Source organism: Osmerus eperlanus, chromosome 1 (assembly GCF_963692335.1).
Source record: "Osmerus eperlanus chromosome 1, fOsmEpe2.1, whole genome shotgun sequence".
In the NCBI taxonomy this organism is placed as follows: Eukaryota; Metazoa; Chordata; class Actinopteri; order Osmeriformes; family Osmeridae; genus Osmerus; species Osmerus eperlanus.
Window position 1 is genome coordinate 3,152,660 of NC_085018.1, and position 72,089 is coordinate 3,224,748.

General features: G+C 41.9%; 3 protein-coding genes and 1 pseudogene across 3 annotated transcripts in view; 1 reads left to right on the forward strand and 3 right to left on the reverse strand.

Annotated features, from left to right (window-relative positions):
* LOC134023933 (NACHT, LRR and PYD domains-containing protein 12-like) overlaps window positions 1-3,076 on the forward strand; it is a 14,041-nt gene extending 10,965 nt beyond the window's left edge. Inside the window, 4 exon segments of the mRNA XM_062469761.1 lie at window positions 907-953; window positions 1,919-2,069; window positions 2,071-2,316; window positions 2,318-3,076. Coding sequence (XP_062325745.1) covers window positions 907-953; window positions 1,919-2,069; window positions 2,071-2,316; window positions 2,318-2,435 — 562 coding nt within the window. The 3' untranslated portion in view covers window positions 2,436-3,076.
* Window positions 3,077-8,287: 5,211 nt separating this feature from the next.
* On the reverse strand, window positions 8,288-10,154 carry LOC134011017 (uncharacterized). The gene is made up of 3 exons (XM_062450454.1): window positions 9,954-10,154; window positions 9,645-9,804; window positions 8,288-8,438 (listed from the first exon to the last, which is right to left on the reverse strand). Exons 1-3 carry the CDS (start codon window positions 10,122-10,124, stop codon window positions 8,344-8,346), a joined length of 426 nt encoding a protein of 141 aa, XP_062306438.1. The 5' UTR covers window positions 10,125-10,154; the 3' UTR covers window positions 8,288-8,343.
* Window positions 10,155-10,387: 233 nt separating this feature from the next.
* LOC134040796 (zinc finger protein 853-like) lies at window positions 10,388-38,461 on the reverse strand. Its single transcript, XM_062486935.1, has 6 exons — window positions 38,200-38,461; window positions 26,426-26,737; window positions 23,954-24,498; window positions 10,883-11,087; window positions 10,688-10,778; window positions 10,388-10,615 (listed from the first exon to the last, which is right to left on the reverse strand). Exons 1-6 carry the CDS (start codon window positions 38,360-38,362, stop codon window positions 10,477-10,479), a joined length of 1,455 nt encoding a protein of 484 aa, XP_062342919.1. The 5' UTR covers window positions 38,363-38,461; the 3' UTR covers window positions 10,388-10,476.
* A 31,923-nt stretch (window positions 38,462-70,384) lies between these two features.
* On the reverse strand, window positions 70,385-71,803 carry LOC134009696 (zinc finger protein 271-like; annotated as a pseudogene).
* Between the last annotated feature and the right edge of the window lie 286 nt (window positions 71,804-72,089).

A 72,089-nucleotide genomic window follows, 5' to 3' on the forward strand; every position in this document is an offset into this window, starting at 1 on the left:
GTTTGTTTTATATATACCTCCTAATGTAATGTTGCTTAACACTGAATATACATCTAATTATGTTAATAGGCCTTGCATTTCATGAGGATACAATTAAAAACTGCATGTTTATTTAGAACACTGGGTTAGTAACAGGTAAACACTTTATAATCTACAATATAGTGCAGTTATGATTGTATAGCTGTAATCAAATCAATCTGTGCTGTTGAGGTTGATGGACCCTCCTCCTCGTAATGCCCAGTCATGCTCTGTTATAAAGGAGAAGAATGTGCCAGTTGCTTTACTATTCATTATTCTCATCAGTTCAATGTACATGTCATACTCATTATTCTACACAAGAATATCAAAACAATGTACATGGGGACAGAACAGTGTAGTCTGTGGCTGTAAACAACATATCTTTATCATTCTGTGATGAAGAGCATTATGTTATACTGTACTTTAAACTATGTTCTGCAAATTATCTGGAGTATTGAGAACTTTCAACCCCCCCCTGTCCTTTTGTATGTCATATGAATATGAAACAAAACAAAAGGTATGAGGGAAATGTTTTCCCTCATAACTTGAGTGTTACGATAATCAAAACTGTCCTGACTCCTATGCTAGATTGCTTTAATCTACGCAAGCCGAACTAGCACTGTACTGCAAAAAAATATTTTGTACATACACTGTACTCAGTGTTTGAATTAACTCACATCAGCTGTCCTGGAACCGATAACTCTGAGCTTCCCATCTCAGGGTTCAGCAAGTCAGAGTTCAGGGTTAGGCTCAGAGTTTGTAAAACCTGCTTTCTGGAATACACCTCTGATGATGAGAGAAACAACATGTTTCCTTAGAAAGTCAGTTGCTAAGTCACTTATCAACAGGTGAAGTGTATTTTCATCATTCCTCTGCTTATCCCTACAGTGTCGATCATGGTGGAGAGTGCTGGATCAAACCTGGCCTTAGGAAATGTGAGTGTTGACTGCTACTTGGTTCTACTAGACAGGGACATACAAGAGAAAATACCATTAGTGACTTAACCCTTGTGTTATCTTCGGGTCATTCTGACCCATCAGTCATTGTGACCCACCGTCGTATTGCGACAGATTTACCGCATACAAAGACAAAGTGAAGCATTTTCTTTTAACCGTTGGGCTGTCTCAGACCCCCCACATTGCAAAGGTTAAAAGAAAATTATTTTAATTTGTTTTTGTATTGGGTAAAATTGGGTAAACACAACGATGGTTCGTTATGAACCTTTGGGTCATGTGACCCGAAGGCAGCACGAGGGTTAATGTCAAAAAGGGACACACACACACTGTAAACACTACATTTAGAAGCAGTAATTTAACACTATTATCTGAATACTGTGTGTACGTCTGTGTGTATGTCCCATCCCTTCTTCTCCTCCTCTTTCCCCTCCCTTCCCCTCTCCCCTCCCCTCTCTCCTCCACCCCTCAATCCCCTCTCCTCTTCTCTCCTCCTCTCCTCTCATCCCCTACTCTCCTCCCCGCTGCCCCCTCCCTCCCCCCCCCTCCACCCCTCCATTCTCTCCTCCCTTCATCCCCTCTCCTCCTCCCCTCTGTTCTCCACCCCTCTCCTCCCCTCTGGATGAGGAGAGGAGTGGGATAGCGAGAGAAAGAAAAGGGGGAATGAAAGAAAATGTGGAAATAACAGAAGGAGAATAGAAAGATTGAGTGATGATGGAGAGAGGGATGTGGAGGGAGAGAGGTAGCAGGTGAGGGAGTGAGAACAGAATGAGAGAGAGAGATAGAGGAAGGGTGGAGAGAGTGTGGTAGTCAGATACCAGTAGTAGGAAGGGTGGAGAGATAGTGGTAGTCAGATACCATGAAGAGGATGAAAGGGGGAAGGCAGGAAGAGGGAAATATGAATATTGATGATCAGTAATATATTGTGTCTTGGTCTCCCCCATCAGATGCCTGTGAGCTCACACTGGACCCAAACACAGCACACAGATACCTCTCTCTGTCTGAGGAGAACAGAAAGGTGACATGCAGGATAGAGAAGCAGTTGTATCCTGATCACCCAGAGAGATTTGACTACCGTCTACAGGTGCTGTGTAGAGAGGCGCTGTTACTGGGAGGCAAAATGGAGTGGAGGAACGGTTCATATAGCAGTGACCTATAAAGGAATCAGCAGGAGAGGAAGGGGTGATGGCTGTTGGCTTGGATTCAATAACAAGTCCTGGAGACTATACTGTGATGACTACAGTTACTCTGCCAGGCACAATAAGAAGTTCACTGTCATACCTGTCCCCAACTCCCACAGAGTAGGAGTGTATCTGGACTGGCCAGCCGGTACTCTGTCCTTCTACAGTCTCCTCTGACACACTGACCCACCTGTACACATTCCACACCACATTCACTGAGCCCCTCTATCCAGGGTTTACTGTGTACAGTGGGTCTTCAGTGTCCCTCTGTAAGGTTGAATAGCCCACACACACTCACACACCATGGCCACATATGTGACACGCTCTTGTGAAAAGGAGCCGTTGTCAGCCAAGGTCATTTTTACGTTTTTTGCAGATTGTAAGCTTTCGAATAATGTGTCATACATTGAAATCAGAAAATATTTGAAGATACACATATCTGAATGTTGGTACACCTGGGATGCTCTAGCAGAGAAATCCCCCTTCAAAGATTCTAGACGTTTTCACGCCTTTTCTTAATAGTGCCGAGCACCAGTCATTTGTGTTTTATCACCCAGTATTTTTTTGTTTTTGTTTTCAAAATCACACCAGGAAAAGTTAGTTTAAAGCTATTTTCCTCTTTCAATTGCTGCCGGCTGCACATTCGGCCATTTTTTTCTCTGTCTTTCAGGGCAGCGAACGTATGACAAAATCGTATGAAAAAAAGGACAAAATCTGCCTATTCATTACGGAGGGGGATATCACACTTTGTACAGACAGACAACAGCCTACATACGAAACATTGCAGCTATTATAGGCTGATCGACTTCTATGGGAACTGTGCTAGAAAGATAGCCTACTGAATGGAGTTGGGAAATAGGGGTAGAGTTTGCTTCTGTTATGACATAATGTTAACTGTCGATTATCTGTCCTTCTAGTTGTTGTACTTAGGCTTGATTTATCAAATGTGGCCTGGAATCAAACCGACAAAGCTTCTGATTACTAGCCCGATTCCCTAACCGCTCAGCCACCTGACTCCACTCTTTATCGTAAATTATATTTCGCTGAATTATTGAAGGGCTAGACAACAATCGTTCTAATGAAATAGTCACAGACTATCAACATGGAAATTAATGACAGATTGACCAAAGGCAACTTCAGTTTCCAACCTTGCCTTGGCTGAGTGCAAGAAGCGCCATCTAGCGATCATTAGGGGACCATTGGCCCCCTATCCGCGCTAAAAGTAGCCTAGCGAAAACCGTCAAATCACATCACGCATGACGCGCCCACAACTTAACTGGAAGCTTAGGTAAACAAGAACAAAATATGAGTATTTAGTGATCCTAAACATGTTGTTTATTATATTGAGTGACTTCTTCAACAATTTAACTTTTGTAATATGCAAGAAAATAAAAATTATGTTAAAAAAAATATATATATAAGGAATTCCAACAACAGCCCCTTTTCACCAGAGCATGTCACATATATGTTTTTGAAGATTTAACTATATACAGTTTACATTTACATTTATTCATTTAGCAGACGCTTTTATCCAAAGCGACTTCCAAGAGAGAGCTTTCTAAAAGTTCATAGGTCAATGATCATAAACAACGAGATAGCCCCAAAAACATTGCGGGTAACCAAAACATGAAGCATACATTGTGAAAAGCAAATAAGTGCCAATAGGAAGAAACATAAGATCATGTAGTTATACAAATTACAAATTAAACAACATGTACCTCAAAAGTGCGAGAGTGTACCTGTAGGAAAGCAAGCAACAATAATATAATTTACAGCGAGTACAAGTACTTAAATCAGTTAAAAACTAACCAACAAGTGCAACAAATCACTCAATAAGCGTCATTGTGTTCCTGGAGGAAATAACTTAACATCGGATCCAACAAATCTTTAAGTAACGTTGTACTCCCGGAACAAGTGCGTCTTTAGCCTTTTCTTGAAGGTGGGGAGACAGTCAGTGTCTCTGATGGAGGTGGGGAGATGATTCCACCATTGGGGGGCCAGACAGGAGAAAAGCTTGGGTTGGGAGCGGGCGCTCTTGAGAGGTGGGACCACCAGACGGTTGTCAGAAGAAGACCGAAGGTGGCGGATTGGGGTGTAAGGCTGGAGGAGAGACTTGATGTAAGCAGGTGCAGTCCCGTTCACCGCTCGGAAGGTCAGTACCAGGGTCATGAATCTGATACGGGCCATGATGGGAAGCCAGTGGAGGGAGATGAGGAGCGGGGTAACATGGGAGCGTCTGGGTAGATTGAAGACCAGGCGGGCCGCTGCGTTCTGAATCCTCTGGAGAGGGCGGGTTGCGCATGCTGGGAGACCGGCGAGCAGCGAGTTGCAGTAGTCCAACTTGGAGAGGACAAGTGCTTGGACTTGCAGCTGGGTGGAATGCTCAGACAGGTATCTCCTGATCTTCCGGATGTTGTAGAGGGTGAATCTATATGACCGGGAGACTGCAGCAATGTGGGCCGTGAGGGATAGCTTGTCATCCATGGTAACCCCGAGGTTCCTGGCAGAGGATGAAGGGGTCACCGTCGCAGATCCCAGGGTGATTGAGAGATCGTGGGAGATGGAGGGTTTGGCCGGGATGATGAGAAGTTCTGTTTTGGTGAGGTTCAGCTGGAGGTGGTGCTTGGTCATCCAGGCGGAGATGTCTGTGAGGCAGGCCTCGATCCTAGCTGAGATCCCCGGATCAGTCGGGGGGAACGACAGGTACAGCTGTGTGTCGTCAGCGTAGCAGTGGTAGGAGAAACCATGGGAGGTGATGATTGGTCCAAGTGAGGTGGTGTACAGGGAGAAGAGGAGGGGTCCAAGGACAGAGCCCTGTGGGACACCAGTGGAGAGCTGGTGGGGGGGCTGACACTTTGCCTCCCCAGGAGACCTGGTAGGATCTTCCCGACAGGTAGGATGAGATCCACTGAAGTGCAGTGCCAGTGATGCCCATCTCAGAAAGTCTAGCGAGCAGGATCTGATGGTTAACCGTATCAAATGCTGCAGAAAGGTCCAGCAGAATGATGACGGATGATCTTGAAGCCGCTCTGGCAGACTGGAGGGTAGTGGTGACTGACAGGAGGACAGTTTCTGTGGACTGACCAGTCTTGAAGCCTGGTCAACAGTTGTAATTGATATCCCAGAATGTAAATTTTGGTGTGTTGAATGTTTATTTTGTTTTAATTGTTGATAAACAACAATCCTGTCTTTGATCTTAGTTCCATTGAATGATTTACAGCTAAACAGTGTCCTTACTGACTAAAAAAGGAGAAATAAAGATGTGTTATACAGGATGATAGAAGAAATAATTTGTGTTTTTGGTGACCCACTGGCTCTAGACATACACATATGCACACACACACACTGTAAACACTACATTCAGTAGTTTGACACTAATACCCTCTTGAATATACTGTGTATTTGCTATGTCTGCTCCCTTCACCCTTCACTTGTCCTTCTCTCCGCCCCTCTCCCTTCCCCTCCTTTTACTCCATCCCTTCTCCCTCTCTTTCTTTCTTTTTATGTGCTACTAGTGCACAGTGCCCGTGATACAGTTTGTGATTAAGATGTCAGTGAAACACACAGAGATTCCTTGAACTATAGAGATACATGCACAATGGTTGAGTCAGTTGTCATAATTGTAGGCCTAATTCACCACACAGCATTTGTACGTTTTGTCACAACGTGAGGTGGGGTTGGACCCAAACGCAGGGGAGTCGGCAGGCGTGGCAGAAACAAGGGTTTTATTTTCTCAAAAACGGGGAACAGATAGGGCACTCACAGGGACAGGTATGGTAAGGACAAGACAAAGACTGGACACAAAACAGGAACCTAAAACAATGACGCTAACGAGACAGGTGAAGACAATGACAGGGAAACACTAGGGCAGGGCAAAAAACTGAAACCGGGGGGGGGGGGGGGGGCACGGCTGTGGCCGTGACACGTTTGCAATGTGCTGGCAGTTTTGACATCAGTAAAGACATTAATTCATGTAACAACATTCACTAATCTATACTGAAAGTATATCCACTTCATATTTGACACGCTCTGGTGAAAAGGAGCGGTTGTGGGCCAATGTCATTTCTAGTTTTTTACAGATTGTAAAAGTGCAGATTGTAAGCTTTCAAATGATACCATACATTGAAATCTGAAAATAGTTGAACAAGATACGCGTATCTGAATGTTGATAAACCTGGATAGCTCTATCCCAGGTATTCGGCTTCACAGATTTTAGACCTTTTCACACCTGAAGAGAGGTGAGATTGTTTTATGTCAATCATTAGAACGTGGGAGTCAGATGGCTGAGTGGTGAGGGAGTCGGGCTAGTAATCTGAAGGTTGCTAGTTCGATTCCCAGCCGTGCCAAATGACGTTGTGTCCTTGGGCAAGGCACTTCACCCTACTTGCTTCGGGGGAAATGTCCCTGTACTTACTGTAAGTCGCTCTGGATAAGAGCGTCTGCTAAATGATTAAATGTAAATGTAAACGTTGAGCGCCGGTTATCAGAATCAGAATTCGGTTTATTCGCCATGTATGTTATACAAACACAGAATTTACTGTGGCAGGGAGGCGCAAACACTAAACATATACAAATCTTAAATTAAGTAAATGTACAGAAGTTTAACTATTCCTAAGAACTAAACAATCTAAGAATAAAACAATTTAAATATAAAATAAAATATATATAAAAATAAGAATGAGCAGCAGTGAAGAAAGGAAAAAGAAAATAATATTCACACTCGATCAAATTCCTATGACTTATCCCAGATATGTGTTTTAACACCGAGTTTTTTTGTACTGACTACAAATCGCATCTTTTGAAAACTGCCTGAAATATTTAGCCTTATCACGGTTTACCAGGTCAAACAGAGAAAAATGAATCCTGTGCACAATGAAATGCCTGAGATTAGCCTATTCATTAAATTTTTTCAGAGGATGTAGGCTAAAATGAACATTTGACGAAAATGTACACCGAATACACAAAACGCATACTTGAAAGTTGACACAACATGTGAAACATTATATTTAAAGGGGTGATATAATGATTTTATAGGGTATTTCACACTGTTCCTTAAGGTCTACGAATAGGGTATGTAACATTGGTTGGGCTGAAAATGGCCTGGGTGCTGTTCTATACGCCCTAATGCAATCCTGTGAAATAGCCCTAGAATGAACAAGAGGTTTTCTACCTTTTAAGGTATGCTCATGAATATTTAGATGAGCTGCGCGCTGATTGGTTGGTTTACAACATGCGAAGCTGCAGAGCAAAGACGCAACATGGCCAACAGCACTGACTGAAACATCCAAGGTGTAGATACCATGGAGACGTTAGGTGTTGAACCGTATATGTTTGAACCTGAATCAGAGGAAGAATCTGATGTGTCACGAGGGAGTCAGGTGGCTGAGCGGTGAGGGAGTCGGGCTAGTAATCTGAAGGTTGCCCGTTCGATTCCCCGCCGTGCAAAAATGACATTGTGTCCTTGGGCAAGGCACTTCACCCTACTTGCTTCGGGGGGAATGTCCCTGTACTTACTGTAAGTTGCTCTGGATAAGAGCGTCTGCTAAATGACTAAATGTAAATGATGTAGAGGAGAAACCAGTCGCCCATAGATTGGAAATGACTACTTCAGAGTGATAAGTTTTGTCATTTAGCATTTACTTGAATTTGCGACACGTAGCCTAACATCACCCGTTAGCTGTAATACTAGTGTAATACTCGCACTTCAGTGTCGTAGCCTAAGCATAACTTTGCATTAGGTTTGTTTTTAGCATTGTAAGCAACATAACAGTTATTAATTTGGTGTATGTACATTTTTGGCAGCTAGCGTGCTTTCGTTTTTGCAACGCATTTATGTATTTGCAGTGCGTTTATGTATTTGGTTGTGTTATGTGTATTTGCAGCACGTTTGCTGAATGCTGCGCATGTGTTGTCAAATTAATGAAGATGTTTTCTTAATTTGCTTGTGTTTTGTCTATTTGCACGTGTTTTCTTAATTTGCAGCGCGTTTGCACGTCTGCCACCGTAGGTAGACATTATTTTAACGACGTTTAGACGCCGTGTATAAGACATACAGTATAAAAGACTTATATCAGCCTATACAGGATATAATTAGCCTGTAGTGAGCGGTAAATAAGATACAGCATGTACAATAAATTACATATCAAATGTTTATTAAATATAGGCTCATCGTTGGAAATTGGAGGATTAGGCTATTTCCGTCCGGATGCCAATCTTAAAAAATCTTTGAGACACTTCTCAGCCTCGGCCTCAGTGGCATGCACCATGGGGTTTCTCATGGCAGCCCCTGCGAATGATAGAGGAGAGAAACAGGATTATTTGGTAGTTATAACAAAGCACATACTTCTAGGCTACTCTGGTTATAATTCAGAGGGCGCCAAAAAGTGAGAACAGCTGGTGGACAGTCAGCAGCAGGAGACGCGCAAACCGTTCAAGAGCTTTCCAGGTAGGCTAATGGTAAATCCTCTGACGGTTATGTAGTGAGGTCAGACAAACCACAAGGAGCCAGCATCTTGTCACACCTGAAGAGTCTGATGCGACCACATCAGACAAACCTAATCAGCCCTCTTGACACCCTCAGTATGCTGATTACCCACCAAACGCCGATGCAAAGGAAACATATAGTTGGGGGGGGACCTTCCCAATCTGCATGTGAGGCCCTCCTGCTAGCTTTCAAGCTTCAAAGGACCTGCTTGAGACAACACGTCTCCAGCAACCATTTGCTCTCCGTTTTGGCGGCAATTTGAACAAAGAATATACCATGATCAGAACTTTTGAGGAAAGTTCTTCAGACTTCACCTTTACCACAAGAGTAGAAGGTGGATAATTATGAGAGGGATATTTGTGTAATGTTTGTTACTTTGTTTTAGTGTTGTGTTGTGAAATATTACATATTATCCATGTTTACCTTACTTGAATAAATTCATTGTAAAGACATTTTGACGTGTGCGTGTTCACTAATGTTACGATTGGCTCTACACTTAGAACAAATTCATTCCTAAAGATGAGACTGATTATTATTATATATTAAACATAGGATCCCTTAATGTCCTAAACCAATATTAAGGTGGTGCCCCAAGACTTTATTATAACTTAAGTATTTTTATCTTAAACGAGCTACGCTACATTTAAAGTATTCTTATTTAGCCCATGTATCCTTAAATTGTTTCCCTATAATATAGTTTGTATATTAGCTGAACTATACGCTACGGTTAGCTATATGCGCATAGTTCAGCCAATTATAGCTAGATGCTAGACTTATCCCAATGACTTAGCCACATACTGCTTAATTTAGCTAGCCAGCAAAAGATAAGTCATAGAGCTAGCTGCTGTGTAGCTGGGTTTGCTAGTCTGTTTGCTCTGAGGCTCGATAACAGGTCAGGTGTTTAGGAAGATAAATGTAGGTTCTGGGAAAGTGAGTAATGGCGGCAAAGGAAATCACGCAGAAACATAATAAGATACATAGACGTAGCCTACATTCTTATGTACTTACCAATAACTACTGACGCACACCTTGAGGCTTTCAGGCCCCTCTTTTCTCCTCGGCCACACCAGTTCAGCTGTTTAGCCAAGCCATTGGCAAACATTTTTTGGGCGATTCTCCAGACAGTCTTTTTGATGGTCTGCCCTCCACTCTGGGACAGTACATTGATCTGAGAAAAATAATGTTCCAAACAAAGCAAAAGCTTTAAAGACAGTTTAGAGTAGTGATGCCCTTAGACACAAAGCTATAATATTAGTTACTGTAATAATTTGTAAAAATGTATTATTTATTGAAGCATATTCAAGTCTACAATCTTACCATCTTTTTCCTATTTTCAGAGCTTTGGAGATGCTCCTCAAAGCTGTCAAGGGCCTCTGTGTCCATGAGGGGAATTTGGAGGCAGTCATCCTCTTGCTGTGGCTGACCTCTGTGTCCACCCTGCACCAGGCTTTCCACCATGGACGTTAGATGGCCTATTCGAATGTCCATCTCCCGGATAGCCTCTAGTAGGACTCTTTCGAAGGCTGCATAAACAAGTCAGTTTATATTTGTTACTCAACAAGCTTCAATGGGTGGGTTGCATATCCTCTTGAGTATTGGGATGAGTGTGATGTACTGCTTGGAAAAATAAGTGATGGTATTATCACGCTCAGAATATGAAGATAAAGTTTAAGTATATACTCACGGGTGTTTGATGGGTTGGCTGCCCAGTCTTGCAGTGTAGCTAAGTCTATTGGTTTTTGAAATGACAGAGAAGCTGTTAAGAAAATACTTAAATAGTAAGACAGTTTGTGTCCTAATTGCTTAAATATAGGTGCTGTCACATAAGGACACCATGATTTCAAACAATACTGATTTTGTTCCCACCATTTCGCTCTAGTTGTGGTGGTGAGGGGGGTGTTGGAGCATTGGGCAGCTTTTTTGGGGGGGCTGGACAGGAGTCTGGGGCCTCCTCTTCTGAAGAGGAATAGCTTTTTCTTCTACAAGATTAGAAGACATAAAGATTAAATTTCTTTAGAATATACAAATATTTACATTCAAATCATACTCACTTTCTCTCTTTCTTTGCATTCTCATAATCTGACTGGATGTCAGACGTATAACAGGACTGCTTCCATCTGCATACAATGTTTTCAAAGGAATCTAAACAATAAAAAAAACATTTTTGATGTGGATATTAGTGTTGCTTCAATAGCTCTGGGCACAAATACAGTTGTGTATCACCCGTCAGTGTGTCTAATGTATACCTGTTTCATATAGGACCCTTGCTTGATGCCTTGTCCATCCTTTTTCTGGCTGTGGAACCTCAGCTTTTCTTATACTTTTCAGGATCCTGGTCTGGTCCTGATATGGAGGCCACCATGCCAAGCCATTTGTGTACCAGGACTTGGCAACTGGTCCAGTGTTCTTCTCCTCCACAAACTCCACAATGAGGAACATTTTGCCCCCTGCCTGCACCACCCGTGGGCCAGACCAAAATTTTGATTACTGGATTTTAAAGAGGTAAAATGCATTGGGTTGTCTAAATAATAAACAAAAAAGTACATTCTTTCCACTGTTTAAAAGAAAAGTATTCATCTTTCGTTGGTGACAGGTGAATGGAAAAGGCCTTTCTCTCAATATGACGGGAGTCTGCATATTTTCAGAGTTGTAGATAGTTTGCTAACGACATAGATCAGAATCAGAATTTGGTGTATTCGCCATGTAGGTTTACACAAACATGAAATTTACTGTGGCAGGAAGGTGCAAACAATCAACATATACGGATCTGAAATTAAAAGTAAAAAAGTACAATAGCCTAACTAATTCTAAGAACCAAACTAAAATTAAAACAATTTAAAATATATATAAAAATAAGAATAAGAATATGAATGGGCGGCATAGTGCAATTGAGATCAAGGTGGCTTGTGCGTAGTGCAATCGGTGTTGGATGGACTCATAATAGATAATAGTTAAATGTCAGTGGGAGTCCCTGGCCTTGTTGAAGAGGCCAGTAGCAGATGGAAAGAAACTGTTCTTATGGCGTGAGGTTTTGGTCCAGATATTGAGTAGTGATGATGAGAGTGGATATTCGAAAAAGGGTTTGTGCTCCTCAAATTCGGTGTACACCACAAACACAGCATTGTCCATGTTTAAAATGTTTCTGACCCTCTTGACCTTTCCACCCATATAAAAATAGCAGTTGGCCTCATCCGCCTTCAGGGTTAATTTTGGGGATTCCATTTTTTTGTGCTGTCGCATTTCCAAAATCTGGTGGAAGAGGTGTTCTTTTCCCAGGTGAACTTTGGTAGATGTTGTGCTGGCAGAAAAGGACCTCTCTAACAGTCTCCTTACAATTTGTCTGACAGGCCTGCCAGGTTTTCTTATCAATCTCTTGATCTTTCCCAAAGGAATTTCATATTGCCATGGTTCTTTACATCTTCCGCCAGGTGAATTAGGTTGTGGACATAAATGTCTGAAATTTCTGACCATAGAGCTCATTAAAATGAGTGACAAAAATACACAAAATGTCATTGGCAATTTAAATAGTCTCCAGCCAGATTTGCATTGCTTAAAATATAGATGCCGACAAACAATAAAAGAAAGTTGTTTTAAACTGCAGGGGTGACAATCTCCCTCCACTGGCTTCCCATCACGGCCCGTATCAGATTCAAGACTCTGGTACTGACCTTCCGAGCGGTGAACGGAACTGCACCCGACTACATCAAGTCTCTCCTCCAGCCTTACACCCCAACCCGCCACCTACGGTCTTCTTCTGACAACCGTCTGGTGGTCCCACCGCTCAAGAGCACCCGGTCCCAACACCAGCTCTTCTCCTGTCTGGCCCCCCAATGGTGGAATCAACTCCCCACCTCCATCAGGGACACTGACTGTCTCCCCACCTTCAAGAAAAGGCTCAAGACGCACTTGTTCCGGGAGTACAACGGCACTTAGGAATGCTTGGCTGGACCTGATGTTAGTTTCCTCCAGGATCACAATGACTCGTATTGAGAGACTTGTTGCTCTTGTTGGTTAGTTGTAACGGTTTCAAATTCTTGTACTTGCTGTTAAATATTTTACTGTTGATTGTTTTTTCTACAGGTACACTCTTGCACTCTTGTGGGGAGTTTCATGTTGTTCAATTGTAACTTGTTTAACTGCATGCTCTTATGGTTCTTCTATGGTACTTATTTGGTTTTCCACCATGTATGTTTCATGTTCTTTTGTAAAGCTCTCTCTCGGAAGTCTTCAGACTTCTTATGCTAAATGCATAAATGTAAATGTCTTCAGAATCAGAATTGTGTTTAATCGCCAAGTAAGTGGTCACAATCAAGGAATTTACTTTGGTGGGAAGGTGCATACAGTGAACATTTAAACATAACGAACAAAAGGAAAATGTAGAAAATGTACAACAAAATAAAATTAACTACTGGCAGAGCTATACAATATAATATAAAATTAAAATACAATATAATATAAAATTTAAATACAATATAATATAACAAATAAAATAATATAGAATAAAAATAATATTGAATATGTTAAAGTGACAGAGTGTATGAGGTAAAGTGACAGAGTGTCAGTGTCAGTTTGGGGCCTTGTTAAAAAGGCTAGCAGCGGAAAGAAAGAAACTGTTCTTGTGGGGTAAGGTAATTGCAAAGATGAAAAAGGAAAAGTTGCATGTAATGTTCTGGCAGGAGACCCAACTTAACTACATGGAACATGAAAAGTTAAAAAAACTAGGTTTTAAAAATACTTTTCATTCGTCTTATAAGAAAGGGAAAAGGAGGGGAGTAGCAATACTAATTTCTAACAGAGTGAATTTCCAACTGGTTTCCAAATTATGTGATAGTGAGGGTCGATATGTCTTTGTTAAGGGATACCTTGACCAGAAAGAAGTCTGTGTATATTCCACCAGGGCAGGACAATTCCTGTATTAAGGACATTTTTAATTTGATAGCCTCTGAGGCCTCTGGTGTCTTAATATGTGGAGGAGATTGGAACACTCAGTTACAACCAAAGCATGACTCCTCTAATGCACTTAAGAGGTTAACTCCTAATGCCAGGATAACAAAAAAAATGTTGATGGAGCTAGGACTGATCGATGTATGGAGGGACTTCCACCCTAAAGAAAAACAATTCACATTCTATTCAGCAAGTAAAGGTGTATACTCGAGAATTGACTATTTTTTTTACTTACAACTCAGACAGACACAGACTTAAGGATTGTAGGATAGGAGTCAGAGACATATCTGACCACTCAGCTGTTTATTTAACTGTGCACCTGGATAACAAAAAGAAAAACATGCTTTGGCGACTTAATACAAGCATCCTGAATGACAGGACGTGTAAGGAATATGTGCAGAAGGAACTTAAAGATTATATGGAATATATCAATAATGGAGAAGTATCGCCAAGGGTTTTGTGGGACGCTGCAAAAGCAGTGATCAGAGGAAAGCTTATAGCATTGACCTCACACAGAAAAAAGGAAAGATGTAAAAAGCTGTCTGGTTTAGAAGAGAATCTTAAAGTTTTAGAAAGGGAACACATCGAAAGTAAGAAACCTTGTACTCTAGATCAAATAAGAAATGTCAGAAAGGAGATAAACAAACTATGTGAGGGGGAATTTGAGAAAAAAGCCAAATTTGCAAAGCAGAGATATTATGAGAATGGACCAAGGGCCCTGAAGCTTCTGGGATGGAGGTTGAGGAAACAACAATCAGACAGCTCCATATATGAAATTAGGGACCCTGGAACTAAAAAAGTGTGCCATAAATTAGAGGATATTGAACGCATTTTTGAGAATTACTATAGAGACTTATATAAGGAACCAAATACAACTAGCCTGCAGGAAATAAGTTCATTTCTGGAGTCATTAGATCTACCCTCTATAGGTGAAAAACAGAATAAAGCCCTGATGACAGAGATTACAATGGAGGAAATAGGGAAAGCAATTTCTAGATTAAAAGCTAATAAAACACCGGGTACGGACGGCTTCCCAGCCGAGTGGTACAAGGCCTTTAAGGATGATATAATACCTATGCTTTTTGATTGCTTTAACTATACACTTAAAAACGGGGAACCACCAGGCACATGGAGGAAGGCGATCATTTCGGTCATTCCTAAAGAGGGGAAGGACAGAAAAGAATGTAGCGCGTATAGGCCAATCTCTGTACTCAATATTGACTACAAGCTATATGCGTCAATGTTAGTAAAAAGGTTAGAACATATAATAGTAGAACTAGTGGACCCAGACCAAACTGGCTTTGTGCATGTAAGACAGACACAAGATAGTATTAGACGGGTGCTACACGTTATCGATCATGTGATTGAGGGGAATATTGGAGCCACTGTGATTAGTTTAGATGCGGAAAAGGCGTTTGATTCGGTTCGCTGGGAATATCTGTACTTGACGTTGGTAAGATTTGGCTTTGAGGATGATTTTATTAACTGTATCAGAACTCTGTACTCCTCACCAAACGCCAGAATAAAGATTAATGGACACCTCTCTCAGATTGTCAACTTGGAGAGAGGCTGCCGCCAAGGCTGCCCCCTCAGCCCCGCCCTCTTTGCTCTGTTTATAGAGCCCCTGGCACAGTTAATCAGGGATGACGAGGTGATAAAAGGAGTCATGGTTAGAGGTTTGGAGCAGAAGATTTGTCTGTACGCAGATGATGTATTGCTCTTCATTACGACACCAGAGGTCAGCATTCCTAGACTGATGTCCTCGCTTAAGGACTTAGAACTCTAAGTTATAACTACACTCCTCAGACAGACATACTAAATAGATTTCATTTCAAATGGACCTCATCAGCCATTAAGTATCTAAAAATTAAAATACCTAAGGACATTTCCAAAATATATGATAGCAATTATGGCCCCGTAAAAATATCAAGGCAGATATTGACAGGTGGTCCCAACTGCCCTTAGATATGCATGATAGAATAGAAACTATAAAAATGAATGTACTCCCCCGGCTCCTGTATTTTTTTCAATCCCTACCAGCTGTAGTACCACTGTAACAATTTAATGAATGGGATAAGTGGATATCAAGATTCATATGGGGAGGTCGACGACCAATAATTCAATTCAAAACACTGCAACTTTCTAAAGACAGAGGGGGTAGAGCATTACCATGTTTAACAGACTACCACAAGGCGGCACAATTAAGACCACTAGCATGTTGCTGTAATCCAGTGTATCAGAATCAGAATTCGGTTTATTCGCCATGTATGTTATACAAACACGGAATTTACTGTGGTAGGGAGGTGCAAAACACTAAACATATACAGATCTTAAATTAAGTAAAAGTACAAAAGTTTAACTATTTCTAAGAACTAAACAATCTAAGAATACAACAATTTAAATATAAAATAAAATATATATAAAAATAAGAATAAATATAGCTGCAAGCAGCGATGCGGGTTCCTCCGCAAAATGGCAAAATATTATAAACATGTACCCTGCAAAAGAATAACTTTCTCATCATTTTTTTAAACAGGTTGTTTGGAGTGCCATAACTTGTCATGGAAGGGGATTTTAAATCATGCCTAGCATCAGTGGGAATGTGTCCTGGCTTAGGTTACTGAAATGAATTTGTGCAACAGGCAAGGGATCCACCTGAACAATCAATTGACTTCATTAGAGAAAACCATTAGAGTTATCTCTACCATGCGTAGACTACAAGTAGCTAGCTACTGTGGTGAACCTGGCTTGTTTTGCAGTGGTTTACACAGTCTCGCTTAACAGATGATCAGAGTGTTGTGATGGGCTCAAATAAACACGCATTGCTATGTTTTTACAACCGGAGGATTGATCGGAAGACTAGAAACCGTTTTGTCAGAATAAAAAAATAAAAACTATGCCTCTGACTGGTATTGAACCTTGATTACCAGCACAACATCTCAGCCAATTGAGCCATTCCCAGGCATGGAATACACAAAGTTCAATAACTGGATAATTAAAAAAAGCTGTTTCTCCAATGGCGAGCATTGTCAGATTTGGTCCAAGTTCAAACAGCTGTAATTCAGTCATATTTTGACATATCAAGGTGAAACTTTGCATGGTACTTCAGAGGCATGTCACCTTAAAGCTTATTAGGTTTTAACCATCCTTCAAAAATACATTTGATTTAGTGACACAAACATATTGAGGCAATGTGGACATTTACATAAATACACCCATTTCAGCCATTTTGTACTTGATTCAATTGCCTTAAGTAACGTTTTTAAATACGTCAATGATACATATCTGTACCAAATTTCAAGTCAATTTCACCTTTTTTTCAAGAGAAGAGGAATTTTGAAGGTTTTCCCAAATTATCACAGTACAGGAAAATCCATCATGGCGGACCTTATGGGTCCTTGAGGCTTTTTTGTTCCTCATGAAAAATGAGGCATGCACACCAAGTTTCAGAAGAATTGGAGCAATGGGGTGGAAATGCCATCCCTTTGAAAATCGGACATTTGGGCGTGGCCTGTGGCGCCCCCTATGGTCCGATGTGGCCCATATTTGGTGTGGGGGTACCCACTTGGATGTAGTATCAATGTGCCAAATTAGAAAATTTATGACAAGGGACTTTTTGAGATATTGGGGCGCAAGGAGAAGAAAAATAATAATAAGAAGAATACCAACAATAACACTAGGTTCCCTCCTACCGGAGGAACCTAATAATAAGAATACCAACAATAACAATAGGTTCCCTCCTACCGGAGGAACCTAAATATAGCTGCAAGCAGCGATGCGGGTTCCTCCGCAAAATGGCAAAATATTATAAACATGTACACTGCAGAAGATCGAGAGTTGGACAACAAGGGAGCAAAACTACTTCATGTTTGGCCAACAACAGGCTGAATGGGGATTTGAACTCATGAGCATAAGGTTACAAATCAGTCTTTCTATCCTCTCTGCTACACACCAACTGTTGAGATTGTATGAATAGAAAGGGCAGAGTATTAGCTTTGGTCAGCTTTTGGACAAAGGTTAAGAAACGGTTGACATTTCAAGGTGAAGTTGCATGAAATTGTGCATGGTATTTCAGAATGAGGTCATCCTGTTTAACTAAACAGATAATCAAAATTATGACAGGCCAAAAGATAATGGCTGGATCGTTGAATTGGAGCAATGGGGTGGAAATGCCATCACTTTGAAAATCGGACTTTTGGGCGTGGCCTGTGGCGCCCCCTATGGTCCGATGTGGCCCATATTTGGTGTGGGGGTACCCACTTGGATGTAGTATCAATGTGCCAAATTAGAAAATTTATGACCAGGGACTTTTTGAGATATTGGGGTGCAAGGAGAAGAAAAATAATAATAAGAAGAAGAATACCAACAATAACAATAGGTTCCCTCCTACCGGAGGAACCTAATAATAAGAATACCAATAATAACAATAGGTTCCCTCCTACCGGAGGAACCTAATGAGCAGCGTGAATGGTCAACATAGTGCAATCGGATACTGAGATAAAGTGGCTTATGCATACTGAATTGCCATTAGATAGACTTATAATAGTTAAATAAGTGAATGAATGTCAATGGGAGTCCTTGGCCTTGTTGAAGAGGCCAGTAGCAGATGGTAATCTGCTAGTAATCTGAAGGTCGCCGGTTCGATTCCTGGCCGTGTCAAAAAAAATGACGTTGTGTCCTTGGGCAAGGCACTTCACCCTACTTGCCTCGGGGGAATGTCTCTGTACTTACTGTAAGTCGCTCTGGATAAGAGCATCTGCTAAATGACTAAATGTAAATGTAAAATGTAAGTGCACCGTCATTGTCCTTAGCAGGTTGAATTTCTTCAGCTGCCGTAGGAAGTACATCCTCTGTTGTGCTTTCTTGGTGAGGGAGCTGATGTTCAGTTCCCACTTGAGGTCCTGGGAGAGGATAGTACCCAGGAAGCGGAAGGAGGAGTCCACTTGGGTGGGGAGGGGTAGTTCAGGACAGTCCAATTGTCTTTCAAATCTGCAGTAGAACTTGTTCAGGTCGTTGGCCAGGCGGGAGTCGTTAGTGGTGTGGGGGGCTCTGGGCTTGTAGTTGGTAATCTGCCTGAGCCCTCTCTAGACAGAAGCAGAGTCGTTAGCAGAGAACTGTAGTTGTAGTCTCTCCGAGTACAGTCGTTTACCCTCTCTCGCCGCTTTGCTAAACCTGTTCTTCGACTCCTTGAATCTGTCTCTATCCCCACTCCTAAACGCTTCCTCCTTCTCCAGCCGCAACCTTCTAAGCTTTGCAGAGAACCAGGGCTTGTTGTTGTTGAAATGCACCCTGGTGCGTGTTTGAATACAGCAGTCCTCACAGAAGCTGATGTACGACGTCACAGCCTCTGTGAGTTCATCCAGACTATTGGTGGCAGTTGTGAACATATCCCAGTCAGTACAGTCCAAGCACGCCCGCAGATCCTCGATAGCCTCACTGGTCCACTGTTTTGATGTCCTCGCAACACGTTTACAGAGCTTTAATTTCTGCCTGTATGCAGGAATCAGATGGACCATGGCATGGTCAGAGTGTCCCAGTCCTGCACGAGGGATGGCATGGTAAGCTCTACTGACTGTAGTGTAGCAGTGATCCAGAGTGTTCCCTTCTCTGGTGGGGCATTTGATGAATTGTCTGTATTTGGGGAGTTCGTGGCTGAGATAACCTTTGTTAAAGTCGCGTAGTACGATAACCTGGGAATCAGGATTTGCTCGCTCCACACTCAGAATCTGGTTGGTGAGCATGCGTTGGGCCTCTTTAACCTGAGGACCCGGCCGCAAGTACACTCCTACCAGAATGAGCGAGGCGAACTCGCGAGGCGAGTAGAAAGTTTACAGTTCATAAAAAATGATTCCAGATTCAGGGAACAATGTTGCAGAATCACTGTCACCTCTACACACCAGCCACTGTTAATGTAGAAACAAATGAAGCTTGCGCAAGTTCAGTCAGGCAAGACCGATCACTGCACTCAGGCTTAATCGTAGTGTACACTACTCACTCCCCCCGCTAAGAACGCCCTACCTTCCCCCGTTCCCTAGTCGGGCGGTCACTTGGGTTCAGGTTGATTAGCGCTCCCGCTATCAATTAATGGTGTCACATGATCCGTGCCTTTAAATACGATTCTCTCCCTGTGTAGTTTGTCCATGCTATCAAGTACGCGACCCTCCACCACCCCGTCGCCACCCGGTTCCTGTCTCAGTCTTCGGCTCGATTGGTCGTCGGCTGCCGCCACCGCCACCAGTGTCTGGACTCGGGGGATTCTTCTTCGGGCGTTAGGCAGGCGCCCGTTGATCTATATAATTCCCCGTGGAGTTCAAGCTCCAAACACCATAGTACATTTATTAGTCTGTAATAAACATCTTTCACTCATCCAGGTCTCTCCTGATTTAAATACCACCTCCTTTCGTTTTGCCGGAGAGTGCTGTGTCTCGATCAGCTCTCACGATTTGAAAGCCTGGCAGTTGTAAAGCGGCATCCGGGATCAAATCACACAGCCATGTCTCCGTGAAGCACAAAACCAAAATCTCAGTTTTTCACCATCAGTAGCTGAAGTTCGTCCATTTTGTTGCACAGTGAACGTACGTTGAAGAGGAAAAAATCACTGTTCGGATCCCACGCCTGCGTAGCCGAACTAGCGCTTCCGCTCGCTTTCCCCTTCTAAGGCGTTTCACTGCTTGAGCAAAGCCTAGCATGGCTTTGACTAGAATGCCCACTGCCGCTGGAGCAGAAAAGTGGGAAATAAATCCTCAGGAGTTGTTTCCCTGATGTTTAGGAGTTCATCTCTTGTTAAGAGAATAAATCTTGGTAGAACACTGATTTAACAAACTAAACTAAACAGAGCGCACCAACCGACCGAGGCAGCCATCATCGGCGCCATCTTGATTCAATAGTGCTGGACCGGTGTACAGGAGAAATTTCCTAAACTCTGTGGCTTTCCATCTGTCTATTTCTTTAGAAGCCTTGGTTTTCTTGCAAATTCTGACGGGATATTTTTCAGTATTTCTACCAACCTCACTGACAGGTCTGTGACTTGTGATCCGGACAACCGACACATTACCGAACCTAAACAAAGCCACAGGAGCAGAAGGCGTCTAACCACACCGAGGCATACTCAATGCATGTAATCCAGTAGGAATCCGGACACCATCCCCATTCCAGTCCTCTCCAGAGGTGATACCCCATGGTGGTGATCAGCATCTGCCTTCTCACAAAAACTCTTGTCAGACCATTTAGGTAGGTCGTTTCTGGGAAATATCATCCTGTGTTCCATATATTTCCCTTCCTGGGCTGGGAAAGACATCCAAAATAAGCTGCTGGAAGATATCTGTAAAGATGTGTATGTCTGTGGTTTATTGGCTTTTTTCATGGGATATTGTGTTTGTGTTCTAACAAGATCTAATTAGTCAGTTAAAACAAGAGGCAGAAACCACTCTCCATTGTCGCTGCAACATGGGGAACATACAGGGTCAAAAGTGACATGTTTACAAGTCTGTAAATCAGTAATCAATATTAATCAATACAGTAATATAAAGTGGATGTAACAACACAATGAATATCATATCTTATTTATTATAACATATTTATCTACTGATTAGGATAAACATGCAAATGGTATATCCTTTACTGTCTCCCATGTATATGTTGTATACTGTTCTCCCTGCGTGTTTAATGTAGTTGTCCAAAGTTAGACAGCAAGTCAAACTTCATTCATTAAAGACATGCAAGTCAGGAAGTACATTTTCTAGACACTACTTTATTACTGCCTTACAGACAAGCCTGTTGATCATCAGTCGATCATTTAATAACAGCAGTCGAGGTATTGTCCATAGGAGATGCTACAGATTGCAACAAAATAAAATCAAAACAAGACATCTTAAATAGGACAGAACATGACAACAAGTTGTTACATGGTTGACATTGATATGGTTTCTCTGATGTTTGTCCTCATATGAACAACCATAATACCCTTAGAGCAAACTGTATTGACACTGATATGGTTTCCCTCCTGTGTATACTCTGAAGCAGGAATTGGGGTCCAACAAAACATTTTTTTCTCCGAGTATCTTTGTAGCTTATACAGTCAACCGATATCATCCTAAAACTGAGTCTGACTAAACCACCAACACCTTATAAGATTTGCAAGTAAGCCTATTTATTGGTTTGAATCATGTTTCAGGCCTATAGCCTGTGTGTTTATTTGCTCAAGACTTAATGGAATACACTATTGTTATTTAGTCTGCTCTGGTCATGCCATAATGATGGGGCAGTGATAACTACAACTACAGTTGGCAACCTTTGGCAACAGCAACAGTGTTGCTTTTAGCCATTATTCTATTTCTTACATATTTGTTTGATCTTATAGTTTGCTCATCTCGTCTAAGATATGTGACACGCTCTGGTGAAAAGGGGCGGTTGTCGGTCAAGGTTATTTTTCAGTTTTTTACATATTGTGAAATTGATTGATTTCAAAGCTTTCAAAATGTGTCATACATTGAAATCTGAAAATAGTTGAAGAAGATCTGAATGTTGATTAATCTGGATAGCTCTATCCCAGATATTCGGCTTCAAAGATATTAAACCTTTCCACACCTGAAGAGAGGTGAGATTGTTTTGTGTTAATCATTAGAACGTCGAGCGCCGGTTATTTCACCACAGTAAAAAATAAATAGAAAACAATATTTGCACTCAATCAAATTCCAGGATCCTGCTTTCTTGACTTATCCTAGATATGTGTTTTAACACCCAGTATTTTGGTAATGATTACATGCGTTGTACCTGGCCCGATTATGGTTCAAGTTATGTGTTAAGTTGATGCAAATCGTATCTTCCAAAAACAGCCTGAAAGATGTAGCCTAATCACGGTTTACGAGGTCAACATTTTTAATTCTGTGCACAATACAATGCCTGAGATTAGCCTATTCATTCAATTTAGTCCCTGGATGTAGGCTAAAATGAAACGGATGACAAAAATGTATGCCGAACACACAGAACACCTGCTTGAAAGTTGACACAACTACTTATGAAACATGATATTTAATGGTACTTGACTCGAGACCAACATTACAGCTAGTACCACCGCACTAGCATAAGTAGCCTAGGGCAAAGCTGGCTGCACCATGATGCAAATCAAATCACATCATGCATGAGGCGGCCACAACTCAACTGGAAGCTTAGGTAAACAAGAACAAATTATGAGTGTTTAGTGATCCTAAACTTGTTGTTTATTATATTGAGTGGCTTCTTCAACACTTTAACTTTTGTAATATGCAAGAGAATGAAAACTTTACAAAATAAGAAAACGTTCTCGGCTTCTAGCGGACATGACGGAATGCCGACAAGAGCCCCTTTTGACTGGTCCGTGTCACAGATATGGCTCTGGGAGACTTGTCCATGTTTGCGACTGGTCATAGGAGCAACCCCCATCCAATTTGCATGATTGCGGTTGTAAAGCTTAGTAAAGCCAGCTAACTCAAATAAATCCCACGTATGTTGACCTTACTTCGTAGTATAGGCCTCCACCTACCGACAAAATGATTTGTTACATTGTTGACACTGACTCACCTGTGTGTCCTCATGTGTTTATTCAGACCACCGCTTTGAGAAAAGGTTTTGCTACATTCCTGACATTTATAAGGTTTCTCTCCTGTGTGTGTCCGCATGTGTCCAACAAGATTACCTTTCTGAGCAAACCGTTTGTTACATTGTTGACACTGAAATGGTTTCTCTCCAGTGTGTATCCTCATGTGATCCACCAAACTAGCCTGTCGACAAAATGATCTGTTACATTGTTGACACTGATGTGGTTTCCCTCCTGTGTGGGTCATCATGTGTTCAACTAGACTACCACTTTGAGCAAAGAGTTTGCTACATTCTTGACATTGATAAGGTTTCTCTCCTGTGTGTGTCCTCATGTGCACAACCAAATGACACTTGAGGCTGAATCTTTTGTTACATTCCTGACACTGATATGGTTTCTCTCCTGTGTGTGTTCTCATGTGTTGATCCAGAATACACTTCTGAGCAAACCATTTGTTACAATCCTTACATTGATAAGGTTTCTCTTTTGTGTGTGTCCTCATATGTCCAACCAGAGTACACTTCTGAGCAAACTGTTTGTTACAATTTTGACACTGATAAGGTTTCTCTCTTGTGTGCGTCATCATGTGTTTAAACAGACTACCAAATTGAGCAAATGGTTTGCTACATTCCTGACACTGATAAGGTTTCTCTCCTGTGTGTGTCCTCATGTGTCTAACCAGATAACCCTTCTGAGCAAACCGTTTGTTACATTGTTGACACTGATAAGATTTCTCTCCTGTGTGTATCCTCATATGAAGACCCAAAGTACATTTTTGACTAAAAGTTTTGTTACATACCTGACATTGATAAGGTTTCTCTCCTGTGTGAGTCCTCATATGAAGAACCAAAGTACCCTTTTGACTGAAGTTTTTGTTACATTCCTGACACTGATGTATTACTAGTCCTCTGTGATTTGCCTGAGGCCTATTTTCCCTTGGCAGAGCCTCATTGTTTTGTGTTCGGTTCCGAAAAAACAGCACTCCTGCATGTTCCTCCTCCAAACTCTGAGCTGTAGGATGGTCTGGAGCAGAAAGGGGCTGAGATTCACTGCCTGGTTCTGGTGCTGCATAGTCTTGTCCATCGGCCTCTGCTTTGATTTGCTCCTCAGTTGTGTTGGTGGGTAGAGAGGCTCCTTCTCTGTTCTCCACTTTAACAGCTTGGTCAAGATGTGAACATTCAGAGGAGCCTTCCTGATCAGAGTCATGTTTCACACTGAGAGAAGTGAATATGGACTCTGTAGTTTCAGACTGCAGTCCTTGGAGGTGCTCTTCCTCTTGACTGGTCCACAGCTCCTGTTCCTCTTTAATCTGTGGGGGCTCCGGGATAGAGAGATGCTGCACAGCTGGGGGGGAGAAGAGGCAAGACCCAAATAGATACGTTTTAATTATTGTTTTTCCTTTCTTCCACAGGTCCCAGGAGGAACCACAAGTGCAGCCTGTCATGAACACAAACCAGAGAACCCTGATGTAGTAGTGCTCCAATGTAATGGATCTGGCTTTAATCATTGAAACTTACAAATGTCTTTTCCTAACCTCTATAAACTGTCCAATAATAAAAACACCAGGCTGCAAATGTGAAAGAGCCTATAATGATAAATGAGTTTTTCTTATATGTATATGTATGTGCCCTAAAATGTCTGACCTAGACTAAACTGAATGGTATCTGACAACGTTTGTCATAAGATAGGTTTTTTTAACAATCCTGTACTGAAGTTGGAAGTCTACTGTGCACTAAATAAAATGGCTGTATTTTATTTATAGACATCGACTTCTCACGGCAACAAAATCTGCAGCGTTAATTTCAGTGAAGAGTGTTTCTAAAATAACATGCAAAAGTCAAAGGGGTTTTGTCAAGAAATGTCAAGAAAAGTGTGATGCTGTGCCGATTATTTATCCTGTGACAAAGACAGCGTGATGGAGTCTGTCTGTCTGTCTGTATGTATTTTACTCAACCAACAGTCAAGGCCAAGCTTTCTGCATGTAGGCATGGATATTTCCTTAGTGACTAATTGCATACAGTGCATCCGGAAAGTATTCACAGGGCTTCATTTCTTTCACGTTATGTTACAGCCGTATTCCTAAAAGGATTGAATTCATGTTTCTTCTCAAAGTTCTACACACAATACCCCATAATGATAAAGTGGAAAACGTTTTATTGAAATCTTTGCAAATCTATTAACAATAAAAAACTACAAAATCCCATGTACATAGGTATTCATAACTTTGGCCATGACACTCAAAAATTAGTTCAGGTGCATCCTGCTTTCACTGACCATTAGGGGTGGGCGGTATACTGGTATGAACGCGAATATCGGTATGGCGTTGTGCCATGATATGGATTTAGCCATATCATCAGCCAATGAAAGTCAACAAACAAGCATGCGCAACTCCAGAGGACGCAAACATTCATTGGAGTGTAACTGTAAACAAGCGTTAAGGATGTCTGAAAATAACACCAGTGGGGTTGATTTGCCGGACGAAAAAGAATTGTTAAAAAAAAGGGGGCCTCTTCTGTTGTTTGGAAATGGTTTGGTTTCAAGTTATCCAACATCGACCAGCAAACAGTACTCTGTAAGTTGTGTCGTCGAATTCTGCTAGCCAAAGGTGGAAACACTAGCAATCTTTTTCACCAACTGAAATTCATGCATGTGCGCAAATATGAACAATCTACCAGAATGCGTTTTTTAGTTAGAATTGTGAAATGTTTATTGTAGGCCAACAGAGTCGAGTATTCAGCCGTGTAATAATTTAGTGGCTTTGGGCCAACTCTGTGAATGTCCTTGGTTGGCCCAGACTTGAACCCAATTGAACATCTCTGGAGAGATCTGAAAATGGCTGTGCACCGACGCTCCCCATCCAACCTGAAGGAGCTTGAGAGGTTCTGCAGAGAGGAATGGGAGAAATACCCCAAAATAGGTGTGGCATGCTTGTAGCATAATACTCACTCACTTTGAGGTTGTAATTGCTGTCAAAGGTTCTTCAGCAAAGTATTGAGCAAAAGCTGTGAATACTTATGTACATATTTTATTTTCTATCTGAATTTGTGCAAACCTATAAAAAATACTTAACAAACATTTTTTCTTTTGTCATTATGGGGTATTGTGTGTCGAATTCTGAGGAAAAAAATGAATTGAATCCATTTGGAATAAGGCTGTACCATAACAAAATGTGGAAAAAGTGAAGCGCTTTGAATATTTTATGGGTGCACTGTAAACTATGTTAGCTTTCTGAGCTACAGAGAAGATTATTAAAAAGTTAGAAACAGCAGACCTATTCTGTGTAGCTTGATCTTGGGTTGTGTAACAATGTCCAACAAGCGTTGCAGTTGCATAATGTCTTCTTCGTATTCAGCAAACTTCTTTTCCACTTTGACAAAAATTTCGAAAGCTGCTGTTGTTAGTTTGTCACTGAGAAACAATTGTAATTTTGACATTCTGACGTTATAAAACTCTGACTCCTGGGTGAGTATGGAGTCTGTAGTTTCAGACTGCAGTCCTTGGAGCTGCTCTTCCTCCTGACTGGTCCACAGCTCCTGTTCCTCTTTAATCTGTGGGGGCTCCGGGAAAGAGAGCTGCTGCACATCTGGGGGGAAGAAGAGGCAAGACCCAAATTGATACGTTTTAATTATTATTTTCTTTTTTGTCATGAACACAAACCCAAGAACCCTGATGTAGTAGTGCTCCAATGTAATGCATCTGGCTTTAATCATTGAACTTTATAACTACCTTTTCCTTACTCTGTAAACTGTCCAAAATAGCTAGTCAATCCATGTTAGTAGCACTCATGTTAACTTTTCTGTACTAAAGACGATGCAAACCCAGGGTTCTTGCAGGTTTCAGCAAGTCAAATTTAAGACATTTTAAGACCATAAAGATTGAAATTTAAGACCTACACGACGCATTACCCCAAAAAATATTCAAATCAAAGAAATTCTGAAAAAAACATTTTATTTCAATGAATTCAGTCATTGAAAAAGCATAAATGTAATGTACAGATAAAACAATCACATTAGTAATTTTCGAATATTTTTTAGGCAAAGTTTGCAGCGAGCCGTGTACCTGGAGCTGGGTATACCGCATGTAACCAACAGCGGAAATCGCTGTGATCTAGTCATGTCTCGTTGAAAGTACACTTTCCCATTTTCCACACGTAGCCGAACTTTAACAAACTCTGAGGAAGCGCAGACGTATTTCGCGGGCAGGTATTGCATTTATAACAGGATTTGTAGTTTTATCACCGTGTACATACCAACAACAATATCCCCCAGAAAGAACTACAACACACCGAACCAACGTTCTGAGGGCAGCGTTCTGCTGGTTTCGTTTGTAGAGCTCCGCTTTGTAGGCTGCGACTCAATACTTTTTTGCTACTTTGTCATAACTTTCTGCGGCCAGCGGTTCTGGAAATGAACGAGGGTAAAACCTTTTTTAGACCTGACTAAATGAAATTTAAGACCTCGGATGAAAATATGCTGTTTTTAAGACATTTTAAGGCCTTAAATTTCAAGTTCCGAATTTTAGACTTTTTAAGACTTTTTAAGAACCCGCGGGAACCCTGAAACCTATCTTTGGTCCATGCTGTCAGATGAGAGATTAAGCAATTTAGGTTTACTTAGTATTCCGTAAAAAGAGGGCAAAAATTGCAGATTAAACTAGAGAGGGTACAATTTCTGGGGAAATTGTAGGGTGTGCTTGCTTGCTTCGGTTGCACAGGGGTCCTTTTTGAATGACATTTTTACAACTGATATATCTGTATATTTTATATTAAAATGCATACTTATTATTTATAAAGATTACATAGATTTAAAAGCATTTTTTTTGTGCTGCTGTCATGGAAATTTTGGAATACAGTTATAATGTGTGTGTTTCATATATGAGGAATGTGTTTTAACGGAAGTCTAAAGTTGATTAAGAGTCAACTACATTTGGTAGAGATGCCATTTGCAGTTTTATAACTAGGAGACGGGAAGTCTGGGTGACCTGAGAGAGTTGTTGTCACATGGGGAGGAAGAGACAGCTGGTCTAGAGACAGTGTATTCAACTGTATTGTTATTGTGATCTGCTGCTCTGACCCTTCCTGTTGCATTGAGTGGGGTTAATCAAAAACTTGTTTGAAGTGGCCCGCACAAAGGATTGTGGGACAAATGGTACAGAGATGTATTGTTTCAAACTATCACTGAATTGAGTAAGCCAATCATAGACTTGATTACATTGATGGATTGACCTTATGGAATGCCATTTGATCTAACGTGTATATAAGGTAGCGTTTGTGATTGTTCTTGATCACTCTGGCGAACGACCTGTGGCTAGCACCTCCTTCGTTAGACTGATCACAAAGTACTTTGTTAAATCTTGATTTGTACAAGCAAAATACATTTATTGTAACCGCCATCTCTTGACTATTCAAATCTACACAGTGCCGCTGGAATTTCTGCCATTTCACTGCTCATTTACAACTGAAAATACGAGTGAAGTGTAGAATTAAATATGATGTCTTCTCATTTCCCCTGCAAGAGGCAGCCTCATAGCTGAATCAAAACGAATAAATTTGGCAGACCGGTGTAAAAATGGACCTAATCTCTATGACTTAAACGTCCTTTTAAGTTTTCCCTTCTCGTGATATTTTCAGGCATTTAGCCTACTCATATTGCATTCATTCATTAATAAAGAACCCCCTTTGAAGATTATTCTACGACGTTACCGGCAGTAGAAGATGGAATCGCAATTCAAACAGTACCATCTGCTAACTGAAAATATTCCCCCAAAAACGTAAATAAGCTTGACATTTATTTAGTGGAAAATCGCTCATTCATAAAAAGCTCATTGGTAGCGATCATTGTCAGTAACAACGCAAAATGCGATATAGCCCTGTGTGGAGAAGCTGCCCCGGTAAATTGTACTACTACGGTACAGTACTAGACTACTGCTGTGTTCGTCTCGGTAGCGATTGCGTTGGTTGAATTGGATTTAACGTTCCGTTGTACGGTTTAGGCTGAAATTAATTATTTTCATGAACAGATTGACAAAGTTTAGGCTGTGGCAATGAAGTTCAGGTTAGTAGTTAGATAGACTTTTGATTTAAGTAAGGGGAGTGCCGAACATGTTCTGTCGCCGTTTGACTTCCTACAGCTGTGTAGATGTTTTTGTAGTGTCTCGCGTAGGCTACAGCGTTGCAGTGATACACTGGATTGAAACCACAGGTAATGATAATTTCACTCACAAATCGTTTACTTGTAATCTAATGTCATAATAAATCCTACAACGAAAATGTATATGTGAGGAATGTTTATTTTAACGATTGAAAACAGATAACGCTACATCATAGACCACTGTAGTATGTGTTGCCCGGGCAACACAGGCTAATGTCATGATGCTAATACTTCAGTGAAATAGTAGACTACTGTTTCCGAAAGTAGATGTACTTCCTTAATAATATCAGCTTATACTGTACATTACACATCACAATTGTGTGTCATATCACAAAGTAAAATGAGTAAATAGTTATCACCTGGCCTCTTTGCTTGTGGCGTTTCTGCAGCTGCCTTGCAGTAAAGCTATAGTTAGCCTAGCTATCCCCCAAGTTAACAGATGCGAAACGAATGTTCTGCCAAAGGTAGTCACGCGTGTTTTCGTGACGTTAGTGACGTAGTGACGTTAGTAACGTCAGTGACTGTGGCTAGCAAATTAGCCACCGTTAGCTTCACTTTTCGCCACAAAAACTTAACTTAAGCCCAAACCATGCAACGGAACGTAAATTCCAATACAAGCAACTCAATCGCTACCAAGACAAAACTTTTGACACCTACGTTGTCTATGTAGGCCAAATATTGACTGAGTTTTAGGGGGGCAAAAAGAAAAAAAATAAAATAATAATATATATGTGAGAGAACAAAGGTTGTGCTCTCGCCGAAGGCTTGAGCACACCCAATAATCTACATGAAGAAACTACGGTGGCCCTTTGCATAAGTAGCCTACTATTTGCTACATGCTTCGATAGCCAAACAAATGTCCTGGTGCACGTAACCCTGTCAGGCTATTGCATTTTGTACTTCTGTCGATCAATTTCTTGTTAGTTACTGCATCCATTCAGCGACGAAGTGTTGTACCTACCCTTTCCGTTTTGAGTTAATGTAATGTGTTTTTGAGTTAATGTAATGTCGTTTCCCATTTGGGGGAGCGTGTCTTTGTATTGGGGGGAGGTGAGCACGTCATCCTATTTGGGGGGAGTTGACTCGTATTTGGGGGGAGTGTTTTCATTTGGGATATGCACTCATGTTAGTGGGTGTGATTTGCACTTCAGGGCCACCGTAAGAAACCCCCCAAACCATTTTCCTACCGTAATCCTTTACTCATTATTTTATTATTATATTATTAACAAACATATGTCATATACAGTGAGGGAAAAAATATTTGATCCCCTGCTGATTTTGTACATTTGCCCACTGACAACGAAATGATCAGTCTACAAAATTGTTATAAATTGATTTGCATTTTAATGAATGAAATAAGTATTTGATCCCTTGGTAAAACATGATTTAGTACTTGGTGGCAAAACTCTTGTTGGCAATCACAGAGGTCAGACGTTGAATGTAGCTTGTTTTCACATGGCAGCTGATTAGCCAGTATGAGCAGGGGCGCCACCAGGAATTTTGGGCCCAATGACAAAAAAATCTAATTGGGCCCCCTCTGCGCAGCTGTTGTCACCACAAATCTAGGACCTAACTGTCCCATAAAAAGCTTTACATAACTCTAATTAAAGGTGTGTAACTGTCTTGCTTCTTGTAGTTCAATACTAGTACAATATTTACTGCTGGTGATTTGTAAATGCAAGTCTGCATGTGTACGTACATCATCATCATCTCTGCAGGCCAGTGCCCTCACAAAAGCCTCCCTGTCCCTGTCAGTCAAACCTGCTGGCCACAAACCTGGGTCAACATCCTTTTTATGACTTCTGTCTTCTTCCACCATGCATCTCTCACCTAGCCTGGTCCTAACCAGACTCTCGTACATTGCATTTGTACAGAGAGTCTGGCCTCGCTCCATTGACAAGCGCTGACTTCCTTGTAGGCGGGTACTCTGTTGAAGTTTAAAACTATTGGATCTGCCCAGAGCCACTCTGATCTGCCATAACCAATCGCTAGCGTTTGCCTTAGCCAATTCCTTCACCACTACTGTAACAGAGCTAGCTGCCGTAGCTGGAAAATCAAACTGTTCCCGAACCCCGTGGGGAGGAGGGCCACAACATCATGGCCACCAACAAAACTCAGCAAAACTTGTTCTTGGTCCGGCTTTAGCTGTTGGATATTCGGCAACGTTGCCACAACGGACCGAATGGCTTTGCTCGCATCTTTCTCCGCCGCCATTACGGAACTACAACACAAACTAGCGCACGACATCAACGTCATTGTTCTCAGCCACTCCCTCTGTTCGCTGATAGAAAATCAACCTGAAAAATCTGACTTACGTACCTCATGGCCAGACCTATGTACAGAAGAAAAAATTAAATTGAGCGGAAGTACGTAGGAGGGCAGAGCCAGGCTATCTCTCACCCTCATCATCACTGTAACTTTATTTCACTTCTTCCTGTGCTTCCACACTTCTTCCTCTTTCTAGCTCTACCTGAGAGGGCCCTGGCTCTGTTGGATGTACACAATGCATGTGATATATACATACAGTTAGGTCCATAAATATTTGGACATTGACACAATTTTCATCATTTTGGCTCTGTATACCACCACAATGGATTTGAAATGAAACAATCAAGATGTGCTTTAAGTGCAGACTTTCAGCTTTAATTTCAGGGTATTTACATCCAAATCAGGTGAACGGTGTAGGAATTACAACACATTTTATATGTGCCCCCCCCCTTTTTAAGGGACCAAAAATAATTGGACAAACTAACATAATCATAAATCTAATTGTCACTTTCAATACTTGGTTGCAAATCCTTTGCAGTCAATGACAGCCTGAAGTCTGGAACCCATAGACATCACCAGACGCTGGGTTTCGTCCCTGGTGATGCTCTGCCAGGCCTCTACTGCAACTGTCTTCAGTTCCTGCTTGTTCTTGGGGCATTTTCCCTTCAGTTTTGTCTTTAGCAAGTGAAATGCATGCTCAATTGGATTTAGGTCAGGTGATTGACTTGGCCATTGCAGAACATTCCACTTCTTTGCCTTAAAAAACTCTTTGGTTGCTTTCGCAGTATGCTTCGGGTCATTGTCCATCTGCACTGTGAAGCGCCGTCCTATGAGTTCTGAAGCATTTGGCTGAATCTGAGCAGATAATATTGCCCGAAACACTTCAGAATTCATCCTACTGCTTTTGTCAGCAGTCACATCATCGATAAATACAAGGGAACCAGTTCCATTGGCAGCCATACATGCCCACGCCATAACACTACCTCCACCATGCTTCACTGATGAGGTGGTATGCTTTGGATCATGAGCAGTTCCTTCCCTTCTCCATACTCTTCTCTTCCCATCATTCTGGTACAAGTTGATCTTGGTCTCATCTGTCCATAGGATGTTGTTCCAGAACTGTACAGGCTCTTTTAGATGTTTTTTGGCAAACTCTAATCTGGTCTTCCTGTTTTTGAGACTCACCAATGGTTTACATCTTGTGGTGAACCCTCTGTATTTACTCTGGTGAAGTCTTCTCTTAATTTTTGACTTTGACACAGATACGCCTACCTCCTGGAGAGTGTTCTTGATCTGGCCAACTGTTGTGAAGGGGTTTTTCTTCACCAGGGAAAGAATTCTTCTGTCATCCACCACAGTTGTTTTCCGTGGTCTTCCGGGTCTTTTGGTGTTGCTGAGCTCACCAGTGCGTTCTTTCTTTTTAAGAATGTACCAAACAGTTGATTGAGCCACACCTAATGTTTTTGCTATCTCTCTGATAGGTTTGTTTTGATTTTTCAGCCTAACGATGGCTTGCTTCACTGATGGTGACAGCTCTTTGGACTTCATATTGAGAGTTGACAGCAACAGATTCCAAACACAAATACCATACTTGAAATGAACTCTAGACCTTTTATCTGCTCCTTGTCAATGAAATAACGAACTCCCATGAGGGAAAAACATACACCTGGCCATGGAACAGCTGAGCAGCCAATTGTCCAATTACTTTTGGTCCCTTAAAAAGGGGGGGGCCACATATAAAATGTATTGTAATTCCTACACCGTTCACCTGATTTGGATGTAAATACCCTGAAATTAAAGCTGAAAGTCTGCACTTAAAGCACATCTTGATTGTTTCATTTCAAATCCATTGTGGTGGTATACAGAGCTAAAATGATGAAAATTGTGTCAATGTCCAAATATTTATGGACCTAACTGTATATACAGTATATATAAAAATATTCCATATACCAATAAATGACACTGACACTACAGAACATTGACCCAAATTACGTACAGTTCTGTATCACCATCACTTGATTACATACATTAGATCCAATAGTTTTTTGGTGTGTGTGTGTGCAAGCTTCTCAAATGAATTGCCCTTCATGATGGGAATAATCTGTATCTGTATCTATAGATGTCATTTAACAGCCATAATTCAATTTAAATGAACGTATCAAACTGTATTATTTTATTTATGTCTGTAACTTACATGCAGGCTGAAGTAAACTACTCACTGTTTCCAACTGTCCATCATCCAGTACAGACAGTAGTTCATTTTTTCATAATGATCATTATGTGAGAAAATAATTAGTTTGAATTTCTGTCATTAATAAATGTTTCTTTTTAGTTATGGTAAAAATAGCAAGAGAGACAGAGAAATCCACACAGACTTCCTGAAATGATTCTAACTGGCATGTTGTTAACACAATGTTGCTCACCTTTTTCACTGGGACAGGGAGGAGTACAGTTATGGGGAGACAGGACAATGATTTAATAGGAATATCTTGCTAAACGTTTCCCTGTACTGATTAAATGTTGATGAAATATAGGCTAACACTGGTCTGTAGCTAGTTAGCTTATTTCACTATGGACATTAAGCCAACAGGTTAATACCACAGACTGGGTTACAGATTGAAAACCTCTCCTTTGTCTTTCCTATCTCTCTTTTTTCTCTGACCTTCTTTGAAAACCTAATTTATGTTTACTAGGCAACATTTTTATCACTATTTCTGGCGACTAGCGTGTCTACCATAGTCTACTGACTGCAACACCTTCAGTGATAAGTGCGCTAAGGCAGGAACAAACCATTTCATGCCCATACAGGGGGGGTGGTCAGTCAATATGGATGTTTACTTTTTGGTCAATGGGGATATTTAACTTTTATTGCCAAACACAAGCAAAAACAAAGACATCATTAATTGTATTATTGTATTTGAAATATATATATACTCAATGATGATGGTTTATATGATATATAATATAATGTAATTTCATATTAGTTTTTACCTATTTTTTGGGGCCCCTGTCAGTCAGGGGCCCTTACAGTGCGTGTCCACTGCAGCGACGCGATGCGAGTGACAACATGTTTTCCATTCATTTTCTATGGAGCCAGGCGAATCGCTTGCGTGGTGCATTGTGGGTAGCGACGCGACCAAGTTGAGATTTTCTCAACTTTATGCAAATGAGGAGCGATTTTCGCTAGCGATGGCCAATCGGAGTGTTTTCTTGTTTCTCGTAATGTAGCAACCATGGTGAACATTTCTAGCTTTCTAGGTTTCAAGGTGGAAGAGAAACTAATCGTTTGTGTGGCTGCTTACCCAGTCCTGTACGATACATAGCTGTATTCGTACAGAGATGATAATAAAAAACGATGCATGGCGCAAGGTTGCCGAAGTTGTTGGTGCTTGTACTTTCAAATTCAGTCTAGTCACATTACGTAAGTTCGTTCTGTGGTAACTAACTAGCTAGCCCGGCTGGAACTCCCTATCGTATCGACAGATTAGCAGAGACTTTGAGTAATATAATAAAGTTTTATTTTTTTGTATTTTGATCGATGTTGCGAGTACGTAAACCCATGACAACTACAACAGTGACTTTAGAGAACTACATACTACATTAATCTGTTTGAAACGCCCCCGAGCGTGGTGAACTGTGGGAAGGCGAGCGATGGCAAGCGATTCGTGTCACTGCAGTGGACACGCACTGTTAGAATCGTCCTAACTTTTCCCCCCTATTCATAGATGCCACCTACGTCACTTCCAAACAGACCGCCGCCATATGCACTACCGATCTCGCCCATTATGGCCGCCCACATTGCCGATTTCAATGAGAAAGTGAGACAGAGATATGTCGGAAAAAAAATAATTTTAAGCTCCGATCCTTAGCCTATTTGTTACCCCCAGTTTTCTTTGGTTCCTTATTATCTGCCCCAGGCTTGTCCCAATTGGCTTTCCATGACAGAGCTAGCTATAAACACTTACCTTGTACATAACCCCCCCCCCCTACAGTGGGGATTGCTTGAAGGCTTTCAAGAGTACGGATGTTTATCAGTATGCTGTGGCTGGATGGGTGAATGACGTGAAAGTGCGGCACATGGCCACCAAGGACTTATATTTAATCATGGGAAAGTTATTGAAAGAAATCAAATGTATGTTTTTGGTCGTAGTTTACTCTGACTAGGTAGCGAGTTGTTAGCTAAGTGGCTAAGAGCTAGCTAGCACTCATCTTAGTGCCACTTAAGCTCACGGCTAGCTGTCATTAATCTTGACAATGTTCTTTAATGTCAGATGCAGGGCTTGAAATTTTGAGGCACTTTGAGGCACTTACGTTCTATGCACAAAAGTCATTTGTCCAAAACCTTTAAATAGCCTGACCTAGTGAAACGGTCAAAACTAGCCTGGCTAACGGAGGTCGCTTTCTCAGGCAAATGACGAATGAAACAGGCTCGGTTATAGAAATCCAATATTCTGGCTATCTTCGGTAGGCTCGTATCTACCAAAAACAGTCCTCCCTGACGTTTGTGGTGTAGAATGGAGTGAAATACAACATTGTGAACACTGCCAGTGAGCGCCCGAGTCTGACTCTGAGGCTAACGTCAAAACCGGGGGACCAAGGCATGGCTGCCGCCTACTACTATGCGGGCGACGCATTCTCACTCAAATTGCAAGACTTTCGTGACCCAAATCAAAATTCTGATGCGACAGATCAATGGGGAATCGCGTTCTCTCTTAACCCTTGTGTTATCTTCGGGTCATTCTGACCCATCAGTCATTGTGACCCACCTTCGTATTGCGACAGATTTACCGCATACAAAGACAAAGTGAAGCATTTTCTTTTAACAGCTAGGCTGTCTCAGACCCCCCACATTGCAAAGGTTAAAAGAAAATTATTTTAATTTGTTTTTGTATTGGGTAAAATTGGGTAAACACAACGATGGTTCGTTATGAACCTTTGGGTCATGTGACCCGAAGGCAGCACGAGGGTTAAAGGCTGTCCTCCTCGACCTGAGCAGAATTCACGGAGATGAACTTCACCGAAACAGAGGGAAAAAGCAGGCATATTGCAGGCATTTCTAAGGCCGAGTAGGTAGGTAAGATGGCGGCGCAAAGCTACAGTGACGTCATGTAAATCAATTCAACACGGCGCCCCTGAGTATGAGTGATATACAGTCAGTGGCGACTGGTCATTAGGGGCAGGTGCCCCACCTGTTGTCAACAGAAAAGAACTGCAACAAAATTATGTTCTTTTTTATTTCTCGAAGATTACTTCAAACACAAACTCCGGATAAGTTGAGAAAATGAATAAAGTGGATTTCATACTCGAGCACCAGTTATATACCCTTATATATACCCGATAAACCCTTAATTTGGAGGAGAAAGTTGAAGTAAAGCGACTTGGTGGTGCCCATTAGCCACAATATTGTCATCGCTCAAACTGCTGGTAAAAGTTACCGCAGGTTTAACGTGGAGTGGTTTTTGAAAAAAAGTGGCTAACGGTTAGCATACAAAATAAAGCACCTTTCTCTTCAAGTGAGCTCTCTGGTGAGTGAAAGCATGTTTTATCATCCTGCCTTTGTGGTGCTGGTCCATGCATTGGTCATATTTCTGAGCTGGATCAATAGATAGATGATGACGAGTGTCAGTGTGTCCATGCTTATCTATTAGGTTGTCATAGACTGGATTTGTATCCCTAAAAAGTTGTCTTTCCGCTTCGTTGTGGACTTAAGTGGTGTTGAGCACATTGCTGTTCGTGTATGGCTCTGTAGGCACATTGGTTCTGAGCTTGGTTGCATTTCTAATTTAGGTTTGTAAATATGACAGTGGTAATTTTACATGTGTGTGAGAGAGAAGGAGAGCAATTACACAAGAAGGTCTCTCTCCAGTTTGTGTACTACAACACCTGGTAGAAGCAAGCTGCTCTGTCGTTAAAAGTGTTTTGTGGAGCCACGCTGTTTGTTGATGTGTTAAATAAACACATCAGTAGCACGAGGGAGTTTTGTAGCTTTACTGGTATGTATCCTATATTTTGAAATAGTTCTTGCCCCACCAATTTTTTACATATAAAAACGCCACTGTATACAGTATCAAACCTTTGGTTGGTAAATTATTTAATCTTAAATATGATAGGAACACATCACCAACAATTTTTTTATGTTTTAAAATGTATTTTTTTGTCAAGCGTCCCTGAAGCTCAGATTCCGAGTCAGAGTTCCATGAAGCTATTTCATTGCAGTGAATGAGTGGGCACTCATCAGATATAAACTGACTTAAATATCTCAAAAGCCATTTTCCTAGACAACGCCGTCCACTTACAAGCTACACGATTTTAGTTGTATTGTTGTACAGAAGACATGTTTTTAAGACAGGAAAAATTACTGTTTAAGTCGTTTTAATTACTGTTTAAGTCAATGAAATAATCGATGCTAGTCTAGAACTATTTGGCGGCTGGTTAGCCTTGGCCCAAACTGATTATTTCAATTGTACACCCTACCCTAATGCAACCGGCACCCATCTCCACCAAGCTAGAGTCGCAGCCTCACACCGTTTGCTGGTTCATAGTGTGAAATTGGGAAACATATATTGTACTCCTCACTGACAATAACAACAACTTAACAATAAAATCATGTATTTATTGAATATAAAACCTGTTAGGTGTAGATTGATCTCAGGTTTAACGTCCAACAGCGGCAGTCGCGCGCCCTCCTCCTGGTACTCGGAAAATGTATTTTCAACGGCTCCGAAAATCTGTAAAGCTTCAATTGATAGTCGCTCTTTGATAAATTCTCTAAACATCTCTAGTTCTGACATTGTTAAACTGAATTGTTGTGTTCCACTCCCGCCTCCAGTAGGTCGATTTATGTAGATAAAATCTACTACAATATTTTCATCCTAGTCTACAACACGGAAGTACCCCCGGAAGACTGAGTGTAGTTTCAAAATAAAAGTACACAATTCGGTTAATTCGGTGAGTGATCCCCTCCTCCAGAAATCGTTGGTGAATGGAGAGGTGCAGACCGTAGGCTAAACATTAGGTGCGTTCGACTTAATGAAGCGCCGGCGTCGCCTGCAGCCGCCTGCAGCCCGGCTGACTTGAAGCAGCCAACGGCATTTTCAGCTTCAAGTCAGCCGGCTGTAGGCGCTGCATGAAGTCGAACACAGCTACTGCCATGTATCAACAGTAGTGAATAAAATGTGCTTATGTATATTAGCTCTGAATTTCAGATATTTAGAGTTCCAAATAGAGACTTACATTGGACAACAGCATAAATTACCCAGCAACCATCGTTGCATATCTTGTTAACCATCTTGTTAATCTTATCACACTTAAAGGCTTATATATGCTTCTGCATTTCTCGAACGCGTTTTTTGGTGGTGTAGCTGGTTAAAGCTTTGTACGACAACGTATTGATAATGAGACTCTAGATAGACCGAGTTCGCGCCCCAGTGCAGGGAATCTCGGAAGATATTCTTTAACTTTTACTGTGAGAAAATGACATAATTCTAACGGCCTACAGATGTATCACAGCATTTTAATGTGTGAGCACTAATATCAGATAAAAATGAACACATGTAGCCTTAATTAAAATATTAAATAACGTAGGGTAGTCTACCGTCGGAGACAACCACTACGCCTCATTCAGTCAGTTTAAACGGCTGCTATATGACGCTGTCATTTTCAATGCGCCGATAGTTTGGCTCTTTGGGCCGGCACAAACCGGAAGAAACCACCAAAGCTTCACAAGGCATCGTTCGCCCATCCCTAGGTAGGGCTAGTTTGTGATTTCAAATGATGATGTGTGAGTGTGTGAGCTTAAACTGGCCTTTATAGAACCGCTTTAGCCCCGCTTGACTAATTAAACAAATTCAAGTCAGGTTTGGGACTTTAAATTGAGCGGCCAATCACAGCTCACCGTTAGCTACGAATATTAAGAGCGGCGGCCATATCGAATTTTCTTCTGGACTTCACTTCGATACCTTCACGAAAGAGACTACGAGAAAACGTGAGTCCTACGTAATTCAATACTTTGTTTATTTATTTATTTTAATTATGGTTAGCGAATCCGTCGTCTTTTGTAGCTGTAGCCTGAGTTTGAGCCGTTAAAGATGCTCGGATCATTAGTTTGAAGCGATCGAAAATTCTCCGTGCAATGCTTCGCTAGTCGTATAGTCTAGCATAGACATTGTAGTCGGCAACTTCGCGCTTTGAGTGAGAAATATCAAACCAAAAAATTCTCAACTAGGTGGTGGGCCGAGCCAGCGTATCTGCTTTAGTTTTTGAAATGACCTGACCCCGTCGATGGAGGAGCTGGATTTTTGATATTATCAACGTCGTTTTTTTCTTAAAACATTTTCGTTTGTTGGGCACATCCAATTCTTGCACATTATCAGGCAATCGTCTCAACTACCTAACTCCAACCAACCAGAACTCGTGTATCATCTTGTTAGCTAATCGAATGGTTCATAACAGGATCAGCTGATGGTAAAAACAACCTAGGTGACCATGCGTTAAGTAGCTAGCCTAGTAAGCATACAAGTCTCGGCACCACAATGGTAGCTCGGTGAGCTTTAATTAAATACTTGCTTTCCGTGTCACTGTCTTTAATTTACCTTATTTTCTTCATTTTTTAAATCAGTGGCGGTGATTAAAACTGTTGGGCACTCACTGACCTGGAGATTTAGCTGGCTGAGCTCAGGATAGCCAAAAAACAGAGAAATATGAGAACATTATTGAGATGTTTTTCTACAAAGAATACCATAATATGTAGCATGTTGAAAGTGTTTAGTCTTGGCTCTTCCTCTTGTGTTTAGTGGAGACTTAAAATCGGCACTGGCTGACCCTGAATGGGGTAGCCCTTGCAAGTGATCCCCAAAAACCCTGTAAAAAGTAATACAGAACATCCGAGTTGGACTGTTTTTAAACATCTGACGCTATAATGTGTTCCAGGTAGAGGGTGTAAACTGTCTTGTGTCTACCTCTTGTTGAGTGTACTGTAGACTGAGCTGGCTGGAGAAGGGACCCTGAGCTGACTGGAGATGGTAGACTGAGCTGGCTGGTGATGGGACCCTGAGCTGACTGGAGATGGTAGACTGAGCTGGCTGGTGAAGGGACCCTGAGCTGACTGGAGATGGTAGACTGAGCTGGCTGGTGAAGGGACCCTGAGCTGACTGGAGATGGTAGACTGAGCTGACTGGAGATGGTAGACTGAGCTGACTGGAGATGGTAGACTGAGCTGGCTGGTGATGGGAGACTGAGCTGTGTCAACATAATCAAACGAGCGATAGGTCTCGGTCTGCTCTAAAAGTTATTTCCCGATCTTTAACCTTCATCATTGTCTTTCTTGCTCTGTCCTTAAACATCTAAAGATTATCTTTTTTAATCTCTTCACTATAGCCTTTATTGTACAAAAAACATGGGAGCAGACACTGATGACTAGAGGGGCATGGTATTCCACATCAGATTATAGGTCTTTGTCCTGCCCATCCTCTCCTCTGCCCTGCCCATCCTGTCTGTGCTTTTAATAAGCATGCAATGTCTTAACTAATTTTCAAATAAAATGTGGTGCACTTAAGATTGTAACAGCCAAATTGATTTTGCAGTAGGTTATTTGTATACACTGACCCCACTGTACATCTTGCCATACAGAAAACCTTCTCCAGAGCTGCATTTTCACTCTTACGTGCTTTAGCTATATTTGTTGTGTTGGTGAAGTTACTGTAACCCCTGTGACATCCAGCATTACCTAGCACAGTGGTTCCCAACCCTGTCCTGCATGTTTTAGATGTTTCCCTGCTCCAACACACCTGATTCAAATGAATGGGTCGTTATCCAGCTCTGCAGAAGCCTGCTTATGACCATTCATTTGAATCAGGTGTGTTGGAGCAGGAAACATCTAAAACATGCAGGACATGGAAGCCCCGAGGACCAGGGTTGGGAACCACTGACCTAGCATAATGGTCCTGAGGTGCTGAATTTAAGTTGGATCTTTCCACTGCTTTTTCTGCAAGAAATGCTTTCCTTGCCATCAATTTTGCAATTGCAATGGACTCTGAACAAACTTGGACCAACTAGCTTCAGTAAATGGGTAGATTAAATATTTTGGTTTGCTACCTACATGCATACAGCATGATTGCAACTACTTGTGGCCTTGAATACACTGCTAGCAATACAATTACTTGTGCACATGCATGTATTATGCTAATGAGGTTCGTTTTCCAAGTGTGCAGAGATGTCAAATGTATTGATAAGTGTTACTGATGTGGTATACCTACTCTTGACCAATTATAATTACGTATGTCATTTATTTGAACAATGTTCTGTACATTTCATTATCACCTAACTTAACTTGCTCTGATGACTAATAGCAGCGCAATAATATAACAAATATGCTCGTTTAAGTGGAATGTTGCAATGTTTCTTTAGCGAATACCTGAATTCGCCAGGGATCGTTCAAATGCACGATTTTTAGCTTCGGCCCACCACCTAAACCCTGTTTTGTAGAGAAAGCGTCATACTAGTGCGGCAGCCATTGCACAAACTCTACTCGGATGCAAACAGACTGCCAGACATACCGATTACCGTGAGTCCTATACTTCAATACTTTGTTTAAAAAAAAAAAATTGTCATGATGTTTACCGAAACAGTCGTCTTGTTGAGCTGTGGCGTGAGTTTGAGCCGTTAAAGATGTTCGGATCTTTAGTTTGAAGCGACTGAGTTTTCCGTGAAAGGTTTGTAGTCGCAAGCCGTCTACTGGTAGTCTACCATAGATACGTTGTAGCCCGCAAGTTGGAGCTTGGATTCTGAGTGAAAAATGCCCCCCCAAAAAACTCACAACCAATGTGCTTTGTTGAGAAAGCGATTTGGAGTTGAACTGTCGTCTCGGAATTTTAATGTGGGTTGTAATTTTAGCGAGCGCGGGTCGCCAGTGAGCCCACAGTCTTTGGGCGGCAGCCATGTTCGGACGCGTCATCCTGTATACGGCTTCAGTCTCAGAAAAACCTGTCATTCTCAGACAAAGCGTTTTGTCTGAGAATGACGCCGTTTCGCCTGAGTCTGACGACTTTTGGTCTGAGACTTGACGCCTTTTCGTTTGTCTGACACTTGAGTCTGAGATCTTAGGATGTCCTAAAATGAACACCGTACCTGTAGTATTTTCATAATTTCACAGTTCGGTCAATTCTACACCCAAAAACAGGAGGATGGCAATTTTGAGAAGATATGACAACTGTGAAGACAACCAGATGGTAAATTGTAATGTAGGTTGCTGTAAAAACTTTGATTTGTCTGCTACGTCAGAGCCCCGTCAGCCTCCATTTACGATTGCGGCAGCTGTTGTCGATCTGCGTCTGAGTATTTCGCTAATTTCGTGCTTGGGTCAAATCTGCACCAAAAATCAAAAGGAGGGCAGTGTTTTAAAGATATGACGATTGTGAAGACAACCAGAGGGTCTGATTTGAATCTGTTGTTGTCAAACTCGTCATTTGTGTGCAAAGCGAGCGCCCCATTAGCTTTTTTTCTTTTCTAGTGCAGACTCGCGTCACTCAGTCCCTTTAACAAGCGTGGGTGCACAGAGAAACCCGTTTACTGGCCATTGTAGCGATGCTAGATGATCCAATTCAACCTTCTGAAGCCAAACACTCTAACCTAGGAGCGGGAATCGAACCGGCGACCTTGTGATCGACAAGGGCAAAAGATGACATTTTGATTGACAGCTGAAAATGGTTCACTGCATTTTCTTTTCTAGATGGAAATACCAAGCTTTCGCAGAGCCCGCAAAGGGGACCTGGTGCTCAGGGCCACCCCCGAGGCCCAGAGCGTCCCCAAACCCTCCCGCTCCTCAACTCCCATCTGAGGGAGCGGGAGAGGACCAGCTCCCAGTCCGCCCTGATGTCCAACAAGGAGACGACCGGGCGCGGGTGGCCAGGCAGGGGTCGGCCACGTCATCGGCCGTGGCCAGCACCAGCAGCGACCCCACCTACTCTGCCATCCGGCCCCCGTGCCAGCCCAGGAAAAAGGGGTAGGACATGTTGTCGTCTACACGAACGGGGTTCTGACGTGTGCCTCTTCCTCCATGGGAGTTAAACTGTGTCTTCTTCCCTTTTTGTGTGTTTTGACAGGCTCCTGGGCTCGGTCGTCTCTCAGTACCTGGGGCAGCCGACCACTGAGTCCCCAGGCGCTGCAGGCCAACATGCTCAGGGTCATCAAGCCTGCAGCAGCACCAGGTGAGCTATTGATGGTCCATGTTGTGGTTAAAGTGCAACACGACCTCCGTCTCACGCCGTTTAAGTGATTTTGCATGAGTCTGACAACACATTTGGATTCAAGTTAAAGTATTGCTACTGCATTTCACAGTCCAAACTGTAGTTTGTATCAAGTGTAGATGGAAAAAGTTTCATTTCACAAGTGACAATGACCCTTCACTTTTACAGGTCTGGAGGGTCATGCAGAGTGCCACAGAGGATGCTGAGAGCAACAACAGAGGATGCAGTTTGCCACAGAGGATGCTGAGAGCAACACAGAGCCCTTGCTGGACTACCCCTCTCTTTAGCTGGACAGCTTCTCTTCAGCCCTGACCCCATGTGTAACAAGACGGCTTCATGCAGAGGCCTGCTCAACAAGAGTGCCACAGAGCATGCTGAGAGCAACAGCAGAGGATGCCCCGGGCATTCCAGCACTGCCTCTCGAATGGGCGCGTAGTCCTGAGGTACGTCTGCCTTTGTGCTCGTTGGCCACGTTTGTGACCCAGGCGGCCGTGTTGGCAGCGGTACCGGCGACAGGACATCGAAGGTGTACACTGTCAGCAACCATTCGGGTGTGGGCCAGATACCAGGGCCAAGGGCCCAAGGCCAGAAAGTGCTCACACCCTGGCTGAGCTGGTTAAGGGAGTGCTGCTGCAGGCGGCCACTGTAGGAGAGCAGAGGTTGCTCCCGTCCCTCTGCTGCTGCGGTGCGGTTCTCGTTCCACCTCACCAGTCCATCCAGGAGGAATGCCTGAAAGTGCAGGGCGTTTGCCCTCGTGCCTAAAGGAGGAAGAGAAAAAAAGACGATCAGCCCGAGACCCAAAAACACACACAGATCAGGGGTCTTTTCTCAATTATCTGCTGCCCTTGGTCAGCCTGCCGGTCTCGGTGTACAGCTCTACACGGGGTGGATCCTGGATGCAGTGGAGGTGACGCCTCTGGTCTCGCCAGATCGCCTTGATGCGGGCACTGTCCAAAAGGGGGATGCCCAGGGTGTCGCGCCCTCCGTCGCCGTCGAAGGTCTCCAGCAGGCCGATGAGCCGCAGTTCCGTCTCTGCCGCGCGACGGCAGTGGTGGCCCATCTCCCTCCGTGACACCCGACTGGAGACCTCTCCGTCCGTCAGGTCGACTAGCCCCTGCTCCACCGCCAGCTGACTCCGCTTGGCCTCCAGCAGTCGACGGACGTCCTCTGCATCCCACTCGAAAGATGCAGGAAGACAGCTGCCCCATGAAGGGACCGTACAGCTAGTGGCTCTCCGTGGAGACAGCTGATGCGAAGCGTCGCATCAGGTGCCATATGTCCAGGCGAACCACCAGCCGGTTCCAGGTGTTGAACAGGGCAGCTGTCTTCGATCCGCCGACGCCGGAGCAGCAGTCTCTGTCCACGTAGATCAGCTGGGGTGGAGGTACCCCGGCGAGCTGGTACCGCCGCGCTAGCCCGGCCGCCATGGGGACCAGGCCCTCACCCTCAGCGCTGGTCAGCACGCTGATGAGGACCTGGCCGTGCTCGTTGGCCACGTTGGTGACCCAGGCGGCCGTGTTGGCGGCGGTACCGGCAAGCTTCTTGGTCACCTGGGAGGAGACGGAGAGATGAAGTGACGTGCCTTCGATGTGCGTTAAAACCACTATACGTTATCAAAGCCGGTGAACACACATGCACGTTACCTTCTTGGTTGAGTCCATCTTTAAGATGGACCCAAATATCGAGGTGACCCTGGCCTTCACCTCGTCCAGCCGCGACAGCACGTCCATGCTGTAGACGGTCAGCAGCCAGACGGGTGTGGGCACCGGCGGCATGGCTGGTGGTGGTGGAAACTGCCGGTGCTCAAGGCCAGAAAGTGCTTGCACTCGCTGAGATACTGCATTGTGTGCCACATCCAAGTTTCACTGTGGCTCTCGCACAGCTTGGTGTAAAGCTGAGTGGCGCTGTTCCCCAAAGCGCGCAGGACAACCTGAAAAGGGAGGCAGAGGGGGAAAGAGCAGAGAGGCTTAATACTTGGACATTGTGATGGAGTTTTTTTTTTTTTTTCTTTTCTCAAACAACGTTCTCTTACTTGTAGGTGAGGACAGCTGGAAACGGGCAGCGGTGTTCCGCGTCCAGCTGCCTCACGATGCCCTGCAATCCCCCTGAAATCTTTGAATGCAGTTATCACTTTGACACAGGTCCATTTTAAAATGATAACTGGTAACTTGAGTTGTGCTAAAGATATCTGAGTGATTTAAACATTTGTATTCATGAGTTTGTAGTTTCCAAATATGTATAATACCCAGAAAGTCAAATTTTCATGATGTGAAGGGTTTTCTGTATAGCATTGTAATGGCAGTCGTGCCGTTTCAAAATCAAGCTATCTAACTGTTGAATGAGTGTTTGTATACCGTCTCTTTAATTCCCAGCATCCTGTGGGGTGTGAATGTTTGCTTTAACACATTTGGAAGCTTCAAAGTCATTTTTGATTTGATTGATTGATTATACTGTCGTGTAGGTGCTCGTTTAGTTTGTTTTCATCGTGTGGAGGGGATTCCTGCTTTGACAATGTCACTGTGGTTGTGAAAAATGCTGCTGCCGGTTTCGGCTCAAGCAAATAAAATGTCCAGCAAGAGTCACTAAATGTCCCTTTGACTGTATTCAGACTGTTCAGTGAGTGTGAATTGCATGAAAAATGAAGTTGTCATTGTTGTTTCTGCAAGACATATGCAGCACAACTCTTTGATGTGAAAACAGGAGAAAAGTCACAATGATTACTTTTCTCCTGTTTTCACATCAAATATAGTTGTGTTGAATAAATGATTGACTTGTCCTGAATAAAAGATGCTTTTAAAAATGATCTATTGGTTCTTGGATACAATCCTTCTCACAGACTCGTGTCTTCACTGAACAGGCCAAAATGGATGTAAACAAACCCTTATATGCACTTACCATTTGGCCACATAGGACTAAAACCTCCTTTTGGCCTTCAAGCACATGGCTATTTGTTTACTTCATCCTGAACATCCTCTCCACCATCATCAAAAAGATTGAGTCTGGCAGTGACCTGTGGGATGGAGATTATGATCAAAGCAGAGTGGAAGTGATGTGTGCTCTTGTAAACTTCTACACTGTTAGTCTTTTATTGATGTTTCCTCTGTGGCCACTGACCCTTCAGTACCTGTGAGCCCGAGTAGAGACACTGGGATGAGAGCTTGGAGAGTCACGCTGGCCCTCTAGAGCTGGAGAGAGCATCTCTAAACAGAACCACTGGTCCACACTGAGCTTCTGTAGGATTGGGAGTGGCGGAGGGTGTGTGTGGTTGTTATGGGGGGTATTCCATGCCTTGCGCAACTGCACACAGTCCATTCAACACGTACCTGCTACGGATGAAGTATGAGTACTTTTTGGCGAGTTGTAGCAAATGCCACAGGAGCACTACACCTTACAGTTTGATAAAGAACAAGGCGTGCGTATAGGCAGGTGTTATTAGTGCTGCACATAACTGACATGCCAGACCAGCACAGAAAGCCCTGCAAACACCTGCACGCCTGAGCACTTTAGGCTACCCGCCCTCTCCAGAGGATTCAGAACGCAGAAGCCCGCCTGGTCTTCAATCTACCCAGACGCTCCCATGTTACCCCGTTCCTCATCTCCCTCCACTGGCTTCCCATCACGGCCCATATCAGATTCAAGACCCTGGTACTGACCTTCCGAGCAGTGAACGGGACCGACTACATCAAGTCTCCTCCAGCCTTACACCCCCATCCGCCACCTACGTTCTTCTTCTGACAACCGTCTGGTGGTCCCACCGTTCAAGAGCGCCCGGTCCCAACCCAAGCTCTTCTCCTGTCTGGCCCCCCAATGGTGGAATCACCTCCTCACCTCCATCAGAGACACTGACTGTCTCCCCACCTTCAAGAAAAGGGTCAAGACGCACTTGTTCCGGGAGTACAACGGTACTTAGGAATGATTTGCTGGACCTGCTGTTAGTTTTCTCCAGGATCACAATGACTCTTATTGAGGGACTTGTTGCTCTTGTTGGTTAGTTGTAACTGATTTAAAATTCTTGTACTCGCTGTGAAATATATTATTGTGGCTTGCTTTTCTACAGGTACACTCTCGCACTTTTGAGGTTCATGTTGTTTAATTGTAACTTGTTTAACTATGTTCTTATGGTTCTTACCTTTGGCACTTATTTGGTTGTTCACAATGTGTGCTTCATGTTTTGGCTACCTGCAATATTTGGGGCTATCTCGTTGTTATGATCAGTGACCTATGCACTTTTGTAAAGCTCTCTCTTGGAAGTCACTTTGGATAAAATCGTCTGCAAAATGAATACATGTAAATGTAAATGTAGGCTACATCAAGGGTCCGAAATTTGTTTTGTGCCATTACATGTTTCCAAATGGCTGCGATGAACAGCCTCAAACAAGCAAGCCATGGCTGGCCTCTCATCCTCCATGTTATAATTGTCTTGCATCTTTTAGTTGTTGCCAAGTGCGGGTAACGTAGCCTGCATACATTTTGTTACTATGCTGTAAGATGAGGGTCTGCTCTGTGTTCTTTAGTTGACAGTAGCACCAGATAAGGAAAGCGACTGAGGACTACCCAACTCACTTTCTTTTCATTTAATGTTTCAACTTGATATCATGTCTGCAGTCTCGGCTCGAGCCAATCCAATGTCCAGAAAGAAAGAGTCACTAAAACTGTATTAAGACTATTCAGTGAATGTGTGAATTGCAGAATATATGCACTGTTGTGTCATTGTTGTTGATTCTGAAAGACATGCAATGTATCATTGTGAGTAGGCTTTTGTCCTGTTTTCACATCAAAGATAAAGTTGTGTCGAATAAATGATTGACTTGTCCTGATGAAATGATTGACTTGCCCTGAAGAAATTATGCTTTAAATGCCGATCCATTGCTTCTTGGTTATTTCTGGTAAACCATCCTTTTCACACTGACTTTCTGTGTCTTCACTGAAAACAGGGGCCTGTACAACGAATCAAGATTTGGCGTTAGCGAGGTAACTTCAGGTTCAACCCAGGGTTTTCTGTATCACGATGGTGGATCACTTGTTACCGGGGTAGATCGCCATGGTAACACATGCTGAACGCCTAACCTGGCCGGGAGCAGGTTAAGTTGGAGATCAGAGATCAACCGGTATAAAAGCCCCGCCCACTAACTCATTCTTGAGGATAATGGCGTCACCGTTCATAGAAGATCCTATGGAGCTTGGTGTGCGGATAGTGAGAGGTGCGCTCAGAAGAGCCATAACATTTAGAGACCGACAAATCCCTATGGCATTCTCTGATGAGTATCTTTATGAAAGATATAGATTCTCAGCTGAGGGAATTAGGCTACGTATCTTTGCCAGCTTCTTGAGCCGTATGTTGCCAATGCGACACATCGAAGCCGTGCGCTCACAGTCCCACAGACTATATGCATAGCGTTGCGTTATTTCGCTACGGGTACTTTTATGTAGTGTCATGTTGATATGTTATTCCTATTCACTGGGGTGTCTCCCCTTAACCCATTCTGTTGTCCTTGGGTTGCTTTGACCCATTTTCTAATTATTTCCATATCAGAAATGTGGGTCTTCTTCAACCAAAACATTTCAAACCAAAAATAACAATGTGTATGTTACCGCACAATGCTCTTCACAAGTTAAATAAATGATAATTTCACTACTTTCATTACATTTTGATTTTTCATTCACTTTTATAGCATTTTTCAAAAAGAATAAATAGGACATTGAAAGAAAGAAATGGTGAACACCCCCACAAAAGACTAAAGGCACAACAAAAAAGCCACAAAAAGGTTTTAAAAGACCAAAACGTAGAAAAGTTTAACAAATACATCCTCATGTGTTCTCCCTTTCCTAGGAACACAGAAAAAGAATGTCAGTGTAACTAAGTTTAGTGTCATTCATTCAGTCATGTACTATCTCTTCTCATATTCCAGTTTTTCTATCTCCAGCCTTGTTTTTTTAATTAAAAGCCTCTTGTACTCTATATCGAGCCTCTTATACTCCTATATCGAGCTCCAGGGTCCTCTTGTAGAGGGCCCTCACATTGTCTGCTCCAACCTGAAACAAATAAAGAGCATTGTCCCTTTGCAAGACACACTTGGAGAAAGTGTCCATTTGACTACTGTGCTTCAAGGTTCATTGCTTGTGCCTTTGTCTTGGCCTTGAAGTGGAGGTTCCTCTTCCTGCTGAGTTTAACACCATAGCAATTTAATCAATAGAGTCATATTTGAAATGAGCACTTTAAGGACTTGTGTCTCAGATAGTTTTGGATCCTTCCAGAACGGTCTCAAGACTTATCTGTTGATCTTACACTTAAATAATTAATTAATTCTTAGAGTTATGATTTGTATATGTATGGTATTTAAAAATATATACATATTGATATTTTATATTGTATTGTTATTATTACTATTTTGCTTAATATTGGCTTAGCAACTTTTAAAACTGTTTACTGTTCATTTTAATTATTGTAAGATTAATATTTTGTCGCTTTGGACAAAAGTGTCTGCTAAATACAATACAGAAACACACACACAGCCTCCCTCCCTGTTAATTTGCCCACTACTTACCACGTCGTTAACTACTCTTTCTTCCATCTTTTCCTCACTCGCTCCCATGGCCCTGTCATGGTCACTCTCCTTCTCCTCGGCTTCTTCCCTGACCCTGTCAGTATGTTTCGGCCTCTCTGAGCCAGCCACCTCTCCTCCTTCCTCTACAGGTAATGCTGATGTTGAAGCAGCTAAAGCCCCCCCCCCAAACATGTTCGAAATTTTTACACATTTTATGGCATTTGCCTGAAGATTTTTTATATTTTTCTCCCTTAAATTATCTGCGCCCCCTTTGCGCTTTGGTGGTTGTTTCTCCATTTTAGCGATGCTAAACTTTAACGATGATAAACCATACGCATTAGCCAACAGCTTGTGTCTCAGGGCGGCGATATTATGAATCAGGGGAAGGGGGTTCCTGGATTTGATTGGGTCAGGCCAGTGCCAATAAAGAAAATTAACCAATGGGCCGCTGTCAGTTCTTTATGGGCCGGCCCGAAAAAAAAAAAAAAAAAGCCTATAAATTATATCAGCGATTCGGCCCAAAAATGCGTCGGCCCACCCGGTATGCCAGATGGCCAGTCCAGCCCTGGTGGTTGCTGTTGAGCCAGACAGGCAGCCTCGCAGTCACCCTCGTTGTCGCCGATATCCACTTGACATTTTCGAGGCTCCAGCGCAAGCCCCTGGATAAAGGCATTTAGTGCCAGCTCCTCCAGGGCTGCAAGGTCAAAACTGGGGTACCCACGCTGCGCGTAGAACTGTATGTCAGCAGTGTAAGCTCCCAGTGTCTCATCCTGCTGCTGGCGATGTTGGGCGAGCTGGTTCCGCATACCTTGTGTCGAGGTTCGTTGCCTAAACCTTCGCTCTAGGGCTGTTGCCAAGGCTGTGAAGTTCCTTTGTTAAGCTGGCGTCAGGTACAGCAGCACCTGTAGTGCCTTACCCTCTAGAGCAGGGGTGTTCAATCCTGGTCCTCGAGAGCCCCTGTCCTGCATGTTTTAGATGTTTCCCTGCTCCAGCACACCTGACTGTCGACGTCCAATTCATTTCAACGAAACCGTTTCATTGAAAATGAATTGGAAGCCGACGCGCCTCCCGTTCCGCTGTAGTGGACTCGCAGGGTCAGCTGTCGCTGTCTGTGGTGTTCAAACATTTTGACTTGACTGGCAAACTGTTTTCTTTGTTCGTCAATACAAACTTGTCAAAAAATGTGGCTTTTCTTTGTATTTTATTTGACATATAGGCTTACTTGGCTCAACAAGTGACACATTATAACATATGCATTCATGAGATATTTTCCCGTTTTTTTGGACGGTTTTAATTTTAAAATGACTTGGTAGCAGAGGGCCCCGTGATGAAACTCCGCCCCCACTGCACTGAGAGTCTAGCTCCGCCCCTGGGTGCGTTATGTTAAGATGTGTTTTTATCTGCAATTTTATGTACTAGTGCACAGTGCCATTGATGAAGTCGGTGATTAAGATGTCAGTGAAACACACAAATACAGATTCCTATAGATACTGTAGTGCATAGTGCTTGTGTTAAAATTGGTGGCGCACACAGAAAGATTCCTGAAATCATAGGGCACAGTGCCCGCGATGATGTCGGTGACACTGTGGAAGAAATTGGGATTTCCTGTGTGCTTACATTATTCACTAATCAATATAACTAGTCATTGGATACTAGTTAGTATGTTCTCATGTAAGCTTGCTATTAATAAGAGTAGATTGTGTCTATGTGTCAGGGTTAATAGATGTTCGGGATCAGGAGAAAGTACTGGGTAAACGTCCTTTGTCATGACTACAAGGAGAGTGCCAAATATGATCTCTCTAGTCTGAGTGGTCATGTGTTGGGAGCTGTGAATATCTTTCTCTGAGACTGTTGTAACGTCATTACTGCCTGACTGTCACTATCTATGTTTACATTCCTGTGCCCTATAAAAGATGGTCCTCCGGCCTTCAGAGCCGAGAGAGACCTGGTTGAGACCTAAGCTTGGTGTTGTGTTGTCATTTATGGTCAGAAGACTGGTTTTCTCTCCCAATCTGCAGATTGATAAATACTTATTAAAATCCAGAACTCAACTGAACTTAGTCACTCCGTTTATGGAGACGGACAAAACACTTTCTTCATCAACACACACACATTCCTGGAATTATAGGTAGATAGTGAAGTACCCGTGATGCAGCTTGTGATGACAGTTCTTCTCAGTGGTTTTAGTACCTATATTTCTCAGATCACAATTAAAATTCTCTGTCATCCCTGAAATACTTGTTCAACCTCTACATGTTGTTGTGTTTCCGTTGTTTCTCCTTGTGTGACAGATCCCAGGGTTCTGTGAAGATGGAGCTGGCTCTTCCATCCCGGGTGTCCATGCCAACGTGAACTGTGAGATCTTTGTTGGCTACAAGGCTGTCTACCGAGAGTGCTTTGGTATGAGCATGTGCTTCCTGGCATTTGCTTTGACCATGATCCACGTTAAGAACACCAAGGATCCCCGTGCTGCCATCCACAACGGGTAAATATGACCAGAGGGCCCAGTGATGAAGCTCCGCCCCCTCTGTATTGAGAGTCTAGCTCCGCCCCTGGCTACAGTGCAACCGCATTGCCTGTACTATCTATATTTACGTCCTTGTATGGGGCCCTTGGTAACATGGGTCCTCAGGCAATTACCTACCTTTGCCTAATGGTAAGTACGCCCCTGCTCAGAGTCACATAAGAGGAGCAATAGAAGAGCCCACTCTTCATTTACACCCTTTCAGTTTGATTTGTGTCAGTCCTGTGTGGATCTTTGCTAGATTTGGTTGTACCACCTGACTACCTCCACCTGTATCTCCCTCCAGCTCTCCTCCACCTGACTACCTCCACCTGTATCTCCCTCCAGCTCTCCTCCACCTGACTACCTCCATCTGTATCTCCCTCCAGCTCTCCTCCACCTGACTACCTCCCCCTGTATCTCCCTCCAGCTCTCCTCCACCTGACTACCTCCACCTGTATCTCCCTCCAGCTCTCCTCCACCTGACTACCTCCACCTGTATCTCCCTCCAGCTCTCCTCCACCTGACTACCTCCACCTGTATCTCCCTCCAGCTCTCCTCCACCTGACTACCTCCACCTGTATCTCCCTCCAGCTCTCCTCTAACTGACTACCTCCACCTGTATCTCCCTCCAGCTCTCCTCCACCTGACTACCTCCACCTGTATCTCCCTCCAGCTCTCCTCCACCTCACTACCTCCACCTGTATCTCCCTCCAGCTCTCCTCCACCTGACTACCTCCACCTGTATCTCCCTCCAGGTCTCCTCCACCTGACTACCTCCACCTGTATCTCCCTCCAGCTCTCCTCCACCTGACTACCTCCACCTGTATCTCCCTCCAGGTCTCCTCCACCTGACTACCTCCACCTGTATCTCCCTCCAGCTCTCCTCCACCTGACTACCTCCACCTGTATCTCCCTCCAGCTCTCCTCCACCTGACTACCTAGACATGTATCCCGTTCCAGCTCCCTTTAACTCTCTGTCCTCAACGTTCTTCCCTACAGGAGATACAGTTTTGCACATTATATTATAGTTTGAACAATAGCGTATGTGTTTTATTGTTAGAACAGTAGCATATGAGTTTCATTATTTCAATTGTATACCAACCTGATCAATAATAAGAAAGACTTACAAACACACAATACATAACTTATGTAACATTTGTGATATTACTTGTGTGATGGCTATGGCCAGATGGATATAGCTAGGATATTTTACCATACTCCTTTAGGAACATCTATTGTAACTGAAACTTTCATTTACAAAGCAACACACAATCTACTCTCTCCAGTGATCTACAATGGCCACAAATGAAGAACATATTTTGGAAACTCTGGAACAGCTACGGGAAAAGGGGCTGAAGAAGTTCAAGTGTTTTTTGCAGAAGGAACTTCTGGATGGGTTTGATCCCATCCCAAAACAACAATTTGGAGAAAGCTGACGAAACAGACACAGTGCATAAGATGGTGGAGACATACACACCTGAAGGAGCCATGAAGATTACTGTGGAGATTCTGAGAAAGATGAAGCCGAATGATCTGGCTTAGGGTTCTGATGAGTAAGTGTCCCATGGTATTAAATAGTATACAAATGTATTAAAATGTGTTGTCAAATTGTTTATGCTGCAATCTCGTGTTATGGAATCATATCCAGAAATATGTTGTATTTACTGCCACTGCCTGAGTGTAGAGATGTCATCCTTTCTGTGTCTGCAGTGTTATTCTGCATGTGTATCTATCACTTAGGACTGCATTTACATTTTACATTTATTCATTTAGCAGATGCTTTTATCCAAAGCGACTTAAAAGAGAGAGCTTTACAAAAGTGCATAAGTCAATGATCATAAACAACGAGATGATCAAACATTGCGGGTATCCAAAACATGAAGCATACATTGTGAAAGGCAAATAAGTTCCAAAGGGTAGAACCAGAATAGCATGTAGTTAAACAAATGTAGTTAAACAAAGTACAATTAAACAATAAAGCATGATCCTCGAAAGTGCTAGATTGTACCTGGAGGAAGGCAAGCAACAATAATATAATTCACAGCGAGTGCAAGTAGTTAAATCAGTTACAACCAACCAACAAGTGCAACAAGGCCCTCAATAAATGTCATTGTGTTCCCGGAAGAAATAAACTAACATCTGATCCAATAAATCTTTCCTAAGTACCGTCTTACTCCCGGAACAAGTACGTATTTAAGCCTTCTCTTGAAGGTGGAGAGAGTGTCTCTGATGGAGGTGGGGAGGTGATTCCACCATTGGGGGGCCAAACAGGAGAAGAGCTTGGGTTGGGAGCGGGCGCTCTTGAGAGGTGGGACCACCAGACGGTTGTCAGAAGAAGACCGTAGGTAGCCCAGTCCACGCAGGACAGAAAACCCAGCTCAGATACAGGACATGCTCCTTACATGTCCCCCACAGTTCCACAGAGTGTAAAACCTGACAGGATGAGACAGTGCAGCCCTGACCATTCCTGTCTTCTCTCTCCTCACAGGTGTTAGTCGTGCTGAGGAGGCTGGTGAGGACAGCTCATCTTCAGATCCAGAATCAACTTAGAAGGTAGAGAGCTAAATGATGGATAGAATAAAGTGTATTACATTTGGCAGTAATTACAATCATAAAGACACCATACTAAATCCAAATGACTAAAAACAACTTTTTCACAACCCATTTTGAATCTTAAATAAAGAGGCAACAATAATAGGCTGCTAATTATTTTCCCAAATAGGAATACCTATTTTTTTATTTAATTATATGAATGAATTAAAACTGCAATCCATCGTTGTGACGTCACAACGGGGTCTCCACCTTTTTTGGCTCTGGTCTGTAATTTTGTCACACCCCCAAATTTGCTGCGCGCTGCTCTGTGTACTTCCACAGAATTACAAAGAAGAATGTTTTTCTAGTATATTGAAAATGGACTATGGTGGTAAATGCAGTGTTCCAGGCTGTACAGGGAATGCTGACACTTTTCAGAGTCTTCCTAAGGAACCAAACACTCGACGTACTGTGATGTTTGTCTATGAGAAGATCCCTGTGCAGTTCGACCCTCAATTACACATTTGCTCGAACCATATCACCGAGGACAGTTTTGAATACCTGGGACAATGTAAAGCAGGATTTGTTATGAAGCTGTTGCTGAAAAGAGGTGCTGTTCCGACCTTAGCTTGATCACAACCGCAAGCTGTATGTTGTCGCTAACAGTTACTAGCAATGCTAACGTATCCTGCCTGTATCTAGCATCGGTAGAATGTGTGATGATTTAGTTAATTGGCAATGGGGCTAACGTTATTTCTTTTTCCTGACTGTGTTTCATTCAAATAAATAACCCGTGTTGTCATGTACATCTACAATTCAAGATGCATGTTTGTCCAGATCTATTTTTCAGCAAGATAGCTAGAGCTAACTGAAGCTGAGTTGAATCACGATAGTTTGTTTGGTAAGCTGTAGCTAGTGCTAACGTTACCCACCTAAGTCGATCCTGTTTGCTTGCACAGGGATCTTCTACGCTAGAGCTATAGACAAACATCTGCCATGCCCGTCGAGTCAATGTTAGCTAGACTCTAGCTCATCTGCTTTTTATTAACGCTGATTTGCAAGGAATGCAAGAACAGCTAGATAGCGATAACGCCTAGAGTAGGCATGTAAACTAGTTTAGCTTGCTAACGCAAGAGCATAGTGTTAGGGTTAGGTCATGTGTGATGATTTAGTTTATTGGCAATGGGGCTAACGCGTTATTTCATGTTCCTGACTGTGTTTCATTCGAATAAATAACCCGTACATGTAAATCTAAAATTCACGATGCATGTTTGTCCAGATCTTTGGCAGGTTATTTTTTATCTAGCTAACTGAAGCTGAGTTGAATCACGATATAGTTTGGTTGCTAAACTGTAACGTTCTACCCACCTAAGTCGATCCAGTTTGCTTCTACAACAGAAGTGGAAACAACTAACGTAATCATTTCAAATGATATCTAGTCAATCTGTTGAAAACAGTGTTGTGTAGACACAATAGATTTATTTGTACGTTTTTATTTCAAGTCTCCACCTTCGTTGTTTCAGTGAGTGTTGGCCATGTTGCGTCTTTGCTCCGCAGCTTCAGTCGTTGTAAACCAACCAATCAGCGCGCAGCTCATCTATATATTCATGAGCATACCATAAAAGGAGAAAACCTAGCGTTTTTTCCCGGGAAAATTTCAGAGGATGTATTAGGGGGCATAGAACAGCACCCGGGCCATTTTCAGCCCAACCAATGTTACATACCCTATTCGGAGACCTTAAGGAACAGTGTGAAATACCCCCAAAAAACTATGGTGGTCTAACTATACAAAAGGAACAAAGTCTAGCTGAGGGGATTTAGAATACAAAATAAAATATAAAGTAGACATAATTTACAATCTAAAAATACAAAAAATACAGATAGTACAAAAAATACAAATAGTACAAAGGTGTCATTGTGAAGATTGTGATTAAGTCAATTCAAGTCAGTGTGAGCCCTTGGCCTTGTTGAAGAGGCCAACAGCGGATGGAAAGAAACTGTTCTTATGGCGTGAGGTTTTGGTCCTGATAGACCGCAGCCTTCTGCCGGAGGGGAGTAGCTGGAACAGGGAGTGGCCAGGGTGGGAGGGGTCGGCAACAATCTTCCTCGCTCGCCTCAGGGTCCTCGAGGTGTGCAGGTCCTCGAGGGTAGGCACAACGTTTGTGTTTGTCATGTCACTCATTTTGATAGGATTATGATAAAATGCAGTCTGCACTGCACTGCGATGCTAGCTAGGTTATCGAAAAGTCGGAGCAAATTTACAAATTAGCCGTTTCATCAATAAAATAAGCACAATAAGCACAACTACACTGCCCACTTCTCGTCACATTTTAATTCAGATGCTGATTTACATGTACCGTTTAGCTGAAATATGAATTGTAATAACGTACAGCAATGGCGGTCAAAGGATTTTGTTGGTCACGGTAACCCAGCCCCCACCACTGACGCAAGCGGTTCTTACTTGGTTCCCACACTAGCCCAGCTCCGAAGTGGTGCTACTTGCAAACCACTTTCCCTGCTTCGGGGCCAGTTCTCAGGCTGTCAAAAGAGAAAGAACTGGTTTGAGATTAAGCACCGGCTCCGAACCAGCACCCAAAACGCGTCGGTGGAAAAGGGGTATCAGTGCTGCTAATGTCAGCAAAATGGTTCCAGGGCCCACTAGATATGCTGTCAGCCATGTCCAAGTCCAAGTAAAAATCTATACTTAGAATTATTATAAAACAAAGATTTTATGGTGGTTTGTAAATGTGTCCATAGCCATGCAATAGGTATTCTGGATGTATAAGGGGTGGGGTGGTGGGGGGTGGATGTCAATTTAAGAGGTTATTTAAGTAGTCAACCAAGACATAAATTACCTGAAACACAAACCTTTGTAAATAAAAAAAATCTTATTCTGGAGGTTTAAATTGCTGGGGTCAAATTGACCCCAGTGGGTAACAAAACAATTATAATCTGATTTGAGGGTAACAAGAAAGAGACTGGAATTTTCTATCCAGCAGGCATGATCAGCAGACATTTTGAAGGTTGTGTACCATACATTGGACATGGACATAAGTGGAAATACGTAAAACAGAAGATGCCCTGCATTCCATAACAAAGAAACAAAAGAGGTTACACTTTAAACCCATAATACTTCAAAGTAAAGAAAATAAATCACATGCAAATAATATGCATAAACTACACAAATGACTTATTTGGCTCTTACAGGAGTTGTTACTAATAATTTACAACAGAGATAAGGAGTCCATGTATCTGGACTGAAGAGGGGGACTCCTTTCACTTCTAAGATTCATTTTTATGCCAGGCTATAAAGAAAGAGCCCGGACAAGAAATCTTTGCAAATGAAGCAGAAGCACTTTTGCTTATGTCTGTATGTGTCGGCTTGCAAGCTTACTGTAATGAAAAATTAACAACATATTGGTCTTTTCCTATTAAACTTGGTGAACTCTGGAATATAAGGTTCTTCAAGGGTAAATACAGACAGACAGATTACTTTATTAATCCTTTATGAGAAAGGGAGGGTACACACCAGGGAGGGATGAGTGGGACTCTGAGGATGACAATGATGATGAAGAGGAGAGGGAGAGAGAGTGTGGAGGAGAGAGTGGGGTAGGGGTGTCCCAGTCAGAGAGGGACAGGGCGAGAGCGAAGGAGAGTTTCCTGGACGACGGTTCATAAGGGGAGTTTGAGTGATTATATTTGACTATATTACACTGGAGTCATATTGATCATATTTATTGTTAATTGTATTTTCAGATTGTGACAACTGAGGACCTGTGATTACAAACAAAACCTATAAACAAACACAAGAGATTGTTCGATAACTTTCATTTATATAATTAATTAATTAATCATTTCATTTATTAATTGACTGATTAGTCAATGAGGAGAAGAACAAGGCCAGACTGCAGTATACTCTTAATAATATATAACAGACTACCTCTGATATGGCACTGCAGTATACTCTTAATAACATATAACAGACTGTAACTCTGACATGATAGATCTTGCAGGAGAATGAGGCCAGACTGCAGGATCGGGTCAACAAGCTGCAGTTGAAGTTCAAAGCCTATAAGACACAAGCGGAGGAAGATTGAGTAACAAGCAACTAAGCACTAACATTTATTACAGCTCAGCATCTGGTTGACAGCTGCAACCAAATCAAGCTATCAGCTATTTCCAATCAACAACCTGGACTCTTTCTTCCTTCCCTCGCCTCTGTGCAAGTTTAATTTAACGTTACTCACTCATCAGCGGTTCATCAAGGACAGCGGGAATTTAGATTGGCAGCAAGAAAGGTAGAATTTCTTGAACAATAAAGAATAAAATATGTTGACCAACTAGAATTGTTCTGCACTGACAGAGTTGTATAAATCATAATAGTTCATTTCAAATGCCTGACTGTAAGTGTAAACTGTAGCTGGTCCTTTAAGGCCGAATTATACTTCTCCGACTCCGTTACGGACAGACGGACGGACGGAGTCGGACGGATTGGTTGAATTTATAGTACTCCGAAGGCTGTGGGTGCTGAAAACACTTTATGCTAGCTAGGTTATCGAAAAGTCGGAGCAAATTTACAAATTAGCCGTTTCACCAATAAAATAAGTAAGACTAGTAAGTAAGACTTTATTTATATAGCACATTTCATACAAGAATTGTAGCTCAAGGTGCTTTACATAAAATCAATAAAAACAATAATACAAGTGATAAACAATTCAAACTAAAATAAAAATCCCAATAAGATCTCTGTTCAAGAGAGAAAACAACTTTAAACATGCATCTTAAAAGTAACATATATATTTGGTTCACCCCTGGTCTGTATATATAAAACCATACACTCTGTTAACAGATCCTTTCTACTTCACACGACCACGTTCTTGTACGCTATCAGAGTTCGCCAACTCTGACCTAGCCAAAGTAAAAATAGCAAGTCAAATAATGAACCAAATTTACTAAACCAAGATTCTACAATAAAATAACTAATAAAAGTAGGATTAAAAGTAACACACATACATTTGGTTCACCCCTGGTCTGTATATATAAAACTATACACTCTGTTAACAGATCCTTTCCCCAGGTCAAGAGTATGGGCCGTATTCTGTTAACGGATCCTTTGCCTCAGATCAAGAATACAGATTGTTTTACATATTTGTTTAAATACTTCACGCGACCAGAGTTCTTGTACGCTATCAGAGTTTGCCAACTCTGACCTAGACAAAGTAAAAATAGCAAGTCAAATAATGACCCAAATTTACTAAACCAAGATTCTACAATAATATAACTAATAAAAGCAGGAAAACCCTTTTGAGATAAAATTACTTAAATGCTTCGGTAAAAAGGTAGGTTTTAAGCTGTCTTTTAAAAATGTCTAGAGTGTTTGCTTCCCTAATATTTATGGGTAATTTGTTCCATAGTTTTGGGGCGTAATTGACAAAGGCCGAATCACCAATCTTCTTATGACTGCTTCTGGTGACCTCTAATAGGCCTGCATTTGATGATCGCAGTGTTCTAGCTGGTGTGTAGTTTATAAAGGAGTTAGCAATGTAGCTAGGTCCTTGTCCGTGTAGAGCTTTGTATGTGAGGAAAAGGACCTTAAAGTCAATTCTGAAGGTAACAGGGAGCCAGTGTAAAGTAGCTAGGACAGGACTAATGTGTTCTCTCCTTTTAGTTTTGGTTAATAATCTAGCTGCAGAATTTTGAATGAGCTGTAGTCTTTCAGTGGTTTTCTTGGGAAGACCAGTGAAAAGTGCGTTACAGTAGTCCAGCCGGCTGGATATAAAAGCATGAATTAACTTCTCTGCATCATTTTGGTTTATGAATAATCGTGCCTTTGCTATATTCCTCAGGTGAAAGAAAGCTGTTTTGGTCACTTTATTAATGTGAGAGTTGAAATTCAAATCTGAGTCCAGGATTACACCGAGACTCGTCACCTCTGGTTTAAGACAGGGGGTTAAGCCTCCAAGATTCTTAATAAGCATCTCTCTTTTGGATTTGGGGCCACATAGTAGGACTTCGGTTTTGTCTTCATTTAATTTAAGAAAGTTATCATTCATCCATTTGTTTATTGCCAACAGGCAGTTGGTAATGGAATTGATGGCCGTTGCATCGTTGGGTTCAGTGGATATATATAGTTGTGTGTCATCCGCATAGCTATGGAAATCTATGTTATGTTCTCTGATTATGTCGCCGAGTGGTAACATATAAAGAGAAAAAAGTAATGGACCTAAGCAGCTTCCTTGAGCAACCCCGTAGCAGTTCTCATGTTTCTTGGACCTATGGTCACCTAAACTAACATAAAAATTCCTTCCTGTGATATGATTTCATCCAGTTCAATACACTATCCGTGAACCCAATAAGCTTTTCCAGTCTATTGATTAGGATGTCGTGATCAATTGTATCGTGATCAAGTGTATGCTGCACTGAGATCTAACAGGATAAGGATAGAGACTTTATTTGCATCAGAGTTTAGTCTGAGGTCGCTAATTATTTTGGTGAGAGCAGTTTCAGTACTGTGATATTTCCTGAAACCTGACTGCGAGACTTCCAGGATGTTATTTTCTTCAAGAAAAGAATTTAATTGGACTAAAACTATCTTTTCCAGTACTTTACTAATAAATGGAAGGTTTGATATTGGTCTGTAATTTGCAAGTAGACTGTTATCCAATTTGGGTTTCTTTAATAGGGGCTTTACAACAGCTGTTTTGAAGGCATCTGGGAAGACGCCAGTTCTAAGGGATGTGTTTAAAATCTCTAGCACCGGACCTGAGACACTATCAAACACTCGCTTAAAGAATGTTGTGGGTATAGGATCAATATCTGAGGTTGTGGAGTTAGATTCGCTGACAATTTTGGAAAGTTCACTAAGTGTGATACAGGTAAATGTGCTCATGGTTATGTTGCAGAATCTACTGATGTCAGTTTCGACCCCACTATTAATAATACTAGCTCTGATCAAAGTTATTTTGTTCTTGAAGAACAAAGCAAGCTCTTCACATTTAACTGCTGAGGATGGAGGTGGGGCAGGGACAGTGTTTAGCAGCTGGTCAATGGTGGAGAAAAGAACTCTGGAATTTCTGGCATTTTCTGTAATAATGTTGGAGAAATATTCTCTCCTTGCTAGACAGATGGTTTTGTTATAGGTGGTTAGTGTATCTTTGTAGATATTGTAGTGGATAGTGATATTTGTTTTCCTCCATTTTCTCTGCTGCACGGCATTTTCTTTTCGTTTCACTAACATTTTTATTTCTCAGCCATGGGGAGGTTCTGCTTGTGCACTTCTTTTTGGTTTTCAGTGGTGCAACAGAGTCTAACACAGATAATAGTGCATCATTGAGGTTCTCTACCATTTCATTCAGAGAGCAATCATGGTTAGTCGGCTCATATAGAGCAAATTGTTCAGAAAATGTCATCATAGCTGTATCGTCTAAATATCTTCTATGGACTAAGAATTCTTTTTTGTTTTTTTGTTAGCATAATTTCCACATTAAAAAGTACATAATGATGGTCTGAGAGGGGTAGATCAGTTATTGAAATATTATTGATATTTAGTCCAGTTGTTATCACTAGATCTAGTGTGTTTCCGTGCCGGTGTGTTGGGTCTGTTATGTGTTGAGTTAGATTGAAACTGTCAAGTAGATTTAAGAGCTCAATAGTTCTTGGGTCTGCTTTTTTATTTACTTGGATATTTAAGTCTCCGTTTAAAACTACTTTGTCATATCTAGTGACACATAGTGATAATAGTTCATAGAATTCAAGTATGAATATTGGCGAGTGCTTGGGTGGCCGATATATAATAACAAAAAGTATTGATTCGGTTTTGAGCTCTATAGCAAGATATTCATATGATGTGAATTCACCTAGCTCAGTGATTTTGAACAACAGTTTAGAGGAGAAAATAGCTGCGACTCCTCCACCTTTTTTTGATGTCCTAGAAACTTGGTGAAAGCTGTAATCGGGCGGACACGCTTCTATCAAAGTTGCTGTTGCCGTGTCATTGTTTAGCCAGGTTTCTGTTAGACAGATGCAGTCTAAGTTGTTTTCTTTGACCAGATCATCAACTAGAAACGTTTTGTTATTTAGTGATCTAACATTTAGAAGGGCCAGTTTCATCTGTGGGGTATTAACAGATAAAACAGGGTTAGATAAATCTGTTGGAAGAATATGGATAGTTTTGTGACTTCTAACACTAGTTTCTGGTTTGTAACCATGCATTTTACCATGCCATTTTCTGTTTGTGATGATGACCGGTATGTCCAATGAAATAGCATGGTGGCTGTCCTAGCGTAGCTTTTCTTTGGGAAAGTCTCTGTCACTGAGCTGTTCCATCACAAGGGAATTCATCCGGGGGGTGCAGATCTGTGCAGTGCCCATGTCCTTGCAGGAGGCTGTTTGAATGTTCTGTTCTGTTCCATGGGAGGTTGTTTGGGATGCGTCAGTCAGCTTAGACACAACAGGGATAGGGAGAGAAGCTTGATTTGTGGTCAGGAGCACGTGATTGATGTTTGCTGTTAGTAGTCGAGATCCTCTATGGTTTGGGTTGAGTCCGTCAGCTTGAAAACGGTCTGCACAGTTCCAGAACACATTGAAGTTATCGATAAATCTCAGTTTGTGTGTCAGACAGACAGATGCCAACCATGTGTTGAAAGATAGTAGTCGACTGAAGGCTTCTTTTCCTCTGCGAAAGCATGCAATCGGTCCACTCATGAATACATCTTGATATCTGTTGAGTGTGTTCAGTAGCTGGGTGAAATGTTTTTTAAGTATCTCAGTGCCAGTTTTCTTGTGTAGGATATCAAACGAGCCAGTGTGGATGATAATCTTAGGGTTGTTTGGTTTATTGTTGAGGATTGTTTGTACCTCTGAGGACAGTTCCTCGACAGATGTGTTGCTAAGACAAATATTTTCTGTCTTTGCCAGTTTAACATGTGCTGTCATGGCATCTCCAATCAAGATAGTGGCCATATGTGGTGTTGTGTTTGCATTTATAACGTTTGCCTTATCAGTAGCTGCGGGGCCAGTTCTTATCTAATTTGGGTTAGCAATGATAGGACCTTGTGCTAGACCAAGGTTAGACACTGTGTTAGTGCTAGCAGTAGATTCTATAGTGCTAGCAGTGTTAGCTCCTCTAAGTGTTGATGGGCTGTGGGTAGTCTTAGCATACCTTGGATCTTGATAATCCTGTGATATTGTTGTCTGATTAGGCTTGATAGGGGGTCTAACAGCGCCCCGAGTGGTCCGAGAGGGGCTTGGAGTGAAATGGGGGACTCCCGGTCGCAGCAGACGATGATGTGTTGGATTTGCATGTGTGTAGTAGCTACCATCATGGTGTGTCGGCGATCTGGGCCCTTCATGTTTGTTAGCTGTGTGGCTAGCACTCCTGTGCCTCTTCGCTTTGGATTCCACACACAAGGGAGAGAAAGTTCCCAGTGGTTCGAAACTGTTTCTGAGTGTGACAGGAGGAGAGGTGATGCGGGAAGAGTTTCTGCCTCGCTTTTTTTGCTGTTTATCCTTGGTGACAGTCCCATCTCTGATGAAGGTAGAAGCGGCGCTAGGCCTCTTTGGTTTAGCGCCGAGAGCAGGCCATGACTCATCCGGTCCAACGGCCGGTGGAGAGAAAGCTGGTTCCAAGGGTGGCTCATTGGCAGGTAGCTTAGCCTCCGGGCTAGGTAGCATGGAATCTATGAAGTCTTCGGTCTCTCTGATATCTAAGAGGGTTCTGACTCTTAGCTCCAGTTCGACTATCCTCTGAGTAAGTTGTTTGCAGTCATTACAAGCCATAGTTCTACAGGGAACAAACTTTAGTTTGCTTGCCTGTGGTCAGTCTTGGAGGGCAGCCCAAAATACTTCTGTTCTCCTTGGGCTTCAGTCCTCTCAGGTTGTTCCTTTTTGTAGTATTTGATTTTGAGTAATATCTTCAAAAACTATCCAAATGATTGAAACTTCAGAGCATTTCTCCGTGAATAACTAGACAATAAGCAAATTTTCACTGTTCCCTGTGTAAGAAGTATAAATCGGCCTTTAGTCAGAGCTGGCTTGCTAGCTAACCATTGCAAAACTGGCTAGGTTTGGGCCTTGACAAGGCCCACTGAATTGCATAGAAAACCAGACATGTAACACACTTACAAATTGTGTCTGACTGCACAGAAAAACAATATAAGTCCAACGTAATGTTTGTATTACATTATCAAAAAATGTATTTGTGTTCAAATGAATGCAAATAAAAAGTATTGTGCGCTCCAACAGTCGCATTACTACTGATGTCCCTACCAAAGCTTAAATCAAACTATATATACTATATATACATTTTGGGTGACAGGTTAATTTAGTTTGTTAATTTAGGGGGGGCCTTTAAGTGTCCAAAATGGAAATGAACTGTCTCATAATACACCTATGCTCACATGTACGAAGAGAACCAAACATACAGTGCCAGTCAAAAGTTTGGACACATTAGCCCATTCAACTTTTGACTGGCACTGTATATACATGCAATTTATAGTTAGAGTTTAGAAAGCTTCTCCAGCATGACTTGCTCACTAGTTTTCTACTGTAAAGTAGATCCTGTACTAAACTTTCAGTCAGCATTACTTAAAATATAGTGTAACTATCTAAAAGGCTGGGAGAGACATCCAAAATAAGCTGCTGGAAGATTTTAGATATCTGTAAAGATGTGTATGTCTGTAGTTTATTGGCTTTTTTCATGGGATATTGTGTTTGTGTTCTAACTAGATCTAATTAGTCAGTTAAAACAAGAGGCCCCTTACAAAAAAGAAGTATATTAAAGTATACTATAAGTATACTAAAATATGGATAGTACACTTTTAGTTCACTTTTGATACTTTTAAGAAGTATGCTTTTAAAATAGTTCACTTTTGATATACTTTTAAGAAGTATGCTTCGGAACAGAAAATTGTATAAATTTCTTCTGGAGTAGGATGTACGTTTTCTATTATTATACAGCAAAAACAGTCAAAATAATTTTTAACTACATTACAGGTTAAATTATTTTGATCCATCTCATTCTAATTATTCATGTCTAGGAAAATCTATTATGCATTGCACATTGAATATTTTTTCGTACTGAAGCTGTAACCTTAATTACTGCAAAAAAAATTGAAGCCCTATCCTCTTATACTAATAATTATCAATTGGAGTATTAATGGAAAAAACGAAAAAGCTACTTGAGAAAGAAGCAGACAGAAGGGTTGCATTGTGCATTTGAAGGTTATACTGTCAAACTGACTGAAGAACGAAATAAGGACGTGAAAAAATGAAGATAGCGTGGCTCATTGGCTGGTCAATTCCCATGATGCAAGGCGGTAAATAATGTAAAAATGTGCCGATAAGTTTGCCGTTTGTTCGAAATACAAATGTAACTTCATGAATGTCGTTTTTTTAATGTGTCTGCTTAGAATGTAGTGTTTTGTTGCGTGGTAATTGTCATTGTTGTGCCGGTTTATCATTGTAACCATGAGTTAAATGAGTGTTACGTTTCATAAAACAAGCTGGATTATTTGTTCCTTAACGATTACACAACAATTAGGTTCTTGCAGCTAAGGATCTTCGGCGTCACTTGGCGAAGGCCCCCGTTCTCACGCAAGATCAGCGGCGTGTGAAGGGCCCCTAAATATTTATTTATATTAGTAAATCAGAGTAAATTTACATTTATTAAGTTTACTTCTTGACGTACTTACATTAATTGAAAGTGTACTTGAAAGTATTGAAAAGTATACTTTGAGGTACTTTAGGAAGTATACTTCATGAACTGAAAGTGCACTACACAGGCTACTTTACAGTATTCAAAAGTAAACCTCAAATACACAATAAGTGTACTTTAAAGTGTACTAAATGACCTAAAAAGTGGGCCTATTCAGTTTACTTAGTACAAAAATAGTATATAAATAAGTACACTGCTAGTATACTCTTAAGTACCATGATAATAGTATACTTTTTATACTAAGTATACTTACAAAATCAACTTGAAGTATATTTACTAAGGGGCAGAAACGTCTCTCCATTGTCGCTGCAACATGGGGAACATACAGGGTCAAAAGTGACATGTTTACAAGTCTGTAAATCAGTAATCAATATTAATCAATACAGTAATATACAGTGAATGTAACAACACAATGAATATCATATCTTATTTATTATAAACTGCAAATGTTTACTCCTCGACCGATCTGCAAATGCCTTTGTAAAACACCTTTGTAAAACAACAAATCTAGGCGACAAAGCGAAACATTTGGTTTCTTATATAACTACTACAACAATACGTGGGAAGATCACAAATCAAATACGTCGAATCTGGAGCAGACGCCATGTTGTCAGAGCAATCAGCTGCACTTGCACTGGTGACGTCACTACACCTCCAAGGCAACATATCAACAACATCAATTCGTCTTCTGTCTGCTTCAGATACTTCTTTAAAACGGGAAGCGATTGCGGGGCGTTTGCGGACCTGTGCAAAAACCATATTTGGTTGTTTTATTTTTTGGGGGGGCAATTTAGGCTACTTTGTTGCCGAGCAGATGCCACGTTGTTAAGGTCAAAGGCTACATCTCCAAGGCAACCGCTTGTTGCTAGGTCCGTAAAAACGTTTATTTACCTCTGCGAATTGTCAGGAGGTATATAAACGGATTTATTAACTTTTGAGAACGTCTTCTGGACCAATAGGAACAGCGTATTGGTCCAATTATTACACTAGTATATAAGAAACATATATATCTACTGATTAGGATAAACATGCAAATGGTATATCCTTTACTGTCTCCCATGTATATGTTGTATACTGTTCTCCCTGCGTGTTTAATGTAGTTGTCCAAAGTTAGACAGCAAGTCAAACTTCATTCAGTAAAAGCGTGCAAGTCAGGAAGTACATTTTCTAGACACTACTTTATTACTGCCTTACAGACAAGCCTGTTGATCATCAGTCGATCATTTAATAACAACAGTCGAGGTATTGTCCATAGGAGATACTGTTGCAACAAAATCTAATCAAACCAAGACATCTCAAACATGACAAAACATCAAAACTTGTGACCAACATGGTCGACATTGATATAGTTTCTCTGCTGTTTGTCCTCATATGAACAACCAGAATACCTGAAGAGCAAACCGTATTAGTATTGACACTGATATGGTTTCTCTCATGTGTATACTCTGAAGCAGGAATTGTCCAACAAAACATTTAGTCTTTCCCCAAGTACCCTTGTAGCTTATACAGCCAACTGATATCATCCTAAAACTGAGTCTGATTAAACCACCAACACCTTATAAGATTTGCAAGCAAGCCTATTTATTGGTTTGAATCATGTTTAGGCCTATAGCCCGTGTGTTAATTTGCTCCCAAGATAGCTGTAACACCATTGTGCAGCTGAAAGAATAGACTAAGGCCAAATCCCAATACTCTGTCTTACCCCTACCCCTAGCCCTTAGTTTTGCGCGTTCCCGTGAAAGTAAGTGGTGTCCCAATACTCTTTTTGAGCTAGGGGTAGGGCTAAGACGAAGGGGTATACCCCCCTTAATTTACGCTCCTGTTTCGCCCGCGAGACAAAAATGCTGCCTCCCCCTCCCTCAGTTACGACGCACTAAATTCTAACAAATATATTTTTTAGACGCTACACATGTTATACATCGTTGGAAAGCTACGATTCTTGTGCTTCCATTGAAATAAACCAATTCAAGATCAAGTCGCAATAGCAAGCAAAGTCAACGTCTTTTTCCGGTGAACATTCCTTCAACAATGCCAAAGAAAAAAGTTGTACTCACCCTAAGTTGTTCAAATAGGTCCAGGTGTGCAAATCATGCCATCAAAACTTGATCTGCGTAAGTCCCAAGGGTTCAAAGTATCTAACCATGTAAAGTAATTCGTCCAAATACAATGTTTTACGTTCATGAATAGCCATTATCCTTTGTTTCATTATGCAAGTTAGCCGACGGAAGAAACAACTTGTTCACATAAAAGTGTTATTTTCTCCGGTTAGCAACGGAGTATTTACAAAACGAAGGTATCAAAATGTCCGTTGAACCCTCCCCTTTTGATTGACACCTTGTTCGACCCAATAGGAGCTTCCATGCCCCGTTGACAGCCCTCTAAAGCCAACTAGGTCTGTGCGTCCTGCCCCCCCCCCCCGCCCCCCCCCACACTCGTTCTAAACAAATTTCTCGAACTGGCTTCGACTGGCTCTGAAATTAGCTCGTTAGCCTTGTAGCTGACAGCTAGCTGAAAATGCCAATACCTCATTTGTATGCGTCTGTGGAGCCTTCAAAATAACAGTCGATTGCGCAATATGGTTGACAGAATCAGTGTTCTTTGTGCGCCAATCCTTGGAATCAGATAAAGCACTCCAATGTGTTCATGCTTCAGTTTTTGTGTTTCAGTATTACTAATTAGGGATTTAGCTATTATATATTATAGTTCTAAGTACCACCTTTCATTAGAGATAACAATTATGAAAAATAATACCTTTTTATTTGACCTTGACCTTGGTTACAAAGGGTCATTTTGGAGTCTCCAAAAGACCCTTTTAGAAAATTCCTGGATGTACTCTTATAAAAACATGTGTCAAATATGAATATATTGTGGTATTATGTTTGACTTTTGATTTGAATTGGGTAAGGCTTCAACCTGTGGTCCAATTTAGTCTTCCAGATAATACCTACCACCTCTAGGCCTCTTCAGGCCTCTGTTTTCAAAACAAAATCTAGGCGGAAATAGAAATTTTCACTTTCCTTGTGTTCAAGCTTCTATTACTCAACACTAGAAGGACTGACAGGGGTCCTGACAACAGGGGACATAACTTCAGAGTGTCAGCTTTCAAAAGAGATCATTTACATGCATGTACTCCAAATGGTTCAAGAACAGCTTCCAATTTACTTTGGGTATGCTGTTTAGGCGTTTTCAGGCAAATTTAACAGGAACATGAAAAGGTTAATAACTTACCAACTTTGAAACCACATGCCCTTTTGTTTTCTTTAACATTGATTAGGATAGATTTACTGCAATAGAAAATACAGTAGGCCTACATTATGAAGTGCAAAATGAATTTATTTTATATTTCAACATGCTATGGTTGGGGCCAGTACCGGTCCGAGCACATCTGGCGCCCTAGGCAAAATGTATCAACAGCACCCCCCCCCCCCCACTTTCTGCCGGCAAAATGATTTGTTACACAGTTGACACTGGTGAGGTCTCTCACCTGTGTGTCCTCATGTGTTTATTCAGACCACAACTTTGAGAAAAGGTTTTGCTACATTCCTGACATTTAAAAGGTTTCTCTTCTGTGTGTGTCCACATGTGTCTAACCAGGCAACCATTCTGAGCAAACCGTTTGTTACACTGTTGACACTGAAATAGTTTCTATCCAGTGTGTATCCTCATATGAATAACCAAAGTACATTTTTGACTAAAAGTTTTGTTACATTTCTGACATTGATGAGGTTTCTCTCCTGTGTGCGTTCGCATGTGTGCAACAAGATTACCTCTTTGAGCAAACTGTTTGTTACATTGTTGACACTGAAATGGTTTCTCTCCACTGTGTATCCTCATGTGCTCAACCAAACCTGCCTTCCGACAAAATGATCTGTTACATTGTTGACACTGATGTGGTTTCTCTCCTGTGTGGGTCATCATGTGTTCAACTAGACTAACAAAATGAGAAAATGGATTTGCTGCATTCCTGACACTGATAAGGTTTCTCTCCTGTGTGTGTTCTCATGTGTCTAACCAGATAACCCTTCTGAGCAAACCGTTTGTTACATTGTTGGCACTGATAAGATTTCTCTCCTGTGTGTATCCTCACATGAAGAACCAAAGTACATTTTTGACTAAAAGTTTTGTTACATACCTGACATTGATAAGGTTTCTCTCCTGTGTGTGTCCTCATATGAAGAACCAAAGTACCCTTTTGACTGAAGTTTTTGTTACATTCCTGACACTGATGTATTACTATTCCTCTGTGATTTGCCTGAGGCCTATTTTCCCATTGTTTTGTGTTCTGTTCCGAAAAAACAGCACTCCTGCATGTTCCTCCTCCAAACTCTGAGCTGTAGGATGGTCTGGAGCAGAAAGGGGCTGAGAGTCACTGCCTGGTTCTGGTGCTGCATAGACTTGTCCATCGGCCTCTGCTTTGATTTGCTCCTCAGTTGTGTTGGTGGGTAGAGAGGCTCCTTCTCTATTTTCCACTTCCACAACAGTTTGGTCAAGATGTGAACATTCAGAGGAGCCTTCCTGATCAGAGTCATGTTTCACACTGAGAGAAGTGAATATGGAGTCTGTAGTTTCAGACTGCAGTCCTTGGAGCTGCTCTTCCTCTTGACTGGTCCACAGCTCCTGTTCCTCTTTAATCTGTGGGGGCTCCGGGAGAGAGAGATGCTGCACAGCTGGGGGGGAGAAGAGGCAAGACCCAAATAGATACGTTTTAATTATTGTTTTTCCTTTCTTCCACAGGTCCCAGGAGGAACCACAAGTGCAGCCTGTCATGAACACAAACCAGAGAACCCTGATGTAGTAGTGCTCCAATGTAATGGATCTGGCTTTAATCATTGAAACTTACAAATAACTTTTCCTAACCTCTACAAACTGTCCAATAATAAAAACACCAGGCTGCAAATGTGAAAGAGCCTATAATGATAAATGAGTTTTTCTTATATATGTATATATATATATATGTGCCCTAAAATGTCTGACCTAAAC

Coding starts and splice junctions, on each gene's coding strand:
- LOC134011017 (XM_062450454.1), bottom strand. CDS start 10,124: ATGGACATTCGAATAGGCCATCTAACGTCCATGGTGGAAAGCCTGGTG. Junction 9,805..9,953: donor CTGAAAATAGGAAAAAGATG/GTAAGATTGTAG, acceptor TATTTTTCTCAG/ATCAATGTACTGTCCCAGAG. Junction 8,439..9,644: donor GTGTGCGTCAGTAGTTATTG/GTAAGTACATAA, acceptor TATCATTCGCAG/GGGCTGCCATGAGAAACCCC.
- LOC134040796 (XM_062486935.1), bottom strand. CDS start 38,362: ATGTCAGAACTAGAGATGTTTAGAGAATTTATCAAAGAGCGACTATCA. Junction 26,738..38,199: donor GATCAATCTACACCTAACAG/GTTTTATATTCA, acceptor TCTTCCCCCCAG/ATGTGCAGCAGCTCTCTTTC. Junction 10,616..10,687: donor AATGCAAAGAAAGAGAGAAA/GTGAGTATGATT, acceptor CTAATCTTGTAG/AAGAAAAAGCTATTCCTCTT.